At 41.7% G+C, this 72,089-nt stretch overlaps 2 protein-coding genes across 2 annotated transcripts; both read left to right on the top strand.

The window, feature by feature from the left end:
• Positions 1–31,631: 31,631 nt before the first annotated feature.
• On the top strand, positions 31,632–34,180 carry LOC141147750 (gamma-crystallin-3-like). Its single transcript, XM_073634933.1, has 3 exons — positions 31,632–31,760; positions 33,494–33,736; positions 33,841–34,180. The coding sequence occupies exons 1-3, from the start codon at positions 31,752–31,754 to the stop codon at positions 34,114–34,116; spliced, it is 528 nt and encodes a 175-aa protein (XP_073491034.1). The 5' UTR covers positions 31,632–31,751; the 3' UTR covers positions 34,117–34,180.
• Positions 34,181–36,663: 2,483 nt separating this feature from the next.
• Positions 36,664–49,988, top strand: LOC141147749 (gamma-crystallin-1-like). Its single transcript, XM_073634932.1, has 3 exons — positions 36,664–36,690; positions 47,552–47,794; positions 49,675–49,988. Exons 1-3 carry the CDS (start codon positions 36,670–36,672, stop codon positions 49,951–49,953), a joined length of 543 nt encoding a protein of 180 aa, XP_073491033.1. The 5' UTR covers positions 36,664–36,669; the 3' UTR covers positions 49,954–49,988.
• The last annotated feature ends 22,101 nt before the right edge of the window (positions 49,989–72,089 follow it).

Here is a 72,089-nt window from a genome sequence, read left to right as displayed (position 1 = left end):
TATTAAGGAGACATGAAAAGAAACTCTCCATAGTGTAAATCTATTAAAATAATTTATTAAAAAAAAAAGAGAAAATTGTGTACTGTACGTGATACTTTTTTTATTTGCACTAACATACATTTTTCAGGACAAGCTTTGTAATTGCACTTACAGAAAAACAGGAGATCACGTTCCCCATGACTAAGTCAATCATTGACGAAACGTACGTCGGGTGGGAGGCATGCTAACGCCATCGCGGTGTACCGTGTATGGTGGACAGGTGTCTGCGAGCCGGCCGACATCTTTCTTTGAGTGTTTTTATTCCTGTTTTTCTGTAAGTGCAATTACTTCTTTTTTAATAAATTATTTAAATGGATCTACACTATGGAGAGTTTCTTTTCACGTCCCCTTAATACGGATCACTGGTCCATTCTTTGAGCCTCAATCCTCTGGAATGTACCTATTGCCATCAAGTGATCCGCTGCTGGTTCTGGTCTGATGTCAGGATATTGATCCTAGCTTACAGGCTTGCTATCGCTTGCCTTCTGGTAAGGGTGTATTTTTTGCGGTGGAGGTTCACTGTCACTGGTGGATTTTTTTTGCACAAAAGGATCATTATATCAAGACTCACTTCACTGAATGTCTCTCCGTTAAGATGTTTTATGACGGTATCCCCTTTTAAGTGGGGATTTACCATTGCATTTCACGTTCTATGGACTGTCACATTATGCTTATTTAGTTTTAGTTTTTTTTCTTTTTTTTAGCGCAGTCTCCTTCTTTCTTTTAGTACAACAATGCGTGGTCTTATATTTCAAGTCATGGAAAATCCAACATTGAGGATCATTTACAATCAAGTATAACTAGTTATTGAATAAGTCTAGTAATTACAATCGATATAATAAACTCTTAAACAGGGATACCCTTATTATGTCAAGTCTTATCTTAACTGATAGCATTACCACTTGGACCACTATTTACAGGTTTTCTCATGGTAGTGAAAAAACAAGTGGGACATTCAACTTGACTTCTCTTAGTTCAGGGACTGTTTGAGTGTGTATATGATGGGTCGTTTTAGACTGGTCATTTAGCAATATCGTTGTGTGGATTTTTGTATTTTGATTGGTTCAGGGGGTGGGGATCAAAAGAAGTTTTGAGGGGGGGAAGCTGGAGAGGGAATAGAGGGGGTGAGAGTAGGGAGGTTAAGGTGGGGGAAGGAGAGAAAAGGAAAGGCGGGAAGGAAAGAGAGAGATAGGGGGTGTGGGGGCCGCTCTTCAGTTGTGTGTCTCCTTCCCCGTCCTAAATGTGGGGGAAGGGGGGAGAGGTGGGGTAGGGTTTTATAGAAGGTTCTGGATTGTCAAATGTTATACGGGGAAGAAGGATTTATAGCAATCTGATGTTTTGAAGTGAGTCCAACAGGCCCACGTGGTTGTGAATTTTTGTATGCGTTCTTGGGCGGTAAATATCAGTTCCTCCATTTCTTCTATTTTGGATATTCTGTGTATCCATTCTCTAATGGTTGGTATATCTGTTGATCTCCAATGAATTGGAATGCAAAGCCTCGCCGCATTGACCATATGCATGGCCAAGGATTTGTGGTATTCGTGTTTGGATAGTATCGTATGGTGTATAAGGTATTGAGCGGGGCTGTAGTTCAGAGTGTACGTGGTAACTTCTTCTATGATGGAGTGTACCTCCCTCCAAAAAACCTGGATGGAGTCACACTCCCACCAAATGTGTATCATGGATCCTACTGCTTTTTTACATCTTCAACATACGTTAGGTATTGAGGGTGAGAATTTGTGTAATCGTGATAGTGTCCTGTACCATTTGTTTATGATTTTATACCCATTTTCTTGGATCGCTACATTCATTGAACCCTTGTGTGCAAAGTGTAAAAGGTTTCCCAGTCTTCCTCCGTCAATGTCAATTGTAAGTCCTTTTCCCATGAATTACGCAGGATTTCAGTTGATGCTACTATTGTGTTGTCTTGAAGGAGGGAATAGATGTGTGAAATGAGGTGCCTTTGAGGTGTGTTGCTTGACCATAGGGATTCGAATGGAGTTAGTTTTCTAGTCCATGTTGTGGTTGGTGTTGTGGACATTAGAAAGTGTCTTATTTGTCTGTATGACCAGAAAGGAAATGTGTTGGTGTGAGATTCTGATATTAAATCCTGGTACGTTCGGATGGAGCCTCTATGAAAAAATTGGTGAGCCCTTATCTCCTCATGTGGCCATTCCTTTTGTAGGAATGTGGTGGTATTTCCAGGAGGGAAATCTGGGTTTCCGCGTAGGGAAGTCAGTGGTCCTGAGTGTGTAGACAAGTCATGTAGTGATATGGCTTTATTAAAGGCCAGTAGTGTGGGATATATGAGAGGATGTGTCTTGAGGGTCTGGGGCCACAATCGGTTGGTAGCCAGGGGAGAATATGTGTAGAGGTGTGAATAAAACATTTTTCTATTGTAACCCATGCTTTTTCTAGGTGATGTATCTTCCAATCTACAATTCTGGTCAATTGGCAAGCTAGATGATACTTGTGAAGGTCAGGGAGACCGATACCTCCTTTGGTTCTGGGGTGTATTAGTTGGGCGTATTTTATGCGTGGGGGTTTGCTTTTTCACAGGAAGGCTGTGCACATTTTTTTATATGTAGCGAAGAAGGAGGGGGGTAAGTGTATTGGTATTGCCTGTATAAGCTATAAGAGGCGGGGGTGAACAATCATTTTGATTAGGGCTCCACGGCCGAACCAGGATATATTTAAATTGGTCCATTCTTTTATGTTGGTTTGAATTTTTGACAGGGCCTTTAGTTGGTTGTGATTGTAGAGGTCTATTGTTTTCTTGGTGATCCGAATTCCCAAATATGTAATGGCATCCTTCTCCCATTGAAATGGGAATGCTACTTGTGCGTGGGCTACTTCTTGTGGGGTAAGGGATATATTTAGGGCATGGGACTTGGAATAGTTAATTTTGAGGTTTGACAGCTCTTCAAAATGTTTCATATCACTCGGGAGGTTGGGTAGTGAAAGTCAAGGAGATTGAAGGGTGAGTAAAATGTCATCCGCGAAAGCAGCTACTTTAAATTCTTCAGGATTCCTTTGATGTCTATATTGTTGCGTAATCTATTTAGCAGGGGTTCTAGTGTCAGGATGAAGATCAAGGGGGAAAGTGGACATCCCTGATGTGTACCGTTACTTAGAGAAGGTGCTTGACAGGAGGCCATTAGCTTTCACCCTGGTCGAAGGGTTAGTGTACAGTGCGTTAATATGTGTGTACATGCAGGGTAAGAGGCCTATAGCTTTCAGGACCTCCTGCATGTAATCTCAGGCCACCCTGTCAAAGGCCTTCTCAGCATCTAGGGATAGGAGAAAGCATTTATTACGCGATGAGGTCAGCAAGAGATGTATATTTAGGGTGCATATAGTGTTATCCCTGGCCTCTCTACCCGAAATAAATCCGACTTGGTCGGAGGATATGAGGTCAGGGATGAGTGGTAGTAGTCTGTTGGACAATATTTTTGTGTATAATTTGATATCTACATTAAGTAGGGAATTTGGTCTGTAGTTAGAGGCTTGTAGATGGTCTTTGCCTTCCTTCGGGATAAGAATTATGTGGGCTTCTAATAGCCTGCCCACTGAGGTGTCTGGGTTTGAAAGAGAATTGAAGGTTTTTAGCATTTTGGGTATTAGAGTGTCTTGGAAGCTTTTATAATATATTAATGTAAAGCCATCTGGGCCGGGGCTCTTTCCTACTTTCATCTGTTTTATTGCCAGTTGAAGCTCCTCCGTTGAGAGAGGGCTTTCCATAGCATCTGCTTGCTGGGAGGTAATGTGTTTGGGGGAATACTGAGCTATGAAATCCTTTAATTGGGAGGTATGATTATTAACTTTGATTTTGACCTCACTATTTTGCAAAAGGTTGTATAGTTTAGAATAATATTTTCAAAGTATTTGGTGATATCTTCATTTTTTTGAGAGGAGAGTACCGTGTTTGTCTTGGATATGGTGAATCCTAGAGGGTGCTTTGGTTGCTCGGACCATGCGAGCCAGTAGTCTCCCACTCTTATGCCCTGTACACACGGTCGGACATTGTCGGACATTCCGACAACAAAATCCATGGATGTTTTCCGATGGATGTTGGCTCAAACTTGTCTTGCATACACATGGTCACACAAAGTTGTCGGAATTTCTAAACATCAAGAACGCGGTGACGTACACCACGTACGATGAGACTATAAAAGGGCAGTTCAATACCAAGCGCTGCACCCTTTGGGCTCCTTTTGCTAATCTCGTGTTAGTAAAAGTTTGGTGAGAGACAATTCACGCTTTTTCAGACTCGTGATTTTCAGATCATATTTCTACTGTTCAGTTTGTGCTTGTGGGTTTGTATCTGGTCTTTAGTTGGTGCAGCGAGTTCCCATTGATTTGTCATTGTGTTCTTGTCCATTCGTTACTGATTTTCAGGTCGCTCTTGACAGGCCTTGCTGTTCTTCAGTGCGTTCTGTTACTTCGTCTGACCAGCCGACCGTTTTCTAGCCATGTTGCGTGTACGTACTCATCGTAGAGTTCATGCTGTGCGGGGGCTTGGTGTTGGGTCCTTACTTTGACACATGCCCAGTCCATGAACAGGGCGAGACGGAGTTCATGGACCAAGAATTGGTTGCTCCAGCGTGACCAATTCTGTCACATGCCTTTGCTCCGTGAGATCCGTGAGAATAATCCTGCCGATTTCAGGAACTTTCTCCGGATGACAGACCCCGTATTTCACCGTTTGTTGGCTTTACTGACCCCTTATATCAGCAGGCAGGATACCTGCATGAGGCAAGTCATCACTCCGGAGCAGAGGCTAGTCGCAGCGGTACTTGGCGATGGGGAGAAGCCTGCAGGACCTCAAGTTCTCGACAGGCATCTCCCCCCAGGCTCTGGGGATCATTATCCCAGAGACCTGTTCTGCTATCATCCAGGTCCTGCAGAAGGAGCATATTAAGGTAAGATTTTTATCCTTTAACATCACATTTTATTGTATTTAATGTTTGCTAATGTAATGTATTTCTTTCCTTATTCCCTAATTACCATGATTGTAATATGCTGTGAATGTCCCTTCTGTCCTCATGCATGCTGGTTTTATTTGACATTTTTTTGTCCTTCATACATATTTCCCTTTACTTACCTCCCCAACATGCTCTCCTGGGCCTATATCCACCTCGCCTAGTCACTTAACAATGTATTTTGTCAGCTCCATAGTAGTGCTTTACCCTAGGCAGAGAGGGTTCCACCGCTCAGGTAGGCTCAAATCAGTGGGAAAGAAAATTGAGCAACATCCTTCAAAGGGAGAGTCCCAGGTGCTGGCTGATGCAAATTGAGGCAGAGAAGAACGGAGAGATCTGAAAGCCACACACAGGTCTGATGATAAGTGCCTTTATTGATAAAAAAGCTGGATCATGGAGATATACAAAACACTACAGCAGAAGTGTACAGGGATTCTCTGACGCATTTTGCACTCACAATGAGTGCTTACTCATAGCTGATCATCAGACCGGTGTGCGGCTTCCAGATCTCTCCGTTCTTCAGTGCTTTACCTAAACACACCCTAAAATGTGTAAAAATGTTATTTGTGCTTTAAATTCAGGCAGAGTGCCAGAGGCTTTTTTTTGGGATCCCAAAATCATTTGAAACCCTCCCTCCCCCCAACCGCTAAGTCAGCTGATACCAATCCTCTATCCGCTGACTTTGCCAAACCCATACACACTATACCTGCCTCTTTTGTGGTCAGATTTATGGATGAATTCCTCAAAGCATGTAGTGCAAGCGCCTGCCTGAATACTTTCAAATGGGACTGTTTAAAGTTTTTGTATCCTATTATTATCTTAATAGGTAATAGCAGAATGTAAAAATGTGCTAAAATGTGTACAGTGTGTATTTATATTTTTGTATTATGACACTTCTTACCTGTCCAGTGGGCTTTCATTAGTGTAAGTAAGGAGGGCCTGGCTAAAGTAATGCACATTATTTAGGCATTCATCTCTCAATGAAGTGGAGAGGGTTACCTGTCCAAAACATCTCCCCCCCTAAAATTTTTTAAATGGCCCATGAGAGGGGGGGGGGGGGATCTGATAGGTGGACCTAATACCTTTGTCTTTAAATACTCCCTAAAATTAATGTTATACTGATGTTGGCCAAGAATGTTTGTGTCTAATCTGCTTTCAATGTTTATCTGCAAAATGATTCATTTTTGGTTCTTGTTTGATGCCACAGTTTCCTTCCAACCCACAGGAATGGCAGACTGTGGCCTCCCACTTTGCCCAGCGGTGGGACTTTCCTAACTGCATAGGGGCAATTGATGGGAAACACGTCCACATCGTCCCACCCCCCCAACTCGGGGTCATACTATTACAACTACAAGGGGTTCAATAGTATTGTGATGTTGGCGGACTTGGGGCAGAATGGCCGGATCTCCCAAACGGAGTTCTATAGGCGTCTCCAGAATGGCAGCTTGGACTTGCCACCTCCAGAAGACAATGCGGAAGGACTCCCATTCATCTTCATTGCGGATGAAGCATTTGCGCTGGGGACCATCTTATGTGGCCATTCCCTATGAGGACCCTCACCCCAGACCAGAGGGTTTTTAATTACCGGCTGGCCAGAGCCAGAAGAGTGGTGGAGAACACGTTTGGAATAATGGCCAGCCGGTTCCGCCTATTTCTTACACCCATACACATGGCGGAATATAAATTCAATCACATCATCCTGTGCTGCTGTGTTCTCCACAACTTTTTGAGGAGAAATTCTTGGAACTATGCTGCCTCAGTTGGGCCTGAGGCCAGAATTAATATTAATGAACCAAACCTGATGGCGCTTGAAGCTGGCCATCCTGGCTTGCCCCCCCAGAGTGCCCGCGAGGTCCGTATAAGATACATGGAATACTTTGCGGGTAGGGGGGCCATCAATATGCCAGACAATGTCTGAGACATTTTTTAAATAAAAATATATTTTAAACTTAACAAATATTTGCTCTGATTTCCTGCTTGGCTTTCTTTTAGCTGTCTCCTCGGTTATCTTTTATTAATGGTCTAATTTTTTGGCCTTTTTCTTCAACAGTGCAAACGAAATTTTGTTGACACATGAGGTGACAATCTCTTCTTCGGCTAACTATTAATTATTATGTTGTGGGTCTGCTACACACACCTTGTTTTTTTTGTGAATGTATGTAATGCCCTAAATTTTGTTGAGTCCTGAAAATGGCGTGATTGTGTAAAATTAGAAAGCACTGTTGGGTGTTATTTACTAAAGGAAAATACACTTTGCACTATAAGTGCACTTGAGACTGCACTGAAACGGCACTTGTAGTGCAAAGTGGAGTTGCCTTTAGTAAATAACCCCCATTGTCACTGAAAACACCAACTTTACTACAAAAAATGCTTTTGAGCATTGAAAGAAGAAGCCACACATTGTTGATTATCAATCATTTTAATCAAAGCACAATCACATTTGCATTTCTAAAAGGTTTTTTGAACAAACCAACATGTTTGTTGTATAACAATTTTTTGGGTCACATTAAAATATTTAGAAATAGCCTTTTAAGGTAAAGCAGGCATGTTTAAAACCATAAAAAATACACAACTCTGGAATTTACAAAGTTCAACTTTTATAGAAAGTGTAGGCAATATCAGACATGAGTATTTATAAACTGTGTTTGATATTGCGTTCAGCTGATGGGGTGATGTTACCCTTGGAAAAGTCAAATTTTGAAGATGCACACAAATTGCCTAATGTCAACATGTGCTAGCTGCCATCATGGGGGATCAATGGATGTGTTTTGTTGGTGCAACCCCTTCCTCTCAGCTACTTTATTATTGAGGAAGGGGTTGCACCCACAAAACGCATACATTGATCTCCCATGATGGCAGATAGCACATTTTGACACACTGTGTGCATCTTCAAAATTTGGCTTTTCTATAATACAGTATGTCAAAAAATTGTCATAAACATAACAATAATAAAGCTGCAATAAGTTAGAGATTTCTGAGTGTTTTAAATTCTCCCTAAAACATCATTGATGTTCTTAATTTTGTTTTGAACATCATTGATATTTTGCTTGATGTTTTCCAAATCCCCATTATCTCCCCGATGAGGATCTGGGCACTGGTAAAGTGACATTCCTCTTCCACAACATCACGATCACCTAAAATATAAAAAAAAACACACCATGTATTATAAATATGCAGGCATCCATCTCTTACCTGAAGCTGTGGTCGCAGACACTGACCTGTTCTGGTGACAATTTCCACAACGTCTCCCTCCTCCTCCTCTTGTTGGGTATGGGGGATTCCCCCTTCTTCCTGAGGTGGGGGGTCCGTGGTCTCCTCTGATGAGTGGTGTCCTCCAAGTCTTTTCTCCCCTAGGTTAAAAAAAATAGGTATACTTAGCAAACAGATATTTGATGGCAGAAATAGGAATATGAAACATTGCTTGGAAGTGGGGTACAATTGTCTCTTTTGGAAGAGTTGCAAGATGAAGAAATATTTTTGTCCTTTGTCAAGCTTGAATACTTATCTGTTTTGTACAAGCTTCACAGATGGAGTCACCCCTATAGTATACACTGGAGCAGCTAATAAAACACCCCTAATAAAAAGGGTGTTCTTGTGTCCCACACTAGTGCTCCAGCGTCCAGATGTGTAAACAGCTGCTGAGTGTCCTCTCCTTACACAGAATCTAGTTTGAATTTCATTCTAGTTACTAACCCATCTAGACAACAAACTTATTTTAAGAAAAGTAGGCCAGAAAAAATGTATTGAACTGCATCTGGACAAAACATGGCATTTTATTGTGTGAACAAACAATGTTTCCTACGAATGAATAATGTGTCCATGAACATGAAAGTTGCCATTTTAAACTGTACAACAGTAAAGAAAAGCACATGGAGCAGCACGAATGTAAGAAAAATAAAGAATAGGAACACAGGACAACTACTTACTTTTTTGCAGCACTCTCCTGATCCTTCTATACTGATCGTGCTCCCTTAATTTGAGGTCCGACCACCACCTCCTCAGTTGATCCTTGGATCGCCGTACCCCAAAATTCCTGTGCAGACTCTTCACAACTTTCGCCATGATCTTGGCCTTTCTGACATTTGGGTTGGGGTAAGGTCCATGCTTCCCGTCATAGTCGGCCCTCTTCAAGATGACCACCATCTCCACCATCTCAACAAAGGACATATTTGATGCCTTAAATCTCCTCTGGGATCGTGATGTTTCTGGCTCCGGCCTTTCCTCCTCCTCCTTGTTGCTGCTATTAGCACGCACCTGTTGTGTCTCTGCCATATGCTCTTCCCCACTCCGCTGAACGAGAAGGGGCGGGGAATAGACTAGAAAGAACGTCAGGGGCGGGCGGAGTTTCACGCATGCGCAGTGTTTATAAAGCGTAACACGTGTGCGTCATACGTACGATCTGTGAGCAGAGGAAGGAGTATCGGAAGCGCTGATCTTGATAACGCAGGTAACATTTAAACTTGAGCCTATATTGCTTATAGATTGAGGCCTATATTGGGATAAGATTAGGAGACTTTAGCCTGACATTAGGGTTTGTCTTGTGTATTGCAGATAAAATGGATGGCTTCAATGACCACAACTTCCTCCCCCTGTTCATAGATATATACAGGGAGCTGCCCTGTCTGTGGCAGGTCAAACACCCACATTATAATCATAAACAAAAGAGGCAGGCAGCACTGGAGAAACTGCTGGAGTTGGTGAAGCCGGTGGTCCCCACAGCAAGCATCCCCTATTTAAAAGCCAAAATTGGTGGCCTGAGGAGCGCAAGAAGGTTCAGGATTTCCAGAGATCAGGAGCTGCAGCAGATGACAATTGGGACAAGAATGAAAAATGCTGGGCTCAGAATGATAGTCTTTTATATTTGTTAACATTCAAATTGCAACAGTCATGAGCTGAAAATTGTGTGTGATTGATGAAGAAAAAACTAAAACTATGTTCCTTTTTCATACACAGGAAGACCTCAGCCAGGAGGAGGCTGTGGAATGTGGCACACAGGAGGAGGCGGGGGTTATTGGCAGCCAGGAGGTTTCCGAGGTAAGTGGCAGCCAGGAGGAGGCAGGGGTAAGTGTCAGCCAGGAGGTGGCTGGGCCCAGTAGGAGCCTCACAGAATCGCAGGTCCCTCCCCTCCGCCTTCCAAACAAATGACCCAGGAAGGGGAGTAACGTGGAGGAGTCAGTGCTCAAGCTGATTCGGGAGGCTTCTGCGTCCCTCAGAGCCACCCCCACTCGTGAAGAGGCCTTTGCCTGCATGGCTGCCACAAAACTGCAGGACATGCAGGAGGGCCAATGCCTCATGTGTGAGGACATCCTTTATAAAACATTAACTAAGGGGGTGAGGGGCGAAATCACACCCAATACCCACCTGTGTGAGTTGTATCATCCTCCTCCTCCTCCTGCCACACCTCCAACACCACAGACACAGCCTGGAAGGAAGCATGTAAGGAAGCAAAGAAAGTGATGACCTGGGTTCAGTCTGGTCTGACAAAAGATGCAGGCTCTTGTATTACCACAGCCAGGGGACAAGTATGTCATCTGCTACTGTTCATGATCTCTTGGACTTCTGGACCAGATTGTACTCCCTTATATATGGACTCCTCAGGCCACCAATTTTGCAGTAAAATAATTGATGTGTGCCCTGGGGGCCAAAGGCTTTGCCAATTTCTGCTGTTTCTCCAGCATTGCCTCCCTCTTTCTTTGGTTATGACCCCTTAATACATTTTTGGTTTGTTTTATTATACTCGCCTATGTGTTTTCCTTCAAAAAGGACAGTTTGTTTGTGAGGAGGCAGGTACATTTCAAAAATACAATGTGAAATTAACAAGAGACACCAACACCAAACAACCTCCTTGAGATTAAATAATACAAGATAATAATCATGTTGTGGTAACTTGACACACAAAACACACCCAAAACTATTCTGGAGTTAAAAAAAAATATATACAAAAAATAACAGGAAATCAGGATTTCAAAAGATAAAAACAAAAAAAACAAAATCTAAAAACATCCAAAAATGTAATTCTTTTCGGGAGACAAATAAAAATATTATATTCATGAAATCACGATGAATAATAAAGAAAGAAGTTTGTGAGAACTCTGTGTGAATATGAGCAGCAAAACAACTTCATTCTTCTAGCATTATAAAGAAGAAGAGAGTGAGCTGCATTAAACAATTTAAAACATTGCAGCGTGACGAAAGTGCTATATCCATTAGGAACGCTAATTTTACCAGACCGAGCAGTTCCGCCTCGGAATTTATTCTGAGCATGCGTGGCACTTTGTGCGTCGGAATTGTCCACACACGGTCGGAATTGATGCGAACGGATTTTGTTGTTGTAAAATTTTATAGCCTGCTCTCAAACTTTGTGTAGGAAATTCTGATGGAAAAAGACCGGTGGACCCCACAGACGGTCAGAATTTCCGACAACAAGCTCTGAAAAATCCTGAAAATCCGACCGTGTGTACAGGGCATTATTGCCGTGTTCATAGAACACTTTCTGTTGTACATATCACCTTCTTGTGGGCTTACCTAATTCATCTAGTAATGTAGATCGAGTTTGAAGCAGCGTATATAAGTAGCGTATTTTGTGAAGTTTTTGTGTGCAGTCTCTATACGGTCAGAGATCAGAGATTTAATTTGTCCCTGATGTCTTCTTTTGTTGGTTGTTGCTAGTGTAATGAATTCCCCCCTTAATACACATTTATGTGCCTCCCAGATAGTCCCTATTGTGTGTTCTAACTGAAGGGGGGAAGGGAATGTGTAGGGGATTTGACAGATTGCTGTTCATACTCTGTATGAACAGACGATCTGTCTGTTCTCCCCTCAGAGAACAGGGATCTTTGTGTTTACACACACAAATCTCGTTTCTCCATGTACCCCGAGCGATCGCGGGAGCCTGGCGGTGATCGCGACTGCCGGGCACTCGCATCGGCTCCATGGGCAAGCGGGGAGCTAGTGGCCAAAGATAAAAGTGACGTAACATGACGGCGATTCGCGTAGCCGAACCATGTTGCCGCAGTGGTGGCTGGTCGGCAAGCGTTTAATGAGTGCATCAACAAACATTTGCTTCTGAGCAAGCACACTTTTTACACATTTTTTAGAATATTTTACTTTTTTTGCACTAAACATCTACAAAAGTGCAAATGCGATGAAAAAACATCATCTGACTGTAGCAACCTTGTCTTAAACAGGGGCTATCAGTAAATTTAGTTTTGCTGGGTTGTATATAACCTGGCTGATTTATAGTCTTTATGATCGTTTGGGTTTTCTTCTAAGCCTGGTGTAGCTGTGGTTCCTCCCTTTTGTCAATAGGTGCCACTGTTACCTTTGCCATTAATATGATGAGCTACAGTGAAGCTAGGTTATGAATATGCATACTTTTCTCAGCCAATCAGTTTCTTGTGGCCGCTGAGCATGCTAGAAAATGGTATAAATATTTGGGGAGGTCAAATGATCAGGGTCCTCCCACCCAGACCTTAGTCTGGTGTGGATGTGTGAGGAGCAGCTGCTCTGGTAGGCCTGAAGCCTGAAGCCTAGCCATGTGCTCAAGGCTAGAGAGAGAGAGAGCCTGCTCGCTCACTACCTGGAAGCATGAAGGAAAGGATGAAGACCTGAGAAAGCGTCAAGATGGAATCATCCATAGAATTCCTTCACCTTCTTGTGAGTTCTTTTTCAGTTGCTATAGGAGACAGCTGTTGCTACAAAAGTACAGATTGCTGGTTACAGCATAAAGGTTTGTTTTCTGCACTGCTGTCTACCTTTTCTACTTTTTCTCTAAGGAGTCTGTTGGTCTACTAGTCTGCTGTTTTATTTGACTAAGGGTGTCCTGTGCCTCCTAACCCTCTCTCCCATGTTTTTTCCTGTTGTGAGCAATAAACTCCTTTTTGTTCAAGCATAAAAGTGACTGGCACCCATCTTTTCTAAGACAAAATGCAACTTGATGTGCTTCCCAGGCTCTGTTAAAGCAGGATGTATAAATCCTTGAGCATCCGCCATTGGGAGTGCTGGCACGGGATGGAGCTTGTCCTGGCTTCTGCTATGGTTCAGAACAAAAAGGGGGAATCCCTGTAGCCACACGTGCATGTAGTCCCTAGGATCGATGGGAGAGTGGCAACCTCAGCCTGGACTCCAGTCAGGCCACGTCCTCAACGCGTTTCGCTGAGCCCCTCAGCGCTTAGTTATAGGGGCCCATCTTTTCTACCTTGTACACCACCCACCATGACTAGTAACCTGCATCCTGAGGTGAAATGTCAGCCCTTCCAGTCTCTGGGGGTCGCTACCATACATCTTGAGGTCAGAGGGGTGCTACATGACATTCGTATGAACACTCCCAATGGTGAACATTTGAAAAATCCAACCAGGCTAATCAACTTTTTTGGCCGATATGAACTTGCTATTGGCTTTTTTATTTACATTTTATTAAGTTTCACATTATACAAAATATAAATACTTTACTCAAAAATCTCATTCATAACATTTTCCCCATTATCCCCATAGAATATGATCAAAAAGCTAATTTATTTCATTAATTCAATTCAAAAAGAGTGATATTTCAAGCATTTTTTCTCTCTTAATTTTGCTGAATAAGGCTTACAGCTAGTGAAAATCCAAAATTCAGTATCTCAGAAAATTAGAATATTGTGAAAAAGTTCAATATTGTAGACTCATGGTTTCACACTCTAATCAGCTAATTAACTCAAAATGCCTGTAAAGATTTCCTGAGAAATCATGGGGAAGACTACTGATTTGACAGTTGTCCAGAAGACAGTCATTGGCACCCTCCACAAGGAGGGTAAGTCACAAAAGGTTCACAGAGTGCTGTTTCCAAGCATATTAATGGAAAGTTGAGTGGAAGGAAAAATGTGGTAGAAAAAGGTGCAGAAGCAACAGGAATAACCGCAGCCTTGAGAGGATTGTGAAGCAAAGGCCATTCAAGAATTTAGTGGATATTCACAAGGAGTGGACTACAGCTGGTGTCAGTGCTTCAAGAGCCACCACACACAGACATATCCAGGACACAGGCTACAACTGTCATATTCCTTGTGTCAAACCACCCCTGAACCAGAGACAATGTCATAAGTAGTAAATAAGCGATATTGCGCTAAGTGCATATAAATTAAACCAAACTAAACTCACAACAATGTACACTTCATAACAAAAATTAAAATCAAAACATATAGCGCTGTCAGACCATGACCATAATGATTAAAGTGCAAACAAAATCTAATATAATTCAACAAATATGAAAACGTGAAAAAAGGAAAAAGGAAAAATGAAAAATTATTAATAGTCCAAATGTCCCAATTACACATCCATAAAGTGAACACAAAACGTGTGCTGATCCAATGTTCAATTTGTGAAGACACCCGGTGCTCCCCACAGGATAGACAGGGTAATTATATCTGCTTACCAGATTTTAAGACCCTCCAGAGACTGGTGCTGTTGCTCTCCAGGAGGGGAGGGGGGCTGGTGGCGCGCTTTCCTGGACTCGGAGGTAGCAGGCATCGGCCTGATAAGATGTGCTTTGGGCTTCCACCCTCTCTGTTTCTCCCTGTTGGAAATCTCCTGCATACGCATTTCCTTGACTGATGATAACTGTGGGGTATACACCTGTGGAATTCAACTAAGCAGGCTGGGTAGTGGATGCGGTTGAGCCCATAGTGAGGGGTGAAAGCTCACTAATGCGCAGATAGACCCTCGAGGGTCTTAAAATCTGGTAAGCAGATATACTTACCCTGTCTATCCTGTGGGGAGCACCCAGTGTCTTCACAAATTGAACATTGGATCAGCACGCATTTTGAGTTCACTTTATGGATGTGGAATTGGGACATTTGGACTATTAATAATTTTTCATTTTTTCACGTTTTCATCTTGTCAGGGCTGGGCTCAGCCCTTCCTTATCTGAGCTGGCCGCTTAGCTGTCTGCTAATTGCCAGCTCCCATCTCTTTCCACAGTTACCCAGCTGTTGTTGATTCTGCTCGTCAGTCCTGCCTACTTAAAGTCCTCCAGCTCACTTGATCTCTGCCTTCGCCTTTTGTCAACATCACAGAGACTTTCTCCTGCGTTCCTGTTGAAGACTTGCTCGGCTGACGTTCCTTCTGGCTCCTGATCCTGCTTGCTGTACTACTACGTTTATCTCTGGCTCTCTGACATTTGCTTGGCTGACTACCCGATCCGGTTACTGATACATCTTTATTGCATTATATTAGATTTTTTTTGCACTTTAATCATTAATATCATAAGTGTCTTATCTGGGCTAAGAAGAAAAAAGACTGGACTGTTGCTCAATGGTCCAAAGTCCTCTTTTCGGATGAAAGTAAATTTTACATTTCATTTGGAAATCAAGGTCCCCGAGTCTGGAGGAAGAGTGGAGAGCCACAGAATATAAGTTAAATAGAAAAAGGAGCTGCGCTCTCAAATGACGTGTTATTCCAAATATGATAACAAGCAAATATAAATTAACGAGATGCAAAAAAATTAAATGATGATAAGTCCCAAAAACAATAAATCCTGTGACGTATATAAAGTCCTCCATTATCGGACAAATTCTGTGACCAATTGACTCAATGAGTGTTCAAAATATAATGAATAATTAATATATACATATATTGAAAGAATACATATATATATTATGATGAATATGCCAAAAAACTTTAAAAAAATCAGCAAAAATCAAATCCTAGAGTCCTCAATGGAGGAATAAGTGATTGTAGCAACATAATAAAGTTAAGTCGCCCGTGACTTTGAGAGACAACGTGAATCCACCACCACATAGAGTGCCAGCTGCACAAGCTGTTCGAGCTTGTTGCTAATACCCAGCCAGGGCCTTTAATCTTCCCAGCACCTCCAATAGCCGATGAAACAGGCGTTCCTAAATATTGTGGATGTGTTCAGTGATCAGCTGTCAGCCACCAGAATCAACTCGATGCAAGTGTTCATAACAATCTAGAAAGAAAATAGAAAGGAATCGCCATCGGAAAAACTGGGTGGTATTTTATTTGGATAAAGAGTATGCTTACAATCATTGAATGGAAATGTTTAAAAGCAATAAGTGTGCCGGCCGGCAAGCAATGGTACAAAAATTCCTATGCAAATGGGACATGAAAACAGCATGATGACGTCAGCACATCGCTCCACCCGACGCGTTTCATCTCTAATTTGACGTCATTCTGTGGCAAGGCCAGCGTACTGACGCACCGCTTTATATAATGAACACACAACCAAACCTCGGTCTGAATCTCGGGCGGCTGATACTAAAAACGCCATTTTAATTGGGGGAATACCAAACACCATTTTGATTGTGGGGAGATCAAGAACCGTGACTGAAATCCTATAGGTAACAATAAGTGGCAGAGTCAATAGTGAGCGCAACGGCCAGGACATCTACCTAAGGACCAATGCCCCACCCTAGGCAAACCACAAAAAAGAGCCAAAACATTAGCTGGTAGACTCAACGTGCATAAATGGTAGTAATAATAATTTCCAACGGCTAAATTTACATATGCCATTACACCCATGTTAAGGGTATGTCATGGACCACCATCCTCGTTTATGACTATATCGTCACCATAGTGAATATGAAAAATGTCTTCCATGTCCACACCAAAAACCACACATGGGGTAATCGACCGACTACATCAGAATCGGTCAATAATCCCTGCAGTGGATAGTAAAGGAATGTCACTTAACCACTTGCCGATTGCTGCACATACATATACGTTGGCAGAATGCCTCGTACAGGTAAATAGGCATACCTGTACGCCCCTTTAAATTTGCCGCCTTACAGGCATACGGGCCCGCCGAACGCTGCAGGAGCATGTCCCGCAAACTCGATGTTCGCCGTCGCTCCACGATAGTGAGATGGAGAGGCAGAACAGGGACATGCCTATGTAAACAAGGCATTTCCCTGTTCTGCCTAGTGACATGACAGGGACCTACAGCTTCTTGTCATTGAGAGCAGTGATTGCTGTCATGTCAGTGGTAGCCCATCCCCCCACAGTTAGAATCACTCCCTAGGACACACTGAACCCCTTGATCGCCCCCTAGTGTTTAACCCCTTCCCTGCCAGTGTCATTTATACAGTAATCAGTGGCTATTTATAGCACTGATCACTGTATAAATGACAATGGTCCCAAAATAGTGTCAAAAGTCTCCGATCTGTCTGCCATAATGTCGCAGTCCAGATAAAAATCGCAGATCGCCGCCATTACTAGTAAAAAAAATAATAATAAAAATGCCATAAATCTATCATAAATATAAAGATAAATTGTAGCGCTAAAACACACAAGAGTTAATAGTGAATAAAATTCAAAGTGCATATAGACATAATGTCCCAAGTGAAAAAGGGGGAATGTATAGTCCAAATAGGACAACAGTCCGCAGTGAGATTAAATAATCTGTGTATCGATCCTGTCTGTTTCCCAATCTTCAGCTTTTATATCATCAACTTTAGCGAATAGATGGAATACGCTTACCAGAGAGGCCGGATACAACTCATAAATCTATCCCCTATTTTGTAGACGCTATAACTTTTGCACAAACCAATCAATATACACTTATTACGATTTTTTTTACCAAATATATGTAGAAGAATACATATTGACCTAAACTGAGGAAACTTTTTTTTATATATTTTTTGGAGATATTTATTATAGCAAAAAATAAAAAATATTGTTTTTTTTTTCAAAATTGTCGCTCTTTTTTTGTTTATAGCACAAAAAATAAAAACTGCAGATGTGATCAAATACTAACAAAAGAAAGGGCAAAAACAGAAACAAAAATATAAATTGCCACCCAAGACTCAGATCAAGTTTACACTGTGAGCAAAAAAAGGCGATGATCAGTGTAACAACCAAAATCTCAATATCTCTGACCCAGATATTAAATAAAGGGATGTAATATTAGGAGTTATCTATAAAGGCGTTAACATCCACATCTACATTTAAACAGTAGGGGACATAGGTCTTTAATCTATGGACCCAAGACATCTCAAGCTTAAAGATGCTTCTAATTAGGGAACTACCTCTCCAATGAGGACTATATTTATCTATCCCTAAAAATATAGTATTAGAGGGATCTCTATTGTGGGTAGTTAAATAATGTTTAGATACGGAATGCTTGGTGAACCCATTCCTAATATTGTTAATGTGCTCATTTAAGTGAACCTGAAGGGGGCGTTTCATCCTGCCCACATACTGCAGTCCACAAGGGCACTGCAGCAAGTAGACTACCCCCTCAGTAGAACATGTAATAAAAGGCTCTATCTGGTGTTCCTTGGATGTACAACTAGAAACAAAACTATTCGTTCTCCTAGTCCTACATCCGTTAAGAGCATACTTGACATGTTCTACAATTATAGCAGCCCGTAAGTTTGATAAAAAAAAAGTTTTTTTATTGGGGGGGGTCTAAGACATTGGGAACCAATTTATCTCTCAAAGAAGGGATGCCCCTAAAGACTACATGAGGTCTGACTGGCAAAAAGGTGCTCAATATTCTGACATTACCCAGAATGTGCCAACGTTTATTGATAATGTGCTTAATATTTTGATGTTGATTTGAAAAACTAGTAATTAATGGATTTTTAAAAGTATTTTCCCTACCCTGTTTGGAAGGTCTCTCTTTCAATAAATCTCCCCTGTCTAACAGTATGACCTGATTGAGAGTATCAGATAAGGACTACATTGAGTACCCTTTCTCTAGAAATCTCTGTGTAAGGGTCCCAGCTTGCACCAAGAACTCCTCATATTCAGTGCGGTTGCGCTTAAGCCTCATATACTGACTTTTAGGGAACTGACCTGAGCCAAGAGGCATGGTGGCAACTGTCCACCTGAATGTAAGAATTTCTGTCAGTTGATTTAAAAAATGTAGAGGTGATAAATTAATCACTTCTGACAGAAATTTTAAGGTCCAAGAAGTGAACACATATATTTAGACAGGATGGCTTCGCTTCCAACCCATAGGAGGAGGATATTGTCTATGTAGCGGGCCCATAGGACCACTTCTGCTCTCCTCTGAGCATAGACAACATCCTCCCCCCACTGAGCCATAAATAAGTTCGCCAGGCTAGGGGCATATTTAGCCCCCATAGCGACACCCCTATCCTGGCTAAAGTATTGGCCGTCAAACCAGAAAAATTATGGGTAGTGGCAAATTCAAGGAGTTCCATAATGAAGGTGACTTGTTCTCTAGGGAGACTAGAGTCTCAATCCAGATTAACAGCACTCAAACCAAGCTCATGAGGGATAATCGTGTACAGTGAGATGACGTCCACTGTCACCAACCACATCCCTTCAAATGGTTTGAATCCTGACAAAAGATTGATGACATGACGTGTGTCTTTGACATATGAGGGCATGGTACATACCGAAGGTTGTAGAAAGAAGTCAATATACTTGCCCACCCGGGAGGTGACAGAATCAATGCCATTGACTATTGGACGACCCGGGGTGCAAGTAAGACTCTAATGGATCTTTGGCAGATAGTATATAATAGGTATTGTTGGTGCTGACATGGACATTTACTGTATTGTTCATTTAAGCACAGGTGACTCCAAGTTGTTCTCACTGTTGAAATGTGTTCTGTAACCTTCACCTAACACACAGATATATTTTCTACTAGAAGCTCTCTCTCTCTCTCTGTCCCTAATCCCCCTCCCCTCTCAAGGTTTTACTTTTGCAATTGTTATATTCACTAGCTTTTAATAATATATTTCTATTTGTCAGCTTTTAATAACATATTTTCATTTGTTAGGTTTTAATAACATCTCACACCACCCCTTTCTTATCTATGTATAAAATAACATGTGCAGTTTCTTTTCTTTTTGTTGTTTGTGAGAACTGAGACATGGAAAAATAACTCTTTCATCCAAATGTTAAAACTGTATGCAACCCATAGCAACGCTAGAAACTGCTGACAGGAACAATACCCATGATAGCAATGCCTCTCAAATTCACTGATCTAAACAGGACCAGAATAAATGGCTCATACATAGTCTCCACAGCTAATGAGCACAGAACAGTAACTTTGATGGTTTCAAAACAGATAGACACTCCACAGATTTGTTTAAACATTACATGCCCGTTTAACACTAAATGTACACGGTTGGGCAATTCAGATTGCACCAGGGGAAAGATTAAATTTATGGAGGAAACTATGGTCAGTTTTATTATATCCCAGATCCAGAACCAAACAGAACACCATCTATACGTAGAGGGTTATATTATATATTTGTAAATAAAGCTTACGCCTGGCTTCCTACTAATGTTACAGGTACATGTTATATTGGGAAATTAGCACCTGCTTTGGCTGTTCACAAAGATACAGTGCGACCAGATCAAAGTTAAGAATACCCTTTAGTGTTCAAAAGAGAGCTGTTCACTGAAGGTGACATGATGAGATTATTAACCTTACTATCACTGATATAGATTTATTAAGTGAAGCAATGGCTCAGCTTAAAAAAGTAGTATTAGAGCACAGATTAACGCTAAATTATCTCACTGCAGCTCAAGGTGGAATGTGTAAGTTATTTCGCACTGACTGTTGTATATACATTTCTGATAATGAGGACATTATTAAAGGGCATCTTGCTAAGATAAGAGAACTACAGAATAAAGACAGAGATGTTTCCAAATATGGATGGAACCCCTTTAGGGGTTTAGGAGGTTTTGGTGACTTTTTATATGGCATAGCAACATGGTTACAGAAACTAGGCGCTTACATTAATATTAATTAATATGCAGTTTAGTTTTGGGCACCAGTTCTCAAAAAGGATATCAGGGAACTGGAGAAAGTGTAGAGAAGGGCAACCAAACTGATAAGAGGCATGGAGGAGCTCAGCTATAAGGAGAGATTAGAGGAACTAAATTTATTCACTCTTGAGAAGAGGAGAATAAGGGGGGATATGATCAACATGTTCAAATATATAAGGGGTTCATATAGTGAACTTGGTGTTGAGTTATTCTCTTTACGGTCAACCCAGAGGACACAGGGGCACTCTTTACATCTAGAGGAAAAGAGATTTCATCTCCAAATACGCAAAGGTTTCTTTACAGTAAGAGCTGTGAAAATGTGGAATAGACTCCCTCCAGAGGTGGTTCTGGCCAGCTCAGTAGATTGCTTTAAGATAGGCCTGGATACTTTCCTAAATGTACATAATATAACTGGGTACTAACATTTATAGGTAAAGTTGATCCAGGGAAAATCCGATTGCTTCTTGGGGGATCAGGAAGGAATTTTTTCCCCTGCTGTAGCAAATTGGAGCATGCTCTGCTGGGGTTTTTTGCCTACCTCTGGATCAACTGAGGGTATAAAATTGGGTATATTGGATTGTACGATATTTTTAATTTTATTTATTTATTGTTTTTAAGGTTGAACCAGGATTCAAACCACATGAAGGGATGTGGTTGGTGATGGTGAACGTAACCTCACTGTACACGATTATCCCTCACGAACTTGGATTGAGTGCTGTTAAGCAATTTTTGGATCGAGACTCTAGTCTCCCTAGAGAACAGGTCACCTTCATTATGGAACTCCTTGAATTTGCCGCTACCCATCAATTTTTTGGTTTGACGGCCAATACTTTCACCAGGATAGGGGTGTCACTATGGGGGCTAAATATGCCCCTAGCCTGGCGAACTTATTTATGGCTCAGTGGGAGGAGGATGTTGTCTATGCTCAGAGGAGACCGGAAGTGGTCTTATGGGCACGCTATATAGACGATATCCTCCTCCTATGGGGTGGAAGCAAAGCAGGACTGTCTGAATTTATGTATTCACCTAATTTAAACAATAGGGGGATACATCTCTCATATGAGGCAAGCTGAAGGAAGATCAACTTCTTGGACCTTAAAATTTCTTTCAGGAATGATTTATCACCTCTACATTTTTTAAATCAACTGACATAAATTCTTACATTCCGGTGGACAGTTGCCACCATGTCTCTTGGCTCAGGTCAGTACCTAAAAGTCAGTATATGAGGCTTAAGCGCAACTGCACTGAACACGAGGAGTTCTTGGTGCAAGCTGGGACCCTTACACAGAGATTTCTAGAGAAAGGGTACTCAATGGAGTCCTTATCTGATACCCTCAATCAGGTCCTACTGTTAGACAGGGCAGATTTATTGAAAGAGAGACCTTCCGCACAGGGTAGGGACAATATTTTTAAAAATCCATTCATTACTAGTTTTTCAAATCAACATCAAAATATTAAGCACATTATTAATAAACATTGGCACATTCTGGGTAATGACAGAATATTGAGCACCTTTTTGCCAGTCAGACCTCAGGTAGTCTTTAGGGGTGTCCTTTCTTTGAGGGATAAATTGACTCCCAATGGCCTAGACCCCCCAATAAGAAACCTTGTTTTTTTAGTGAACTTACGGGCTACTCTCAATGTAGAAAATGTCAAGTATGCTCTCTTAACGGATGTAGGACTAGGAGAATGAATAGTTTTGTCTCTAGTTGTACATCCAAGGAACACCAGATAGAGCCTTTTATTACATGTTCTACTGAGGGGGTAGTCTACTTGCTGCAGTGCCCTTGTGGACTGCAGTATGTGGGCAGGACAAAAAGACCCCTTCAGGTTCGCTTAAATGAGCACATTAATAATATTAGGAGTGGGTTCACCAAGCATTCCGTATCTAAACATTATTTAACTACCCACAATAGAGATCCCTCTAATACTATATTTTTAGGGACAGATAAATATAGTCCTCATTGGAGGAGTAGTTCCCTAATTAGAAGCATTTCTAAGCTTGAGATGTCTTGGGTCCATAGATTAAAGACCTATGTCCCCTACAGTTTAAATGTAGATGTGAATTGTAAAGCCTTTATAGATAACTCCTAATTTTACATCCCTTCATTTAATATCAGGGTCAGAGATATTGAGATTTTGGTTGTTACCTTGATCATCGCCATTTTTTGCTCACAGTGTAAACTTGATCTGAGTCTTGGGTGGCAATTTATATTTTATATTTTTGTTTCTGTTTTTGCCCTTTCTACATTCTTTGGAATGCCATGATGGATAAGTAATCCTTTAACCTCCCTGGCGGTATGATTATTTTGGATTTTAGGTGCTGAAAGAGGTACAATTATTGTGCATGGAAATTTGGCTTTTTATATTGTAGGCCTGTAATTCTTAACAATAACACACTTAAATCTGTCCAAACAAGATTCTAGTAGATATCCCAGGTATGATGAAGTTTGAAACACAAAAACATAAATTATAATATAATAAATAAATAGAAATAATTAAAAAAAAAAATATATAATTATAATAAAATAAATTTCCCCACGATTCACTATCGCTCAATTCTGCAAATGTTCTAATTTACTATCGCTGTTTTCTAGCTGGTCTAAAGCCACTTTTGATGTAAAGGGACACTTTTTGGTTGCTATGGACAATCTCCTGTTTCCAGGCAGAAAGAACAGTATATATAACATAAAACTGCATGCAGGGCATGGGCCAAAGCACTGGGGACAAAAGGGATGTGAAATAATTTCATACAGTACTGTAATCTGTAAGATTACAGTACTGTATGTGTTATGGTTTGTACATTTTTTTGAATTTGCCACCAGGCTCCGTCCTGTGCGTCGCGACGCTCGCAGGGAACGGAGCCTGGCACAGAGAGGCTTCGGAGGAGAGAGAGCCTGCAGACACAGCGGGGGACATCGCAGGATCCTGGAGACAAGGTAAGTAACTCCGCACCAGGATCCTGCAATGTAATCCTGAGTGCGGCTCGGGGTTACCGCTAATGGGACTGAAATTTAACCCCGAGTCACACTCGGGAATACCGTCAGGGAGGTTAAGTGACATTCACTTTACTATCTACTGTGGGGATTATTGACCGATTCTGATGTAGTTGGTTGATTTCCCCATGTGTGATTTTTAGTGTGGACATGGAAGCCATTTTTCACATTCCCTATGGTGATGATATAGTCATAAACGAGGATGGTGGTCCTTGACATACCCTTAATACGGGTGTAATGGCGTATGTAAATTTAGCCGTTGGAAATTATTATTCGTCTTACTACCATCTATGCACATTGAGTCTACCAGCTAATGTTTTGGCTCTTTTTTGTGATTTGGCTAGGGTGGGTGCATTGGTCCTTAGGTGGACGTCCTGGACGTTGCGCTCACTTTTGGCTCTGCCACTTATGGTGTTGGTGTTTGGTATTCCCATAATCAGAATGGCATTTTTAGTATCAGCCACCCGAGATTCAGATGGAGGCTTGGTTGTGTGTTCATTATATAAAGCGGTGCGTCATTACATCGCCCGTGTCTAGGACGATGTCAGATTAGTGATGAAACGCGTCGGGTGGAGCGACATGCTGACATAACCGCACTGTTTTCACGTCCCATTTACACAGGTGTTTTTGTACCATTGCTTGCCGGCCGGCACTCTTATTGCTTTTAAACATTTCCATTCCATGCTTGTAAGCATACTTTTTATCCAAATAAAATACCACTCAGTTTTACCAATGACGATTCCTTTATATTCTCTTTTTAGATCGTTATGAACACTTGCATTGAGTTGATTCTAGTGGCTAGCTGCTGATCACTGAACACATCCACAGTATCCAGGAACACCTGTTTCATTGGCTATTGGAGGTCATGGGAGGATTAAAGGCCCTGGCTGGGTATTAGCCACAAGCTCGAACAGCTTGTGCAGCTGGTAAGCTTGCACTTTATGTGGTGGTGGATTCATGCTGTCTCTCAAAAGTCATGGAGGACTTAACTTTATTGTGTTGCTACAATCACTTATTCCTTCATTGAGGACTCTAGGATTTGATTTTTGTTTATATATTTTTTATTTTTTTGGCATAATATATATGTATCATTTCAATATATGTATATAATAATTAATTATTTTTTGACCATTCATTGAGTCAATTGGTCACAGAATTTGTCCAATACGGGAGGACTTTATATATGTCACAGGATTTATTCTTTTTGGGACTTTTTTATATTTCATTCATTTATATTTGCTTGTTATCATATTTAGATTAACACGTCATTTGAGAGCGCAGCTCCTTTTTCTATTTATCTTTACTTGTGTATATTTCACTTTGAGTTGCAGCTAGGGCTATTAGTAGGTTTGTACACAGCGCAGTTTTTCTTTTTACAGAATGCAAGTTGCATGAGGTCCATTGTAGAGTTTTTTCACAGTCAGTGATGATTTGGGGACCCATGGTATCTGCTGGTGTTGGTCCACTGTGTTTTATTAAGTCCAAAGTCAGCACAGCCCTCTACCAGAAAATTCTAGAGCACTTTATGCGTCCCTCTGCTGACCAGCTTTATGGAAATGCCGATTTCATTTTCCAGCAGGACTTGGAACCTGCCCACATTGCTAAAGGTACCAATACCTGGGATAATGATCATGGTATCACTGTGCTTGGCCAGCAAACTCGCCTGACCTAAACCCCATAAAGAATCTGTGGAGTATTGTCAAGAGGAAGATGAGAGACACCAGACCCAAGAATGCAGATGAGCTGAAGGCCGCTATTAAAGCAACCTGGGCTTCTATAACACCTCAGCAGTTCCACAGGCTGATCGCCTCCATGCCACACCCCACTGATGCAATAATACATGCAAAAGGAACCCTGACCAGGTATTGAGTGCATACTATACTATACATGGACATACTTTTCAGTAAGCCAACATTTCTGTATTAAAGATCTTTTTTTTTATTGGTCTTATGTAGTATTATAATTTTCTGAGATACTGAGTTTTGCAAGTACACTAGCTGTAAGCCGTAATCATCAAGATTAAAAGAAACAAATTATTGAAATATATCACTCTATAACTGTATAATATATATAATATATCACTCTATAACTGTATAAATACAGCTGTTCATGAAGCCCTCAGAGGTTTGTTAGAGAACTTTAGTGAGCAAACAGCATCATAGTGGCACAGTGGTGTAGTGGATAGCACTTTCACCTAGCAATAAGAAGGGTTGCTGGTTCAAATCCCAACCACGACACTACCTGCCTGGAGCCTGCATGTTCTCCCTGTGCCTGCGTGGGTTTCCTCTGGGTACTCCAGTTTCCTCCCACACTCCATGTGCTGGTAGGTTAATTGGATCCTGTCTAAATTGTCCCTAGTCTGTATGAATGTGAGTTAGGGACCTTAGAGTGTAAGTGTCAGGGGATGTTATACACAACATCCAATGCAGGTGATCAGATCGCTGGGCTGCACCAAGGACAAACGAGTAAATAAAAAAGTATGTTTATTATTAATGATAAAGATACACATGAAATCAAGACAGCAAACCAAAAACAAGTAAATGGTGAAAACACAGCAAACCCCCAAACCCACCTAACTATCTATCTAACTAATATAATACACGAGCAAGGAAATAAACATGAAATAAAAATAAGGCATGGGCAAAAGCGACAAAGAGACAGAAACCAGGAATAATGAAGCAGACCAAGGAGCAGGGAACAGGAAACAGGCCTCAAGGACAGGATACACAAACGGGGTCCAGGAACAAACAGGAACAGGCTGGAACAAGAGCAGGGACAAGGGCTTAGCAGAGGAATTCTGAAGCACTGAGGCTTAGTTCAGGGTGGGTCTATATAGTCCAGCAGATCAATGACAGGCGTGCTGATGGCAAGTATGAAGTCCAGGCAGGGAGACATCCGCTGGTGGCCACTGGAATTACACCCTTTTGGTGCTGAATGTAATAGTGCCACCAGCAGGTGAAACCGGAGATGACACCGTTCCTGACAGTTCCCCCTCCTAAAGGAGTGGCCTCCGCACACTCCATTCAGCTCTGGGTACGACAGTCTGAGTGGGTGCGGAAACACCCTAAAATGTTTCCCTACTGAGTCTGCGGACTTCTTCGCACTTCCAAGGCCAGAGTCTTTTAGTTCACTGGGGGACGTGCCATCAGAGTCTAAAAATAGGACACGAACCCCACCACCCGGGTCAGGAAGTTTGGATCCGGAGATGAAAATTAGCAGGGTAACGGGCAAGAAACCATCGGAGGCAGACCACACAGGAGCATTACATTCAGGCCGGGCGACAGACAGGATTGACACAGCGGCAAGATGGCCATCAGTCAGGAACAGTTTTAGCAGGCACCATGTCATCAGGCTGAGCAGAAAGCAGAGGTACATCACGCTGGGCAGTGGCACATCTGCATCGAGCTGGGCAACAGGCAAAGGCACATCGAGCTGGGCAGCAGGTAAAGGCACATTGAGCTGGGAAGCGGACCGGAACGCATCAGGCTGGGCAGCGGACCGGAACACATCGGGCTGGGCAGCGGACAGGAACACATCGAGCTGGGCAGCGGACAGGAACACATCGGGCTGGGCAGCGGACAGGAACACATCGGGCTGGGCAGCGGACAGGAACACATCGGGCTGGGCAGCGGACATGAACACATCAGGCTGGGCAGCGGACAGGAACACATCAGGCTGGGCAACGGACAGGAACACATCAGGCTGGGCAGCGGACAGGAACACATCAGGCTGGGCAGCGGACAGGAACACATCAGGCTGGGCAGCGGACAGGAACACATCAGGCTGGGCAGCGGACAGGAACACATCAGGCTGGGCAACGGACAGGAACACATCAGGCTGGGCAGCGGACAGGAACACATCAGGCTGGGCAGCGGACAGGAACACATCAGGCTGGGCAGCGGGCACATCAGACTGGAGAGTAGGCACCGGGACATCAGATCAGGCAGCAGGTACTGGAACTTCAGACTGGGAAGTAGGCACAGGCATTGGCACATCAGGTAGAACAGCAGGTACTGGCACAACAGGCTTAACAGCAGGTACATCAGACTGGATAGCAGGTACTGGAACTTCAAACTGGGCAGCTGGTACTGGAACTTCAGACTGGGCAGCAGGCACAGGCGCTGGCACATCAGGCAGAACAGCAGGTGCTGGCACAACAAGCTGAACAGCAGGTTCAATCGGACTGGATAGCAGGTACTGGAACTTCAAATCGGGCAGCTGGTACTGGAACTTAAGACTGGGCAGTGGGCACAGGTGCTGGCACATCAGGCAGAACAGCAGGTACTGGCACAACAGGTACATCGGACTGGATAGTAGGTACTGGAACTTCAAACTGGGCAGCCGGTACTGGAACTTCAGACTGGGCAGTGGGCACAGGTGCTGGCACATCAGGCAGAACAGCAGGTACTGGCACAACAGCAGGCATCGGAATATCAGGCAGGGCGGCATACAGGAACACATCAGGCTGGAACAGATCAGCTGGTGGGGAGGCAGGATTGGATGCTGGCATGATGGTATGGGTGGGAAAAAACTTCCGCTTCTTGGAACCTACAGGGCTGTAGGTAGTGAATGCAGCTGGTAGAAGCGAAGAGTGAAAAAATGGCAAAACAGAGGGAGTAGGTTTTGAAGGGAGATTTAGTGGAGCTGATGGAGGCAGCTGAGAAGCAGCAGGAGGGTTAAAGGCAGGGTAGGTGCAACAGGAGGAAACAGGGTACTGGTATTTCATTGGTAGAAAGGTATATTGGGAGCTAACAGAGGCTGAGTGCAACAGACTTGATCAGGCCTGTATTAATGATTGCACTGAATCAGGTTTGCACTCAGCTTGTCTGACCAATTTTGCAAGCACCTGCTGAGGACAAGCTGAATATTGTTCAAAAAAACAATACTGAGTCATCCTCCAACAGCCAAACTAAACATTCTACCTGAGCTGCACTAAAAGGGGGTGTATAGTCATCACCTCCCCCAGCGACATCAGACAGGGCCAACTCAGTACAGATCTTAATTAATGGTTGCACATCTTCAAACAAAAAACTGCCTTGAGCAATAAAAACATGAGCTAGGCGGATGCATTCTAACAATTGTTCCCTAGTGTATTCAGCCAATGTCTGATAACAAAAGTCTCTGTCATCAGTTGCCAGGAGTGATAAATACAAAATACTTTCAAAATCCATCTTTTAACAATAGCTGGGTCTCAGGCCCCAATTCCCAGGTGCAACCGATCTCATTGTATGGCTTCAGAATTCTGTCAGGGGATGTTATACACAACATCCAATGCAGGTGATCAGATCGCTGGGCTGCACCAAGGAATCAGGGACAAACGAGTAAATAAAAAAGTATGTTTATTATTAATAAGGATACACATGAAATCAAGACAGCAAACCAAAAACAAGTAAATGGTGAAAACACAGCAAACCCCCAAACCCACCTAACTATCTATCTAACTAATATAATACACAAGCAAGGAAATAAACATGAAATAAAAATAAGGCATGGGCAAAAGCGACAAAGGGACAGAAACCAGGAATAATGAAGCAGACCAAAGAGCAGGGAACAGGAAACAGGACTCAAGGACAGGATACACAAACGGGGTCCAGGAACAAACAGGAACAGGCTGGAACAAGAGCACGGACAAGGGCTTACCAGAGGAATTCTGAAGCACTGAGGCTTAGTTCAGGGCGGGTCTATATAGTCCAGCAGACCAATGACAGGTGTGCTGATGGCAAGTATGAAGTCCAGGCAGGGAGACATCCGATGGTGGCCACTGGAATTACACCCTTTTGGTGCTGAATGTAATAGTGCCACCAGCAGGTGAAACCGGAGATGACACCATTCCTGACAGTAAGCTCCTTGAGGGTAGGGACTGATGTGAATGTACAATGTATATGTAAAGCGCTGCGTAAATTGATGGCGCTATAAGTACCATAAATAAATCATAAAGGCAAGGAACACACCAAACAGGTCAGGGATAAAGTTGTGGAGCAGTTTAAAGCAGTGTTAGCTTATACAAAAACATCCCAAGCTTTGAACATCCCACAGGGCACTGTTCAATCCATTATCTGCAAATGGAAAGTGTATCGCACAACTGCAAACCTACCAAAACATGACTGTCCACCTAAATTGACAGGCCGGGCAAGGAGAGCATTAATCAGAGAAGCAGCCAAGAGGCCCATAATAACTCTTGAGGTGGGAGAATCTGTTTAGTAGTGCACTCTACAAATCTGATCTTTATGGAAGAGTGGCAAAAAGAAGCTTTTGGCCTAAAAGCAAAATACTATGTGTGGTGTAAAAATAATATTGCACATCACCCTGAACACAGCATAATGTTGTGGGGATGCTTTTCTTCAGCAGGGACAGGGAAGCTGGTCAGAGTTGATGGGAAGGATGGATGGAGCCAAATACAGGCAATCTTAAAAGAAAAAGTGTTAGAGTCTGCAAAAAGACTTGAGACTGGGGCAGAGGTTCACCTTCCAACAGAAAAATGACCCTAAGCATACAGCCAGCTCTACTATGGAATGGTTTAGATCAAAGCAAATTAATGTGTTAGAATGGCCCAGTCAAAGTCAAGACCTAAATCCATTTGAGAATCTGTGGCAAGACTTGAAAATTGCTGCTCACAGATGCTCTCCATCCAATCTGACAGAGCTAGAGCTATTTTGCAAAGAAGAATGGGCAAAAAGTTCACTCTCTAGATGTGCAAAGCTGGTAGAGACATACCCAAAAATACTTACAGCTGTAATTGCAGCGAAAGGTGGTTCTACAAATTATTGACTCAGGGGGACTGAATACAATTGCACGTCACACTTTTCACATATTTATTTGTAAAATATGTGGAAAACCATTTATCACTTTCCTTCCACTTCACAATTATGTGCCACTTTGTGTTGGTCGATCACATAAAATCCCAATAGAGTACATTTACGTTTTTGGTTTGTAACATGACAAAATTTTTCAAGGCACTGTATATAAGTAATCTCACAGACGTTCTCAGATTCATCAACAGGCTGCAGAGGAGATCATTTTTTTCTCTGAGAACTGCTGAGAACTGAACTTAGAGAAAACGTCTCAGTTTAATAAACATACACCTTTGTTCATACTTTATCACCTGGGGGTGGAAGGTGGTTGGAATGAAAGAGGTGGAGTGCTACTTGAGTGATTGTATTATGTTTTAGCTATACTCATTGTGATTGTTTTTTGTATACAGTAGTGGCTGCCCACCAAGGGTAAAAATCAGTTCAACACATTCCCCCCTGAGCAATGATGGCGAACCTTGGCACTCCAGATGTTTTGGAACTATATTTCCCATGATGCTCATGCGCACTGCAGTGTAATTGAGCATCATGGGAAATGTAGTTCCAAAACAGCTGGGGTGCCAAGGTTCGCCATCACTGCCCTAGAGTATTGATGTGTCATTATTCATGTTATATGTGGACAATGGTTCCAATTTCAGAGTTATACAATCTATAAGTTAGATTGTCACACTGCAATTCATAAAAAGAATTATGACAAATATGACAAAATACACTGCAACATTGTATACATACTTGGGTTATTCTGGCAGTTTAATACAGCCTGTCCTGATATGACCTGCAGGCTCTTGTATTTTCTGTGCATGCATTTTCTGCTTAGAGCAACAGAAAAGCACAAGAGAAGCATTGGAATTAATGCTTTTTTTTGTAATGGGATAAAAGACTACAATCTAGTTTACAGTGAATGTGCTTGCATTTATTTTAGAGATTTCTATACAAGGGTTCAAAAGAGGATTTCAGTGACCAATCAAACAATTGCGAACCAGAGAAGCTGTCATAAGCAGAATCAACAATAAATGCCTAGAGAGCAACACAACAATTTGATACGATGTAGATAATGTATATGTTAATCCACACTGTAATCTATTCATACATGCAAATCTTAGCATTGTAGTGATACATTTAAATAGAAGCAGAAAAAATGTCTGTGATGTACTGTGGTTAGTCTGTGAAGTCCATCCAAAATGGGGAAGGTAAGCAAAAAATATTAATTATAACAATCATGTATCACATAAGAAAATCTGCACTTACAATGCAGCAGAGTATTTTTTATTGTTTTTAATAAATGAATTCCCAGAGTATTATTTTTTTTACCCGTACAATACAGGATGTCAATATTTTTATTTTTCTTAACAATATGCAGCACTGAAAATGTCATTAGAAATCCCCTTTCTAATTAATTATATTACAACAGTATATATTAAAACTTGTAATTTGTAGATTTCACCAGAGGTAATCTATAAATGTTATTATGTTCTAGTTAGTTATATAAAAAAGTGATCTGTGAAAACATAACTATTGTAATTTTTATGACTATATTTTTGCTAAATGAAAATGTAATCTACTATAAAAAAGAAATCCTTGGTAAAATATTGTTATTTTAATCAAAGGAATGCTTTAGATTACACCATTTACCACACTGTATCTACAACTAATCTTGTATTTATGAGCATTTTTTTAAAGAGACATCTGTATTGCATTCCAATCAATTTCCAACCTTTTTCTAGAAAAATTTCAGCTGGAAGACAATTGGTTTCTACAGATGACATTAACAGTTAAAATATGATCCCAGTGTTGTAAAGATTTATGCTATTTTAAAAGCATTCAATTCATTTACAAATCTTTTCAATAAAGAAAGTGAAATGTATCATATATTGTGCTATATTTAATTTGTCTATATGTTTACATTTAAATTATTGCATGGACACCAGCTAAAATTTCAGGTTAGTCTAACAAATTATTAATGCTGGATTCTAAAAAATAGGGGACATAGAAGTCAATGGGGTAAATTGCAAAACAAATCTGCACAGTCTCTTCTATCAGCAGCATTTTTATATTTCATATATATGAAGGTCATTTTCCTAAGAGTAATGGGGTTTTAATTTGTAAAGTCAATGCTCACTTAGCATAGTGAATATATGGAAATGGTGTATAATTTGAATACTCAATTAAGCACAAACAAAATTTAAACAAAAATTGGATTGTGTTTGCATATAATCGAATAATTGGATGATTAAACAGATGCTGTACTGCACTGGTGACAGAATGTAAAAATAAAAGTGAAAATAAAAAAAAAAATTATTTGATGTCTAAATTTTCAAAAAAACTTACCATGCCCCTTACTAAATGCCTCAGACTGTCTACTTTCCAAAAATTGGTATTTGGTGGGAATTCATTCTGTCCTGGCATTTTAGGGCCTCAAGACATGAGATAGGCTGTCATGATCAATTTTCAAATATATATATATATATATATATATATATATATATACCATAGTTTGTAGACGCTATAACTTTCACACAAACCAATTATTATACACTTATTGGGATTTCTTTTTTTTTTTACCAAAGATATGTAGAAGAACACATTTTGGACTAAACTGATAAAGAAATTTGATTTTATGGGATATGTTTTTTGACATAAACTAAAAAATATATATATTTTTTTCAAAATATTCGGTCAGTGATGATCAAATACCACCAAAAAAAGGCTCAATTTGTGTGAAGAAATGATACAAATTTAATTTGTGTACAGTATTGCATGACCGCGCAATTGTCGGTTAAAGTAGTGCAGTGCTGAATAGCAAAAAACAGCCTGGTCATGAAAGGGAGAAAACCTTCCAGAGCTCAAGTGGTTAACACAGTATGCAATATTATATTATTCTTATGGTTTAAGTGTCCATAAATTTCATATCTTCTAATTGCAGATCGTCTTTTATGAAGATAAAAACTTCAAGGGTCGCTCATATGAGTGCAACTGTGACTCTGCTGATTTGCACTCCTTCTTCAGCAGATGCAATTCCATCCGTGTGGAGAATGGAAACTGGATGATCTATGAACATCCCAACTACAAGGGACACCAATACTACCTGAAGAAAGGGGAATACCCTGACTATCAACAGTGGTTGGGTTTCAATGACTCTATCAGGTCCTGCCGCTTGACCCCACAAGTAGGAGCCCTTTCTGCTATAGCAGATTAAAGCAATACATCTTGCTAGTATATTGTATTGTATTTACAAACAATAAATAAAAAAAAAAATATTCTGTCTTCCAGCATCGAGGTACATTCAGAATCAAAGTTTACGAGAAGGAAGATTTTGGAGGCCATATGATGGAATTCACAGAAGACTGCCCACATGTCCATGAGCAATTCCATTTCAATGAAATTCAATCCTGCAGCATTCCTGAAGGTCAATGGATTTTCTATGAAGAGCCCAACTATAGAGGGCGCCAATATTATCTGAGACCTGGAGAGTACAGGAGATATTCTGATTGGGGTGCAAGCAATTCTCGAGTTGGCTCCTTCAGGAGAGTTCTGGATTTGTATTAATGCCTGTACTCTAAAGAAATCACTATGTGGTAGCAGCAATAAATACAATTGCAAATATCATCAACACACTTTGTTCTTATTTCCAAATATATGTTTTAGATCTGTTGCCGCATACTCTAATAAATGAACACTATAGTTTTCTATGGACATATGGTAATTACAATTTCTGGTCAAAGTTCAATATTAATAATCATATTCCTTCACCAAGAAAACCACATGTACAAATCATTAGGAAAAGTATCATTCATATTTGTTGATTATATGGAAAATGGTGAAGCGCTTGAAAAAAGTCCAACATGAACCCAAAATATATTGCTGGCACAGACTCAACTGGCAAAACATATAAATGTAATCCACTTTTTAAAAAGTCCAAAGTAAGCTACAGGGATGCATCTTGAGATATCAAATAAGTGAAGAGACCACCACCGTCACCCAAACACACTGCCTCTTACCCATAGGTAGATGTTAACAAGCATGGATATAAATCCCTGACAGCTCCTCAGCAGCATGGGGATGACTCGGTATCCCCTTCACAGTCACAATACCCAGTTAAGAGAGAAAAAGAGACTCATAGTGCAGACATCCAAATGATAGTTTATTGATAAAAAGCTAAACAGTTTTGCAATCACATTTTAGCAGGTTAATATAAGCAATGTAGGAAACTTCTAATCAATCTCTCACAATAAATTATATTTTAATTCATGGAATCTGAGAGACTGTCAGGTTTTTTCCCATATTCATAAACTTGAGATATACACCAGGATCCAAGCGCTTTATGGAATTTGCTGTGGCTCCACAGCCTGATCACACTATCCCCACCTCAGTCTTTTTCTAAGAATCCTGGCTGCCTGACTGTTGCTTACTTCAAAAGTTTGAGTAACTGACTTACTAACTGACTTTATTAACTGAATTTAAAGTGGATTTAGAACTCCCTGCATACATGTCCTAGGTCAGTTACTCAAAAAGTATTGAAGACATTAGATTAACATAATAGTCAGGTAGCTAAAACGAGATATCAGAAATGGGAAAACACCACTCTATGCTCTGAGTATAGGAGTGATTTAAAGTAAACCTATTAGTAGCTTGGCCAATTCAAGCAGGGCACACAATTATAAAAGTGCTCTAACATAGTATTTCTCTGACTATGCAACAAAATAATGTACAAAAATAAATATGTATCCTCCTACTCTACAAAACAGAATGTCATATTAAAGCGGAGTTCCAGTCTGGGTGACAAAAAATTAAGTCACCAGCTTCAAATACTGTAGCTGCTGGCTTTTAATATAAAGACACTTACCTGTCCAGGGAGACCGCAATGTCGGCATCCGAAGCCGACCCGTCCGTTGGCTCTCAATGTAGATGCCAGTATCCTTACTAAGAAAAAGAGGAAGTGAAGCCTTGCGGTTTCACAGCCTGTTTCCTACTGTGCATGCCTTCTGGAACACACACAGACCCCAGAAGGCAATGGGGGGAAATAGGAAGTGACATACCTCGCTGCGATGCTGTGGGATGGAATTCCCCAATAAAATTTACAAAAAAGGTATGAAAGCAAAATAAAAAAATATCCATAAATGAGGGGGGGGGGGGGAATTGGGATTGTGCCTATGTTTACAAAGGAGTTCAATGTGTGCCTGGAACTCCGCTTTAAAGACTAACTTTATTCCTTTTAAAGACTAACTTTATTCCTTTTATCTATTGTTGGGCATTAAATAGTTCCATTCCTCCCATAAATTTTATTATTTTTTCTTCTTTTTGCTGTCTCACTTCTGGGAAAATGAAAACAGAGACTGGTGGGGAATCTCTTCAATGGGAAAGCAGACTAAAGGGTTTATTTTTTATAGCTTTCCATGCCTTCCCGTTCCATGTACAATCACACACCCTATTCATGTTACAGACATCCCAGATTAAAAAAGAGTCTTCCCTAAAGATCCATAGACTGAAAGGAAAACCTGTCAGAAATCTACCTCTCCCGTAGTGTATCAAAAAGCCAGCTATTCTCCTGATCTTTGCCCAGTCATAAATAATATAACTGGCACAGAATAAGGGTTCCAAATAATTTGAATTCTAATGTAACAACAGAAAAAGATAGATAGATAGATAGATAGATAGATAGATAGATAGATAGATAGATAGATAGATAGATAGATAGATAGATAGATAGATAGATAGATAGATAGATAGATAGATAGATAGATAGATAGATAGATAGATAGATAGATAGATAGATAGATAGATAGATAGATAGATAGATAGATAGATTGATAGATAGTTTCTCTTTTTAAAGTCAAACCATGTGAATAAGTAACACGTGCCTTTTAAACTTTGCTTCCTGCTCTATTCTTTCAGAGTGCATTACAAAGTTAGCAGTAGCTATTCATACAGCCATATATGAAAACAATAGTTTTACTTGGTTTTGTATGTAACAGCTCTTCACACACATGGCTAAACACAAATAAGTTGACATCATCCATCTTAAATGCAGACATCAGCACTAGAAAATGTATTTAAAGGCTTTAGAATTGTCTAGTTATATTACTGGAGATTGCGGTTAAAATGTTTCCTACAATGGGCAAGGTAAGAGCATCTTTCTTTGTAATATGAAATAATGAAAAAACAATTATTCACGTCTGTTAGCCTGATTGCAGTACAAAATGCTTTAACAAATATGGTAGCTAACAGCCTAACAATACCGAATCAACATACGTGATGTTCAACAAAAACACATAATTTACTACAAGGACAGTGAATGTTATTCATACATCTGGTGTGATACATCTGGATCGTGCAAGTGTAGGAGATACAAAGGGGTTAATTTAATAAAAGTAAAAAGACTTTGCACTTTGCAATTGCAGTTGCATTCATTTTCCCCAGAGTTTAGTAAATGTGGTGAAACTTCACTTTGTAAAAAATACCTAAAAAGGTGCTAGGAAAATAGAAAAAGCATAATTTCTGTTTGTCCATGATTGGATGATGGAAATCAACACAACTTCCTCTAATTCCTTGAGCTCTGGGGAAAATGAGTGCAATTGCACTTGCAATTTGCACAGTCTATTTCTCTTTAGTAAATCAACCCCAGTTAGTCACAACAGCCTGGTACAAAACTTGGGGTGCTAGGACTAAGGAAAAATGTATACCTCACAAATAGCCTAGATTAGAAGTTTTTGATTTTTCCTTATGAAAGTTATGAATATTTTAGGAACACTAAGGCTACTGAAGTAACGTAGACTAGACAACATGTCCACTTTGGTTGTGAAAATACCGTTTTCATCCATATTTTAAATTAAATTCTGCTTTGGGAAATAGGAATGTTCCTAAACAAATTGCATAACAGAAAGTTAATAGGACTGGGTGACACCAGATTGTGTCAATATGGCTTTAAATTCTTGAGGCTTTGTGTCTAATGCACTAAAAATTTGAGAATCTACAAAGTACATTGAAAAACTTGTGAATGTTCACTTAAATTATTCAATTATGTGAAAGGTTAAATTCCTGTTTACTTTGAATGTCATGTGCAGATGCTTTTTACATGGCTTTATAATTGGAATAAATTATCTTTTTAATGCTAATTAGCTTTTTAATGTGAGAAAAAATGAAATAAAGAAATGGAATATGAAATACAGTATGACCCCCATTAAAGACATTAGCAGGATCACAACTACAACTCGAGGTAGATATCAATATCTTAATTTAAAAGCAGATTTTTAGGAAGAGGTCTACATTTTCTTTTTTCATCTGCTTGCCGCACGGCCACAGTACATTTACTGCAGCAGGGTGGCACTGGCAGGCAGGATTACATACATGATCACATACATGATCACATACATGTATATCATCCTGCCTTCCTGGTCAGAGGTGCCCTGCCTGCTCCCTGGGGCGTGGCTCCACGTCCCTGACTGATTTGAGTAGTGGGGGATCATGTGATCGCTATGCGATTGTAAGGAATTTATTTAATTCATAACAGCTGTGTATTTTATAGTGATGCTGTGATTGGCCCACAGCTATCACATGATACCTGGGCCAATCACAGCACCCTGCACCATGCGATAGCTGTGAGCCAATCACAGCACACAATAGTAAATCACAGCTGTTATAAATGTAACCTGCTCTTGACAGTTCAAAATAGTCATGTTACAGTGATCATCAGTAACAGTAATCAAATGCATAAAAGCAAAAAAAATCCCTGATCACACCCCTCCCCCTTAGAGTATTACAGTGTCACTATGGTGACACTGAGCTACTCTGATGAATGTATGTATTAAAATGGTAAATAAAAAACAAGAATTTGTAAAAAAAAAAAGTGGAAAAAATGTTCAACTAGTTCAAAACTGGGCACTATCACCCCCTTTCTTCCCAGACAAATTTTCAGCTTTCAGTGCTCTCGCATTTTGAATGACAATTACTCAATCATGCTACACTGTAGGCAAATTAAATTTTTATCATTTTGTTCACACAAATAGAGCTTTCTTTTGGTGGTATTTATTCACCACTGAGTTTTTTTATTTTTTTTGCGATATAAGTGAAGAAAGAGCAAAAAATTAAAAAAAATATATATTTTTTACTTCTGTTTTAAAAAAAATCCCCCTCCCCCCAAAAAATGTTGTCATAAATTTAGGCAAAATGTATTCCGCTGCAGGTAAAAAATTCCTGATAAGTGTATGATAATTGGTTTGTGTGAAAGCTATAGCGTCTACAAGTTATGCTAGGTATTATTGAAAATTGATCGATCCTGATGGCCTATCTCAATTCTTGAGGCCCTAAAATGTCAGGACAATACAAATTCCACCCCATATTACCCCTTTTTGGAAAGAAGACAGTCAAAAGTATTTTAGTAAGAGGCATAGTGAGTTTTTTGAAGTTGCAATTTTTTTCCCACAATCCTTTGAAAAATAAAGAAATATTTTTTTCTTCACGTAATTACAAGTTATTTCTCATACACGGTATAGGCATACTTGCAATTACACTCCAAAATACTATATTGTGCTCCTCCTCCTGAGTTTGGTGATACCACATGTGTGAGACTTTTCCACAGCCTGGTCACATACAGAGGCCCAACATCCAAGTAGCACCTTCAGGTGTTCAATTAGCATAAATTACCCATCTAATGTCATGACTAGGGATGGACGCATGGCCGAACAGCCAAACAAACGGGTCGTTCGATTGTTTGTTCGCCCCCCCGAACTGACCACAATGCATTGTGGTGCTGAACAGTGCATTGCAAGCCCTGGTTGGCTGAAGCAGTGAAAGCTTCAGCCAATCAGGGCACAGAGCTCTGTCAGAGTCATGATTGGACAGTCATCATGACTTTATTCAATCATGGCTCATTCCCACCCCACAGTATAAAAGTATTCTTTCAATGGCAGCCATTTTCAGTGTGATTTTGGCGTGGAGAGAGATAGAACAGGGCTCTGTTCAGTGCTTTTAGTTAGTTAGTGTGCTATACTGTGCTATTTTGCTTCAATTATCAGTGTAGAATATTAGTTAGTGTCAGTCTAGGGATAGTGTGAGTGTAGTGAGAAGGACCATCATTCAGCTTTGCATAGTGTGCAGCTAGAGTAGGGACAGCTCAGATAGTTTCACTGTAGTGTAGTGAGACCGTGTCATTCATACATACATTAGTGTAGAGTAGGGAGAGCTCAGATAGTTTCAGTGTAGTGTAGTGAGACCGTGTCAGTATTCTTTACATTAGTGTATAGCTAGAGTAGGGACAGTTCAGTGTCAGTGTAGTGACGGTTGAACACCATCAATTGTGCGTTACTGCCAGTTTAACGCCATTTACTTCTGAGTGCGTTACTGCCAGTTTAACGCCATATAGCTCTGTGTGCATTACTGCCAATTTAACGCTATATAGTTCTGTGTGCATTACTGCCAGTTTAACTCCATATAGTTCTGTGTGCATTACTGCCAGTTTAACACATATAGTTTTGTGAGTTACTACCAGTTTAATGACATTTACTTTTGTGTATATTACTGCCAGTTTAACACCATATAGTTCTGTGTGTCACTGTATGTTAGGTGCATTATATTGCAGCATATTACAGTGTATCCGGGGAGTGTGTATGTGTAGTGTGATTACTCAAATTAAAGTGCACCAAACACCTCTTTCCATTGATTAAAGTGCATCTATGTACAGATTTCAACTTCTTCTTTACATTTGCTTATAAGCACCACCCCCTCCCTCCCAATAATATCTGGGAGGACAACAAGGAGAGGCAGACGTTCCCTTGGCACTGTAAGGGGGCCAGCAACAAATATGTCCACAGGCAAAGGTGGACGTGGTGGTCAGTCCTCAGGCAGGGCATCATTTCCTCTGTTTAGTGAGTTTGCCCATGATATCCAGACACAGCATGCAGAGGAGGTGGTGGACTGGCTTACTAAACCTTCCTCATCCTCCTCATCCTCTGTCACTTAAGCAGAGGCAAGTATGCAGTCCCCTGCAGTTGCCAGAGTGGATAAACCTGCCTCCTTGTCCACACCTATTCCTGCCATAGCCCCAACATCATCCATTGAGGAGTCAGCTGAGTACTTTGACCACACTGTCAGCCACTTGCTCCTAGATGATGCCCAGCCATTACTGGATTCAGATGTTGGTTCTGAGGTTGAGGATGACAGGAATATGAGCCTAGAGAGAGGAGGAACACTGGTAGACAAATTGGCATTTATGTTCCCCAAGTCACAGCGTATTGCCAAGTTGTCTCCAGTGGTAATGATGAAGATGGAGGATATGGAGATGATGATGATGATGAGGTCACTGATGTGACTTGGGTGCCAGATAGAGCAAAGGAGGAAACTGAGGTTGAAGCGGCACAACCCCAAGGAGGCCGACATCAAGAAAGAGTAGAGAGCAGCCACCCTATTCCATCATATTCTGCAGCTGTTATCTCCTGGCCCACTCCCCAAAGCTCAGCTGTCTGGGCCTTTTTAAGCACATCTGCAGCTGATTGCACTGTTGCTATCTGCAAACTGTGTCTCAGGCACATCAAACGTGGCAAAAACACCAACCATATCCATATCATTGCAATTTTTTTTGCCTTTATCAAGAGCACCTCTATAGGGTTATGGTGGGAAGGCACCCCCGACACCCAAAGAGTAGTTTTTCTGCACCTGTTGGACAGATGCATATTATTGCAATTTGTTTACAGCAAGACTAATTCTTGCTTACATCAAGATTACCTCTATAGGGTTATGGTGGGAAGGTGCCACCGACACCCAAAGACCAATTTTTACACACCCATTACTTCTATACAAAGTCAAAGTGACACCAGAATGTATCGAAAAAATTGCTAATCTTGTTCCCAGTGCACTACATTGTGGCCTCATCATACACACTGGCTCCCCAGCTGTTCCTGAGCAAAATAAAGGCAGCTTGCAGGGAAAATGTCATTTTTTGGCTTCATAAATGCAATTATTGCTGCAGCAGATTCTACAAATGGTACAGATCTGCCACTTTACAGGTAGACTAAGGGGACTCCCCAGGCACTATATTGGAAGGAATTTTTCATTTTTAGGCTTTCACTTTAAAAATCAAAAAAATCACTGCTCATTTAAATATGACGTTTTCCACAAATTTTTTTTTAATGATACAGGGCCCCCAGGGCAGGACCCGGACCCCTATAACCATTGTATGCTCAATTACTTGCATATAAGCCTTCAATTAAGCCTTTTGATTTTTGAAGTTCGGGTCCCATTGACTTTAATGGGGTTTGTTATTCGGGTCCGGACTTTCACAGTGTTCCAAAAAGTTCTGGTGCGAACCGAACAGGGGTCCGTTCCGCCCATCCCTAGTCATGACTACCTATCACACTTTTGAAGGCCCTGGAGCACCAGGACAGTGGAATTACCCATAAAATGACCCAATTTAAGAAAGCAAACAAAGTATATTCTATGAGGCATAATGAGTCTTTCAAAGATGTAATTTTTTTTATTTTTTAACCCCTTCCCGCCGACCGTACGCAGATATGCGTACTCGGCTTTCCGGGGTTATACCGGGATGATGCCTGCAGCTGCCGGTACCGTTGTTTCGAGCGGACGATCGGCTATCCAGATATAACAACCGATGCGGCTAAAAGCCGCTCGGCTGTTATACCAGAGGAGCGGGAGGGGACATCCCCCCCTCCCGCCGCCTCCCGCCGCTCTTACCGGGCCTCCCGTGCGATCCGGAGGCCCGTATCCAATCGGGTGCCTCCGGCGGCTGTGGGTGGGCTGGAACGAAGCTGTGGGCGGCTTAGTTCCAGCCTTCTCAATGTAAACGCGGAAGCGACGTCATGACGTCACTTCCCGTTTACTCGGCTGCCAATGGCGCCGAATTTTAAAAAATACACAGCATTCAGAATCACCGTTTTCGGCGATCTGAATACTTTGAAGTGTAAAGGAGGGATGGGGGGTCTTTTAGACCCCCCATCCCTCCATAAAGAGTACCTGTCACCACCTATTACTGTCACAAGGGATGTTTACATTCCTTGTGACAGCAATAAAAGTTAAAAAAATAACATTTTTTTTAAACACAATTTAAAAGGATAAAAATAAATAAAATAAATAAAAAAAATAAAAACTTTTTTTAAAGCGCCCCCGTCCCCGCGAGCTCGCGCAGCGAAGAAAACGCATACGGAAGTCACGCACGCATATGTAAACAGTGTTCAAATCACACATGTGAGGTATCACCGCGATCGTCAGAGCAAGAGCAATAATTCTAGCCCTAGACCTCCTCTGTAACTCTAACCTGGTAACTGTAAAAAAAATTTAAAGCGTCGCCTATGGAAATTCATAGCTACCATAGTTTGTCGCCATTCCACGAGTGCGTGCAATTATAAAGTGTGACATGTTTGGTATCTATTTACTCGGCGTAACATCATCTTTCACATTATACAAAAAAATTGGGGTAACTTTACTGTTTGGATTTTTTAAAATTCATGGAAGTATCCCTTTTCCAAAAATTTGCGTTTAAAACACCGCTGCACAAATACCGTGTGATATAAAATATTGCAACAATCTCCATTTTATTCTCTAGATTCTCTGCTAAAAAATATATATAATATTTGGGGGTTCTAAGTAAATTTCTTGCAAAAAATATGAATTTTAACTTGTAAACACCAAATTTCAAAAATAGGCTTAGTCATGAAAGGGATAATAAAGGATTTGTCAAAAACTTGTCTCCTGTTTTTATTTTTTATTTGTACACTTTTTTGGTGAATGGATAGGGGTACTCATTCACATGGGGGGGCGGGAACTGGGAGCCTCCTTGTTTAAGTGGGGGGGCGGGAACTGGGAGCCCCCCACCCGCAGACCTCCACAACTGCCGAGAAGCAGCAGCACAATGAGCTTGCCAGTGAATGGCTATGCAGGGGGGGCATGTCAGAACAAGTCTGATCATTGGAGGAGAGTACACAGAGTTCCCAGCACAAGTAGAGAACTGACCACAGTGTGCTCACCTGCTTAGTGTGATCAGTTATTAAAGGAAAGCAAGGGGACTAGCAGGAACACCAGGGATCTCACATAAAGGAAGCAATACAAAGAGAACAGAATACACTCTCATACAAGTACATCATACAACAGGGACATATTAGGAATATGAAGTGTTGGGGTAACAAATGCTTTAAGATCCCTTTCACACTGCGAGCGTTGGCCATTTGCGCTAAAGTCATGCTTTAGCGCTGTTTAGGCACCACTTTTTGGCCGCTATCGGGGCTCTTTTAACCCCAAAGAAGGGGTTAAAAATGCCCATGTTGCGGCGCTTATGAAGCGCTTTTCAACGGGCAGGGCATTTTGGGAGCACTGTACACATTGCTCCAAAACCACCCCAAAGATGCTGCTTGCAGGACTTTTCCTAACGTCCTGTAAGCGCACCGCCCCAAGTGTGAAAAGTCACACTGAAAGTAACGGGAAGCAGTTTTCAGGCCCTGCCTCAATGTGAAAGGGGTCTAAATCTGTGAAATTAAAACAGCATCAATAATGGATTTGAAAACTGGCAAGCTAACTTTGTGTAATGACAAAATTATACTCCAATATAGCTATGTGTATTTAAGTACCATTAATATTATATGCATGATCGAAACTGTGGTATTACCTACCCTGTTCTAAATCTGTCATTTAAAATGTAAGATACATCATTCAGTGTATTAAATGTTATACTTAATATTATGTTGCAGACATAAGCAGTTTACCACCCCAGGGTATCCTGTGTCCTTAGGTCTGTTACTGGTCAGGCCCCCCTTCTAATTTATGCAGTTAAGTCTAAAATTAGCAATTCTGTTGTACTCTAAAGTATAAGATCTTGCTGGGGATATGAAACAAGGCAGAATTTAGTTAGGCAATTTGTTAGACAAAATATTTTAATATAGTTCTTTATAACCAGATGTGGATACTTGGCATGCTAAACACACCCAAAAAAAGTAATCAGACACAGAGTGTCAACTTGCTGTCAATTCCTGACATTAAAATGACAGCAGTTTAAATATGAAAATGCAGCAGCTGTAATAGCTGCATCTGTCAAAACTTTTTGACCAGTGGAGTTAATTTACTGGTATTCCTAGTTAACCCATTTTTAACCCTTAGTTAACCATAATCTGCCCTAAATAACTCATTCTCCCCTTTCTCTCCTTAATTAATATTTTCCTGCTGATCTTTTTATTTCTATTTTTTGAATCATTAATATTATAACTTTTGGGGTTTTTATCAATTGTTTGTTATTTTTTCATTTGTTTTCATAAAATATTAAAATTATAATAAAATATTCTGTGTACTTTTTAACTATAATTACACTATTTTTTAAACTAACACTGAACAAATTGAGTTTTTAATTTTTACATTTTTGGTCTATTTTTTTGCAGGACAATATCTAGTAAAGAGAGTTATGTTTTAAAATAACAATATATGTGCTACTTTGTTATCTTGAGTAACGGCAAAGTAATTTTCAAATGAACGGATACATAACAGAAAATAAAAAATTGCTCTAGTCCATAGGGGGTGTAAAGGTGTGAGAGCTAAGGTAGTGAGTATCAACATAAATTATTTTAAAATGATCCTTGCTGATTTATTACTGTTAGGCTAGAAAAAGATTACAACTTCTTTAACCACCACCCTATCGTCATACAGTGGATTTGTGAAGTGTAAGGGAAACATGTTTTTTTTTTTCTTTAATATATAAAGTAAAACAAAAAAAATGGTTCTTAAATACTTCCAAAAGTAAACACTATAGGGTTGATTTACTAAAACTTGAGAGTGCAAAATCTGGCGCAGATCTGCATAGAAACTAAGCAGTTTCCAGTTTTTTTGTCAAAGCTTAATTGAACAAGCTGCAGTTATAAACTGACTGGCTACCATGCAGAGCTGCACCAGATTTTGCACTCTCCAGTTTTAGTAAATCAACCCCTATCTGTCCAAAATATATTTGGGTGCAGTGTTGCATGACCTAGTAATTATCAGTGAAACTATCACAGCACTGCAAACTGAAAATTATAATGAAGGTGTATTACAGGTTGGTAATCAGGTGGTTGATAATATGTTAAAATCTGTCTATAGTGGTGAAGCTACAGATATGTCATATTACTGTGCATCTTGAAGGAAACCTATTATAAGAAACATGAAAGGTACCCATGGTTGACAATGTAGGTTGGTTTTAGAAATGACCCTTCAGTGCTATGGGTGACCTAAAATAAGTATGCACATAACATTTGACTTTCAAAGACTCACTTGTTCTGGGTCATTAACCACTTCAGCCCCAGAAGGTTTTACCCCCTTACTGACCAGTGCACTTTTTACAATTTGGCACTGCATTGCTTTAAGTGGTAATTGCACAGTCATGCAATGCTGTACCCAAATGAAATTTGCGTCCTTTTTTCCCACAAATAGAGCTTTCTTTTGGTGCAACTTGATCACATTTGCGTTTTTTATTTTTTGCGCTATACACAAAAAAAGAGTGACAATTTTGAAAAAAAAAACAATATTTTTTATCTTTTGCTATAATAAATATCCCCAAAAATGTTTTTAAAAATCACATTTCTTCATCAGTTTAGGCCAATATATATAATCTTCTACATATTTTTGGTAAAAAAATCGCAATAAGCGTACATTGATTGGTTTGTGCAATAGTTATAGCGTCTACAAACTATGGGAAAGATTTATGGTATTTTATGGCATTTTTATTATAATTTTTTTACTAGTAATGGCAGTGATCAGCGATTTTTAGCAGTATTGCGACATTGCGACGAACAGATCGGACACTTTTGACACATTTTTGGAACCATTGACATTTATACAGCGATCAGTGCTATAAAAATGCGTAAATGACACTGGTAGGGAAGAGGTTAACACTAGGAGGCGATCAAGGGGTTAAATGTGTGTTCCCTGTTCTAACTGTATGGGGATTGGAGTGAGTAGGAGAGGAGACATATCACTGTTCCTACTTACTAGTAACAAATGACATGTCTCCTCTCCTCTGACAGTACAGGGATTTTTGTGTTTACACACACAAATCCCCATGCTTGTGCTCGTGATCGTGATCGCCGGCCACGCGCATCGCGTCTCCAGCCGTACAGTGCGCACACGCCCTCTGGCGGCTCTTGAAGGAATGCCGTACTCATCCAGGGTTTCGTGCAGGGGAGCCATTCTGCCGGTCGGGAACCGGTTAAAGACAGTGAATTCGAAAAAAAAGACGCCAAGCAATTAGCATTTTCAGAATGAAATGAGCATGAGGTAGTCTCTGTAAGTTTCTTAAGAACTTACTGTAGGATCATAAGAAAGATAATCTATCACTTATCTATTATAACTGCTAATGGATTTCTTATGATCCTAAGCTTTGTAGAGTTCATATACCCCTTACGTTTAAGAAACATATGCGGATCAACACATTTTTTTGGGTTCTCCTCAATTATTAAATGATGTGTTAGGCCCTTATGCCCCGTACACACGGTCGGACATTGATCGGACATTCCGACAACAAAATCCTAGGATTTTTTCCAACGGATGTTGGCTCAAACTTGTCTTGCATACACACGGTCACACAAAGTTGTCGGAAAATCCGATCATTCTGAATGCGGTGACGTAAAACACGTACGTTGGGACTATAAACGGGGCAGTAGCCAATAGCTTTCATCTCTTTATTTATTCTGAGCATGCGTGGCACTTTGTGCGTCAGATTTGTGTACACACGATCGGAAATTTCGACAATGGATTTTGTTGTCGGAAAATTTTATAGCAAGCTCTCAAACTTTGTGTGTCGGAAAATCTGATGGAAAACGTGTGATGGAGCCTACACACGGTCGGAATTTTCGACAACAAGGTCCTATCACACATTTTCCGTCGGAAAATCCAACCATGTGTACGGGGCATTAGACTTTTAAAAGAACATAACAAGTATGTGTACTCGGTTACTTTTACTCAGTTTTCAGTTAATTATAAACGAATGTTGACTACATTAAGACTTTATATTTTTGCCACACAGATCACATTCTATGAGGACCGAGACTTTCAGGGCAACTCTTATGAAGTTTACTCAGACTCTCGTGACCTTTCCTATTACTTCAACCGTTGCAACTCAATAAGGATTTCTACAGGAAACTGGATGTTATACGAATTTCCTAACTTCCAGGGAAAACAGTATTACCTTCGTAATGGAGAATATCCTGATTTTCAACACTGGATGGGATTTAATGACTCTATTAGATCTTGTCAACTAATTCCTCAGGTATGCTATATACAAAGTAATTACCTAGGCATTTCATCAAATTTTGATGAAAATATTGTGAAATTCAAGTTTTGGGTGGGAATTGGTATATTAGCAACCTACCAAGGCCTTTATCTTTCCTGAGGAGTAGACACATTACAAAAATTATTGTTGGCTCATTCATCCATGCATGTTAATGTACGTTTGAATGTGCGGGCACAACCATGCTAAACTGACAATTTCTGCAATGTAATTGACAATGGATGATGAGTAATGCAAACCATGCATTAAATAGCAAGGTCTGACTATTTTGGACTCAGTCCCTCTCCCCCCATGTAAAATTGCTAGATAAAAACTTAAAATACATTACCAGTCAAGAAGAAAGATTTGTAATACTACACATGGGTTTCTGGATGCTTCCAAGAAATGGTTGTAATGTTACTGGGCCTTCTTGTGTGATCCTGGAATGCAGATCGCATTCTTATGCCGCTTACACACGATTGGAATTTCGGCCCGCAAAAGACCGATGAGAGTTTTTCATCGGAAAATGCGACCGTGTGTATGCTCCATCGGACTTTTACTGGCCGAATTCCAGCCAGCAAAAGACTGAGAGCATGTTCTCAATTTTTCGGTCGGGAAAAGTTTCCATCCGAAAATGCGATCATCTGTGTCAATTCCGACGCGCAAAATTCCTACGCATGCTCAGAAACAATGAACTTCATTTTCTCGGCTCGTCATAGTGTTGTACGTCACTGCGTTCTTGACGGTCGTAATTTCAGCGAACTTTTGCGTGACCGTGTGTATACAAGGTAAACTTGAGTGGAATCTCGTCGGAAAAGCCGTCATATCTTTTTCCAACGAGAAGTCCGATCGTGTGTACACGGCATTACAGGATATGGATCCTCAGCTCTCCCAGGATCTCATTAGAAGACCCAGTGACATCTCCCTTGACTAAGCAAAGAAAGAGTAGCCATATTCCTAGATAACATTTTCTTTTTTACTGGTAAAATGTTTTTGGTTTTCTATTTTTATCTAGCGATTGTACAAGTGAAAGGGTCAGTAAAACAGATGAACCTTGCATTTCACAAATTCATCTATAATGAATACATAAGGAATAGTTAAATCTGAAAAATTTTATGAAAAAGAATAGCTTTCAAGTGGAAGAGAAAAAAATAAGTGGTATGTCATTTACAGGACCACATATTAGAAACTAGATTCTAGTTAACTACCTATTAAACTGATCCTTTGACTTCAGTAGTTTGAGTCATAGCCATGGAACATGTATGTAGATCAGGAAATTCAGAATAAAGTCAAAAGTCTTCTGCACATTTGTACTGGATTCCCACCTCTCCTCAAATACATATTTGACACTTCATGTTAGTTCTCTAACAAATTCCCAATGGACCACTACAAGGAAGTGATATGTGTTACAGGGCTCTGGGTTCAAGGCACCAAGAACAATGGAGATGGCATCTGTAGAGATGTGTTTAGACTAATAGGTTCCTGTATTGTAGTATTGTAGCATGTTTGGCACAGTTAGGGTACTAGCAGGTTTGTATTTAAAACACCTGTCATGAAAGAACATGGAGGCTGTTATTCCTGATCTCCTTCTGAAATGGGGCTTGGCATTAATACTTTGGCCCAGAACAAATAAGGACATAACAAGTTCTGACTTTTGTGCCTTTTATATTGCTGCATATTTGCTCCACATTAATAACTCAAAAATACACAAGCCAGATTTAGCCAAGTAACTATCATTTCTCTCATTGTAGCTGAACGTTGAACCTGTTTTAGTGCACATTTTGCAACAACTAATTTATAACTAGTAGATAAATACTGTACAAATTACATCATTTCTTAGCTGTATGCTAATGACATTTTTTGTTTGTTTTTTCTATTAGCATCAGGGATCATTTAGGATCAGCATTTACGAGAAAGAAGATTTCAAGGGTCATATGAGGGAGTTCACTGAAGACTGTCCTTATGTATTTAGTGACTTCAACTATAATGACATATACTCTTGCAACGTGTTTGAGGGTTACTGGATTTTTTATGAAGAGCCAAACTACAGAGGACGTCAGTATTATCTGAGACCAGGAGAGTACAAGAAGTACACTGATTGGGGAGCTGAAAACCCTAAAATCGGTTCCTTCATATGTGTTAAACCTTATTACCATTAAAAAGTCCATACCTGTATATGAATAACACACTCAATAAAGATGTTCATTAAAGCTGAACTTCAGCTTTCCCCTTTTTCCCCAAATTGGTAGCAAGTGCTTTTATGTGTTGAAACTGATTACTCTCAATCCTCTGGAAACTTGCAGTTCCCCAATATAACCCTTTGAAGCGGCAACATTTTGAGCCCACCTTCATTTCCTGCCTAAACAACTTTCATTAATTAATTCATTAATCACTTATCCCCTAACTCTTATGCCGCGTACACACAATTGGACATTCCGACAACAAAATCCTGGATTTATTTCCGACAGGTGTTGGCTCAAACGTGACTTGCATACACACGGTCACACAAATATTGTCGGAAATTCCGAACGTCAAGAACGTGGTGAAAAAAAAAAAGAAAAAAGAAAAATGAAGTTCAATAGCCAGTGCGGTTCTTCTGCTTGATTCCGAGCATGCGTGGAATTTTGTGCGTCGGAATTGTGTACACATGATTGGAATTTCCGACAACAAGCTCCCATCGAACATTTGTTTTGGAAATTCCGATCGTGTGTACGCGGCATTACTGTTGTTGGCCCACCTCTCACAGCTATTAACTTTCGTTGCCAGTATTAATTTTTTTTTATAGTTTTATCTAAAAGAACATTTTCCAACCTGCCCCTACCCATACACTGACAGACCTCCCTTCCCATCTGCCCTAAACCCCCACTGTTATCATGCTATAGTCCACCTGTCATCCTTCTACAGTGTCCGCTGTCACTGATTCATAGTCCCTACTTGTCCCCCAGTCACCTCTTCTCAGTTCCTGTTTTCCTTGGTTTGCCGTTTCCCCTGCCACTATTCCACTGCTCCTGCAGTCACTGGTTCACAGTTCTCTAAAAACCCACAACACCCCCTTGACCACCTTATTAGCAGTGTAACCTATGCTGGTCAAAAACTAAAGACTGATTTTGCATACCCCCTGCATTCCTTCCATGCAGTTACTGCCTTCTTTCATACCCTCCACTTGCAATTCTTGCATTTACTGCCCCCCTCAAACTGTATGCACTCCACTTGTGCACATACTGTCTTGCAATATATTCTATGCTCTCCTCTTCTTCATGTACTGCCCTCTTTAATAGCTCCCACAACTAATTTGTTTACATGATGAAGGATAAAAACATGTGGGACTTTATATGAGGGTTAGAGTTCATAGCCTCTATCCCTAAACTGCAAGACTAACTAGGGGGGAGAACAGTGGAACTTTATATGAAGCATACAAGGTAAATGGCTACAAATATGTCTGGCTAATAACTGGTAATATGCAAACTGCTATATAATAGTAAATTGTAAACAAGGAATAATTTTATATAAAGATTAAATATTTATTCCATACAGTAACACATACAAGTATAATAGCATAATAAAATAGTAGCGCATAGTATTGCCAGACTCTTTTGTTCCATATGAATAACAAGAATGTATGACATATACATAACGTCAGCATAGTACAGTAATGGCGCATACACACGATCGGAATTTCGGCCCGCAAAAGACCGATGAGAGTCTTTCCTCGGAAAATGTGGCTGTGTGTATGCTCCATCAAAAGATTGAGAGAATGCTCAATCAGGTAATTACAGATCCGGGAGGACGATATGTGGCTATTGTCTTGGAGGTCTTTAGTCAGACAATTTTGTTGATAAGCATATATTTATCCCCTCCTTTTCAGGTACAATTACTATATGACCTATTGGTGACACTGGCACCTTACCTGCATCTTCCTGTGCTTTTTATGGGGGATTATAATGCCATATTAGAACCTGGGTTGGATTCCACCAATATTTCTAGGCCTGCCTCAGTTGAACTATCCACTTGGGTTAATGTGACGGGTTTGACTAAGTTGTGGAGGTGGGGGCACCCGGACGCCACTTCATACTCCCATCTTTCTTTAACTCATAAATCCCTGGCCAGAATTGACTTGGCATTTGGGAATGCCTCCATGTTAAAGTACCTCCATGGTTCAGACTATCTGGCTGGGGGCCTTTCCGACCATAACCCACTCTTGGTTACCCTGGTCTTCCCCTACGGGGGGGAGGAAGGGGGGATGGAGACTGGCACCAGGTTGGTTGCAGGAAGAACAGGTGACAACCCAAATTCAAATGGTAATGGACACCTTTTGGGTTACCAATGTGGACTCGGCTGATCCATCCTTGGTGTGGGACACCTTTAGGCGGTGGCAAGGGGTGAGTGCATATCCGCCATAAAGGCAGCTAGGAGAAATCATAATGAAGAGGTTGAGCTTCTTCTGGCCAAAGCACATGCAGACTCTCCCTTGGAGGCCACTTATGTGTCCCTACTGGAACACAGGCGACTGGTGGCACTACACTTCTCGGATCTGGCACATACAGAGGCAAATAATAGGTCGGCAAACATTTTCACCGAAGGGGACAAAAACGGTAAACTTTTGGCCAATTCAGCAGCAGATCAATGGGTCCCAGTTAGTATTCCGGTGATAAAAACAGGGGATGGACGGTTGGTGTCTGATCCTGTACTGATAATGGAGGAATTTGTAAATTTCTATAAATCCCTATATTCCCCTATCCCCGAATATGATACTGCAGAATTGAATGATTTACTATGAAGTGTCTCCTTGCCTAGATTGTCAGAAACTGATGCTGCCGCCCTATAAATTGAAACAGCCATACTTGCTTTCCCTCCTCACAAAACTCCGAGTCCTGACGGATTCCCTGCTGATTTTTATAAGCTATACATGTCACAAATAGCCCCCAGGTTGAATTTGCTGTTTAAACATTGTATGGAGGGGGGCCTTGCCGGCCCCATGATGGAGGCTTATATGGTCCTCCTCCTGAAGCCTGGCAAGGATCCATTAGAGTGCTCCTCATATCGCCCTATAGCGTTACTTAATATGGATTTGAAGATTCTTGCTAAGGTGCTAGCATAGAAGTTAGCCAGGGTTATTGATACCCTGGTAGACATCGATCAGACAAGTTTCATTCCGGGCAAATCAACGGACACGAATTTACGGAGATTGTTCACACACATACAGTTAGATACTGCAGAGTCCCCGGCCAAGTTCGTAGTCTCTATAGACATTGAGAAGGCCTTCGACTCTGTGGATTGGCAGTATATGCACAGAGTGCTGGAGGCCATGGGGATAGGTCCAGGATTCTGTCGATGGGTAAAATTACTATATAGCACTCCCAAAACGGCAATTCGGTTAGGAATGAATATTTCTGAGTACTTTTCAATAGGAAGGGGTACTAGGCAAGGGTATCCACTCTCTCCCTTCCTGTTTGCCCTGATGATGGAACCCATGGCAAGGGCACTTAGAAGATCTGAGCTGGTGGCTGCGATTCGGGTGGGTACCATCCCTGAATGTGTAGCATTGTACACAGATGATTTTCTCCTGTTCCTCCAGGATCCAGGCCCTTCCTTAAAAGCAGCCCTGTCTATTTTGGACAGGTTTGCCACTTTTTCAGGCCTACGAGTAAACTGGAGCAAATCCTCAATTCTGCCGTTAGATCCAGAGGCTCGAACGTTCCAAGATGACAAACTGCCGTTGCAGTGGGTCTCCTCTATTACTTACCTAGGAGTTAAAATTAAAGCCTGTATTCAAGACTATATGTCTTTGAATCTCCTGCCCCTAGTTACTAGACTCAAACTAAAAACCCAAGCTTGGCTGAAACTACCTCTCTCCTTGATAGGGAGGGTTAGCCTTATAAAAATTAAGTTTCTCTCTGTTATACTATATTTTATACTTCACTCTCCCATCTGGATTCCAAAGTCCTTTTTCAGAACATAAGACAGTATAATAAGTTTGTTTATATGGTCACCACAAGTACCTCATATCAGCATCAAAATACTTGAACCGTGGGGTCAGGGGGGATTAGCTCTACCTGACTGGCATAAATATTATGTGGCTGGCCAGATGGTGGTTGCTAGGAGATGGCTGATGGCGGATGACGGGGACTCCGCCACGGTCCTGGAAGCCGCGCACTTGGGGTCTTTTGAGAGTTTGCCCTTTACAGAGGCCTGAAATCTTGCTTGCCGTTGACTACCTCGATGAAAGCGACTATTAGGGCATGGGAAATTATCACCATTTTGATGTCCCCTAGCTATTTGGGAGTTACGCCATCATCCCCACTGTGGATGAACCCAACCCTTTCTCATTTCTATTCCCTTCCAGATCCTATGGTGTGGGTGTGGGGGGTATTAAGGTGTTGGGAGATGTCACCAGAGAGGGGGAGCTGTGTACCTTTGATCAACTAAAAGCCAGACATAATTTATCAAATTCCTTCTTTTTCTGCTATTTACAGCTGCTTCATGCGTTTCAGGCGTAGTTCAATTGAAAAAAAATAGAATTACTGCCATCAACACTAGAGACACTTCTGACTGAGGAGGAGTTGGTTAAACCGTTATCAAGAGTGTACAAGTCTCTCTTTAAAAAGACGTCACCAGGGATATCCAGATGCAGGGAACAGTGGCAGAAAGAAATTTCCAGTATACAGGGGGAGGATTGGGACGATATGTGGGATCATCATTTTCAATACTTAGTTTCTGCAAGAGACCGCCTGATTCATTTCAAGTTCCTTCACCGTATTTATTTTTCCCCTGCTAGATTATCTCGCATATATCCTTCAGTCCCTGGTCAGTGCTGGAGATGTTCCCACTCTCCAGCTGACTCAGAACATATATTTTGGAGTTGCACGCATATTCAAAATTTCTGGTCTGGGATTACAGAATGCCTCTCGGAGTTTCTTAATATCCTAGTTCCTATGACCCCAAGAGTCTGTCTCATAGGGTTGGTGGAAGACGTGGTTCCTTCTAGAGCATACCGCACTCTGTTAAATATTGCGTTGTTCTATGGTAGGAAGGCTATCCTTTTAAAATGGAAAAAACAGCTGCACCTTCTCTATTGTTCTGGAAGGGTCTGATCAGCTCTGTAATTCCTCTATACAAAGCAACATACAGGTCCAGAGGTTGTGAAAAGAAATTTAAAAAAGTGTGGCAAGCCTGGCTTGATTCTTCAGATACAGTGGGCTAAGTATTAAATACTAAATATTAATGTGAAATCTTGTCTGCATTGGAAACCTAGGATACTTTGATCGGTTAAACAAATCCTAATGGTTGGGATTCCCCTCATGAGCTTTAGACAAAATATCCACTCACCAGATTGAATTATTACTTATTCAAAGAAAGGCATAGCGAATTTATGTAACAGTATTAAGGTGCACAATCCTATATATATAAATATATTACCTATGGTCATTGGTCGGTTGGGAAGGGGGGTGGGGGGAATGGGAAGGAGTTAGTTTGAACTATGTTAGTTCTTGTTGATGGCCCTGTGTGGCCAACCCAGGAGGCATGTTGCCTATTGGGTCAGTGTTGTATTTTATGTTTTGTATTTTGTGCAAAAACGCAATAAAAAAAGAATTAAAAAAAAAAGGGATCAAGTAGGGGTCTAGGTGTGAAGCGGTGAGGACTGGAGGCCAGCCGGAGTAATCATCAGTCAAGGGAGCTGAGGCGGTAAACCCAAAGCACAAGGATGACAACCCATACAGGGCACGGATATTCTGAGGAGTGTGATATCCCATGAATGAGGGTGATATAAATTACATCACCACAACCTATGTAGAGTAAATGAATATTATAGTGATTGAACGAATCACAATGTAATATGCTTAATAGATATGTGGGGTAAATCATAGATGTTACCAGACAGCGATAAGAGGTGAAATCAACAAGGTAAGATGAAGTAAGGAAGTGTCAGGACTATTGGGGTTAAAAGAATATAGAAGGCCTGTATATTATATATTTTTCATATATATGCTAGGAACAAACCAGAAGCCACCTTGTTTAAAAAAGAAAAAAAAAGAGGTTAGCTTAATTTCATGGTCATTGAAACCAAAAAACCCTCACCAGAAGGTTTTAAGTGTATTATGTTAAGTTCTCTTAAGATCATAAATTTTTATTTCTGTCAGCCTGAAAAGATAAGAAGAGGGTCCATGGCTAGTGTTTAGACTAAAGACCCCCTAGGCGGCCACGACAATCGAATTTGATTCAGAACCAATCAATCCCCAGGCCCAGGCCAATGGACCTGGTGATTGGTCCTGGCGAATGAAATCCTTCCCCTGCATGTGTAAGTGTAAACACAGCAGGGGTAGTGATGTCATCTCCCCTCGTGGAACTATTTTCTGTTCCAGAGAGAGGAGAGGAGACATCTCACAGTAAGTGCACCAACACTACACTGACATCAGTTCAAGTAGGTACACTTGTCACCCCCCGATCACCCCCCCAGTTAACCCCTTCACCCTCTGTCACTGTGTCACCCAGTGCAGTGTTCATATTTTTTTCTTTATCACTCTACTGTTGTCATTAGTGACAAAAATCAGTGTTAGGGTCCTTAGTGTAGGCCCAGATAGGTCTAGGGACCCCCCCTAGCCCCCCCAATAAACGTTTAACCCCTTGATAATCCCCTGTCACCAGTGATCACTGTATTAATGACACAGATGATGCTGTTTAGCTATTTTTTTTTATAGCGTCAGGACACCCGCCATATATTACCTAAATAAAGATTTAACCCCCTGATCACTCAGTGGGTGATATTAGTTAGGTATTAGTGTCAGATAGGGTCTGCGTCACCCCAGTCAGCGTCAGATTAGTGCCAGTAGCGCTAACACCCACGCACACACCATACACCTTCCTTAGTAGTATAGTGTCTGGACGGATCGATACCTGATCTGATCAGATCTATACTAGCATCCTCAGCAGTTTAGGGTTCTCAAAAACACAGGGTTAGTGGGATCAGCCCAGATATTCGCTAGCACCTGCGTTTAGCCCCTCCGCCCAGCCCAGCCCAGCCCACCCAAGTGCAGTATCAATCGATCACTGTTACTTACAAAAACACTAAACACATAACTGCAGCATTCACAGAGTCAGGCCTGATCCCTGCGAACGCTAACAGTTTTTTTTTAGCAATTGAAGCAGTCGCTGACTGTCAGGAGCTCTTTTTCCTGTGAGTCTCACTACTGTATCAGTAAATTTAGAGACCAAAATATCAAATCGAAGGTACAGTAGTGAAGAGGCCTACACGTTTATGAGCATAACAGATAGTGAAGAGGAAGGCACTCATCTGTCAGATTCAGGCTCAAAATATGAACCGGTAGACAGCAGCGGCACCCTGACAGATAGCTCTGACAATGGGGTAGTGGTCCCTGCCAAGGTCAGGCGTACCCGATCCCATTCTTCTGCTGTCATTGAGGTGCAAGAACCGTAGGGCTCTCGTATGGAGCAGAGAGCCAGTACTAGTGCTGCTCATCCTTCTGCTGAACTGGCAAGCACCAGAGGCCTAGTACACCCTGGTCATACATCCAGCACTGCAGTAACACTTGGTGACGTGGCAAGTCCGATAAGTGCAGTTCAAGCTGGTGAGGTGGCTAGCATGAGTAGTGTCCCACTGCCATCAAGAAGAAGAAGAATTATATAGCACAAACCCCCTCACAACACGGGCAGCCTCTGAGGCTATCACAACAACTAGCAACACTAGTATCACTATCAAGTTTACAACACTAACACAATAGCAGCAGATTATTATGAAAAAGTTAAGTTGAACTGTAGCTTGCTTCACTATTGTTCTGCTGCTGTGCTTATGCTCAATTGATAAATAATTCAGGTTCTCTGACAAACGGACCAGCTAAGATTGACTGTCTTCTGAAATGATTCATTGTGTGTGTCTCTCTCTACTAGCAGATCGTAAGTGAAAGTAAGTTGGCTGTACTTGTGTACTTAGTTCTAGCTATTTTACTGCTCCTCCTCTTTGGTTACAATCAGCCAATAACATTCATCATTATCATTATTTTTATTTTACTTCCCCCACCCAATTCCAGCAGCGATCTTTTCTCTCTATGTCGAATCTTTTCTCTCTATGTCGAATCTTTTCTCTCTATGTAGAATAAGGTTAGGCACATTCAACCACAGGTTTGATGGACACAGATTGTTATTGTCAGCATCATGTCGAATCTCCTATCTATATCGAACTGTTGTCACAACAAAAATTAAAATAAAGCTTTTGGTTATGTCGGATCTTTAATTTTTCGGATTCTGCACTTTTGTTATCGTTTGTTGAAACAATAACGAAAATACATAAAATTCGAACGAAAATGCATTCGGACGAAAACAAATGCACATGTCTAATAAATATACGTTTATTGACATTTTTTTTACCAAAGACATGTGGCTGAATACATTTTGGCCTAAATGTATGACTAAATTTAAGTTTATTGGATTTTTCTTATAAAATAAGAACAAAATAAAAATGAGAAAATATCATTTTTTTTCAAAATTTTAGGTCTTTTTCCGTTTATATCACAAAAAATTTAAATTGCAGAGGCAATCAAATACCATCAAAAGAAATCTCTATTTGTGGGAAAAAAAGGACGCAAATTTTGTTTGGGTACAACTTTGCATGACCGTGCAATTACCAGTTAAAACAGTGCAGTGCCAAATTGTAAAAAGTGCTCTGGTCATTGAGCAGCCTAATCTTCTGGGGTTGAAGTGGTTAATAATAATTTTTCTTTCATAATATTTTCATAATGTATTCTGTGGATAGTCATAAAACCCAATAATGCATATATATTATTATAATAAGAGTTACAACATGGAATCCTATGAAAAGTTTGAAAGTATATAAGCTGTATTTGTGAAATAATACACAGGGTTAAATTCCAATGATCTGAGTCTGTAGAACACCAGTTAATTGTGTGGGTTAGATTCATTTAGAAGAATCGGAATCTCAGGATTCGCCACTATGTCTGATGAGAATGGCAGAATTTAGACAGTTTTTGATAGTTGATGGCTTTCTGCTAAGCCAAAGTCATTGAATTATTAAATAAAATCAATTCTAATACAACACTGCCCCCTGGGAGTGAAAATATTAAGAGTCCAAAATGGCCTACCAGATGAGGTTGTCATAGTTACATAGAAACAACCCATCGTTTTACATCACCATAGTAGTGATACACACCCACTTTTTGGGTGGGATAAAAGAGTATACACATATATCTGATATTATTTTACACTGAAATTTTAGTTAATAAATATATATTTTTGGTACATCATTGTTATCTCTTGTCTTCAAAATAGCACGGATAAATGAACTTGAATTAATTAATGTATTGTGGAATAATGTGAAAATCTCCTAAATCACAGATTTTGCATAATTCCATAAATAATAATATTAATAATAATGTTTTAATATTTCAGTATAAACATTCTGACATATTATAGGACCTAAGGTATGAATAAAAAATATTGACAAATAGTGAGGGAGTCACAATAGTAGCCCAGAAAAGAACAACCACAATAGAAGTCCAAAGTATGCAAAGCTGAGAAGAAAAAGAACATACTATTAGCTTAATCACTTCCGGACCAACTCACGCCGATATAAGTCAGCACTTTGAAGAGGGATATCGTTGTTATGGCAGCAGCTAGCTACCATAACCCTGGTATCATCTTCTTCAGTGAGCGGTCTGGATTCAGATAAAAGTGGTCTCTGTGGCAGATTCGCCGCAAGATCACTTTTATCAGTGACGGGAGAAGCCCCCCTCCCCCGCTCTCTCCAGTGCTCTCCGCCGCTTACCGGAGCGGTCGGTAGCGGCGGAGGCGATTGGGTCCTCTCCCCGGCTTGGTATGGAGACGAGTGAGGGGAAGGTGGCCCCCACCTGTCTCTATACCATTGCAAGACGGAAGCGTCGTCAAAACGTCACTTCCACCCATAGCTCTTAAAGCAACTTTTTTTTAACCACTTCCCGCCCGGCCCATAGCAGATGACGGCCGGGCGGTGGTTGTGTTATCCTGACTGGACGTCATATGACATCCAGTAGGATAACCCCCTAGCGCATGCCCGCGGGGGCGCGCAGCGTGGCGATCGGAGACGGCATGTGTCCCTCAGGCACAGCGCTTCCCCGATCACGGTAAACAGCCAGTGAATTTGGCCGTTTACCACGTGATCGGCTGTGTCAACGTCACAGCCAATCACATGTCATAACAAACTCGGCGGCGCGCACCGTGCGCAAAGTGCAGGGAAGGGATCGAGGAAAAGGTGGGTGTCCCTTGGACACAGCACTTCCCCGATCAAGGTAAACAGCCAATGAAATTGGCTGTTTACCACGTGACCGGCTGTGTCCAATCACAGCTGGTCACAAATGAAAACACAGAGGAGCAGTTACCATATGATCTCTGCTCTCTCCTCACACACCGATCGTGTGAGGAGAGAGCAGGGGTCAGTAAGTGAGATATCAGTGTTCTGTCTGTATACTGTGCACAACACGACCCCCCCAATAAAGAGGACCTGTCACACAGCCCAACCCATCTGTCAATCAGCCCATCTGTCAATCAGCCCATCTGTCAATCAGACCATCTGTCAGTCAGCCCATCTGTCAGTCAGCCCATCTGTGTCAGCCCATCTGTCAATCAGCCCATCTGATCAATCAGCCCATCTGATCAATCAGCCCAGCCAATCAGCCCATCTGTCAATCACCCAATCAATCAGCCCATCTGTCAATCAATCAGCCCATCTGTCAATCATCTGTCACAGGCCACACAGGCTACCAGTACTGCCATCGGTACCACTGCCAGGCCTGCCATCAGGCCCACTATCGGTACCGCCATCAGGCCCACCGCCATCAGTACCGCCATGGGTACCGCCACACAGGCTACCAATACCGCCATCGGTACCACCGCCAGTTCCGCCATCAGGCCCGCCATCGGTACCGCCATCAGGCCCACCATCTATACCACCACACAGGCCCGCCACACAGGCCCACCACACAGACCTGCTACCAGTACCTAAAATTGGTAAAATAATTTCGCGCAAATATTAGTAAATTATTCAAAATATAAATATCAAGTGAGGATAAATAAAATAAATAATAGCTGGGATAAAAAACACAACTGTGAACAGTGAAATTATATTAGATGATGCGTTAATTCATAATAGTGTCTTAGTGTATAAATTATTGATGACCTGATGAAAGCACAATATGGTGAGATTATACTATATAAGTGCAATTCAAGTAGTGTATATAAAAATAGGCAAAAATGGATTAATAATATTATAAGAAGTCCAGAGTTCTTGTAATGGGTGAAAAATGTGGGATTCAATGATGTCAATAATTAATTATTTTGCCCTCGTGGTCTTAGTGCAGCTTCTTTAGTAGTCTGGTCTCCCAGAACTCTTACCTCAGTGCTAGTTATAGCATGCAGTCACCACTAGAGGGATCTCCAGTCCTTCCTGGATAAAATATGTGATTTCTCTGGTTGGTTAAATATATCCGTCTTTTTTTCTCTTAGGCTGCAGCAGTTCACTCAGTGCTGGTTATAGCATATAGTCACCACTAGAGGGATCTCTCGGCTTTCCTAGATAGGGGATATGATTCCTCTGGCTGGTGTATTACATCCATCTTTCTTCCTAAACTGCAGCGCTTCACTATCCAGTCACCTAGTGGAGGCGGTGCCTCAATATAGGGGGAACAGGGGGGAGGAAAGAGGAATCTCCAATAGTGTAATATGTCAGATAAAAGGGTATGTTTATTAAACAAAGGCATAGACTCTTACACAAAACAGGTAAAAATGGTACAGGGAACAAATTAGGCGTTGTTCCTCGCCTTCTCACATCACTTCCGGTCACGGCTCTATCCGGCCAATCCCTACGCGTTATGTTGCTTCTCACAACTTCAACTGGGGAACTGGATTGTTTATTGGATCAGGCCTTTATTACTGAATTCCGGAAGTAGTTAGGTGGCCATTTTCTAGAAGCCCACAGTATATGGACATCTCGGCCATTTACCATAGGGATAAATAGTGGTTGCTATTTTTCTTAATAAGAAGTTAAGTATCGGCCATTTTTTCTTGGATTGGTGTCTGCAATGTATGTATGAGACCGACAACGTTGTACAGATCGCACTATTTCATTATTAAAATTGTCCCCAATGGTTAGGGGATTATTTATAATAAAGAATGTTCATGTGTAACATCCTAAATATTAATGTTTATCTAGCTCTTGGGGTTGGTGTTTGATATAATCGCCCACGTCTGTTCAGTGAGAAAAGTTCATAATAGTACATGTATATTAAAATAATAATTAACATTATTGATAATAAAATCATTAGATCAATTCAGTTGTTAATCAGAGTATGTGATCTAGTTAATATTATACATTCTGGTGGACCATAAAATAATTAAATATTTTATATATATTAAAGGACCATAATATATTATATAAAAAACAAATAAAAATATATATTTAAAAAAAAATATATATATATATATATATATGGGCGGCACAGTGGTGCAGTGGGTAGAACTCTCACCTTGCAGTAAGAAGGGTTGCTGGTTCGAATCCCGACCACGACACTACCTGCCTGGAGTTTGCATGTTCTCCCTGTGTCTGCGTGGGTTTCGTCCAGGTACTCCGGTTTCCTCCCACACTCCAAAGACATGCTGGTAGGTTAATTGGATCCAGTCTAAATTGGCCCTAGTATAGGTATGAATGTGAGTTAGGGACCTTAGATTGTAAGCTCCTTGAGGGTATAGGGACTGATGTGAATGTATAATATATATATATATATATGTAAAGCGCTGCGTAAATTGACGGCGCTATATAAGTACCTGAAATAAATAAAATAAAAAAAAAAAAAAATATATATATATATATATATATTCCCTTTTATATTCATGTGTCTTACATGATGACAATTTGTGATAAAAAATTAAGATTAAAAAAGTATCATATAATAAAATATTATATATTTACAGTAGGAATAAAAAACAAATTTGAGTACCCTATATATCAAGCTAGAATTATATCAGTATATTCATTTTATTCTGAAAATCTCTATGTGAATGATTAATAAATCTTCATGTGAATGATCAGTAGACACACAAGTAAAATAAAAATGAATTATATTGTAGAGGATTATGTAAAATATTTTAAAATCAATTTTATATCTCTACATTTTTAATAAAGATTGGATCTAGGTGTTAAAAGTTACTTAAAAAGCAATTCAAGTCAAACTCGACATTCATTCCCCCAGGTGTTAGTGTACGCATAATGTATATCCATTTAGATTCCTTCTGGCTGATTGTTCTAATTTTGTGGCTTCCTCTCCATGCTTTATGATATTTATCAATGCCCCACAATTGTAGTTGTGAAGGATCTTTATTGTGTTTTAATGCAAAGTGTTTCGATACATTGTGTTTTGGTAAGCCATTTTGTATATTTTGTATATGTTCTTGTATTCTTACTTTTAGTGCTCTCTTGGTTCTACCAACGTACTGTAGATTACAGCTACATTGAAGCACATACTGTATACCACTCCTTCTGTGTGGCAGTTGATAAAGTCATGGATAGTGTGTACTTGGCCCGTATTTGTGGCTACAAACTCGGTTCTTTTACCCTGGAACTTTTTTGCATGACGACAGGCGTATCAATTTTTTCATGGATAGAATCTTTTGCCATTAAAGAAAGTGAATGTTGGTTTTCTTGGTGGTTCCACTACTGATTTGACAATCAGGTCCTTGATGGTGGCGGCTCTTTTATAGATAATGTTAGGGCGTTCCGGTAGAATCTTCTCCAGATCTTTATCATTTCTATGGATGTGCCAATGACGATGGATAATTTTGGCTATATCCTTATATTGTATTGGTATTGTAGTCCAATATTGAACCTGGTTCCACTTTGTCTTGGCAGCATAGGCCAAGGCCGTGGTACTGGGGAGACGGATAGCGGAGTATAGAGTGGAGATTAATTTGGCAGACTCAGTACCAGTGACTGTGTCTACTATAGAGGGAACTGCCAGGGAAGGGTTAAGACTGGTAAACTGGGATTGTTTAGCGTGACGAAGTTATAAATATCTAAAGAGAAGACAGTTAGGGAGGGAATATTCGTCCTTTAGCGTTTGGAATGTTTTAAGTCCCGTAGTGGTCATGACCTGATGTAAGTACAAAATCCCATGGCGTATCCACACCGCAGGGTCTGGGATGGACAACAGTTCAGGTATATGCGTGTTAAACCAGAGAGGTGTATGAGAATGGATCCGCGGGGTTCCGAGTTTTTGTAGTACCACCTGCCATACCCTCCGGTGGTGTGTCAGCATGTCTGTGTTGTGGTGGGGGGAACGTCTTGTCAAGGGAGCTCTAAGGACTGATTGAAGTGGGGTGTGGGCTAGGTCATCAGGGTGCTCACATAGTAGTGACTGGTATCGAGGTCGCTCACTTTTATCAAAATGAAAGAAATGGGACAGTTGGGAAGCAAGATAATACTCCTGAAAGTCTGGAAGGGCAGCTCCTCCCAGTGTCACCGGATTTTTTAAAGTTTTCCAAGATAATTTGTGTCTACTTGCCCCCATATAAATGAGTTTAGAATAGATTTGATTGCCTTGAAGAATTTTTGTGGTATGTATAGGGGGGCATGCCACACCAGATAGAGTATCTTTGGGAGGAGTATCATCTTGACTAAACTGATGCGTCCCATAACACCTAGGGGAAGTCTGGCACAAATCTGAGTTTTGGTCTTGATCAGGGCATACAAAGGTTCAATGTTTAAGAGTGTATAGTCTGCGAGTGATCTAGTGACCTGCACACCAAGGTACTTGATAACGGAGACCCTTGGGAGGGTCAGAGGAGGGGATGTGAACGGGGAGGGGAAATGGTCAATCGGAAGGATCTGGGACTTAGACCAGTTATTGCTCAGGCCCGAGTGGGTACCAATACATTCTATAGAATGGAGGGCTGCAATCAGAGAGTGACCAGAGTCCGCCAGATACAAAAGCGTATCATCGGCGTATATGCCAATCTTTTCTTCCCCTATCTTGAGACCATGGATGCTAGTATCTACACGAATCATAATGGCCAATGGCTCTACAGCAAGTGCGTATAGCATAGGGGAAAGAGGACAGCCTTTTCGGGTCCCCCTTTCTAGCGGGAATTGGTCAGAGAGCCAGCCGTTCACGAACACTCTGGCCCTTGGAGATTGATAGAGGAGCTGAACCCAATGGATAAAGTTGGGGCCAAATCCGAATCCCGAAAGGCACTCCCATAGGCAGTTCCACTCCACAGAATCGAAGGCCTTGGCGACATCCAGAGCCACCACGACCCTCGAACCGATTTCATCGTGGGATCCCTGAATGTTCATGAATAGGCGGCAAATATTCATTGCGGTATTTTTCCCTGGCATGAAGCCAGTCTGATCAGGGTGGATCAGTGACAGAATGACCTGGTTAAGGCGGGAGGCTAAAATCTTGGCCAGTATCTTTATGTTGACCTGTAGCAGGGAAATAGGTCTATACGATTCTGGGTATTTAGGGTCCTTACCAGGCTTAGGGATTACCACAATTTGGGCCTCTCTCATGGAGGGGGGTAAAATGCCCGCATCAAATATGGATTTGTACAGGTCATAAAGTTTAGGGATTAGAATTTCAGAGTAGGTGGCATAGAATTTGAGTGGTAAGCCATCTGATCCTGGGGCCTTAGATGCGGCCAAGCAGGAGATAGCCTCAGAACTATCCTCCTTAGTGATAGGGGCTTCCAAAATGTCAACTGATCTTTGGTCAGTTTAGGGAATTTAACTCCCGCTAGGTAGTCCCTGGTCTCTTGGGGAGTGTGAGTGACATGGGAAGTGTAGAGTGTACGGTAGAATTTTCCAAATTCCTCCGCCACTTGTTGCAGATCAGTGATGTTGTTCTCCTGCGGATCCATCAATGAGACCACCACAGGGGGACGCGCATCTAAATGAGCAAGATATGCAAGCAGTTTGCCCGATCTTTCTCCATATTCAAACACCCTTTGTTTACAGAAAAAAATGTGTTTTTTAGCTTTTTCAATGTGTAGTTGGGAAACTTGTCACGCCTGAATTTTAAGATTATTAGCAGTGCTTGGTGAGGGGTCCCGATGGAATGCCTCCTCCAACACCTGCAGATGCTCTGTAGCCTGTTGGACAATAATTTTCAATGACCTTTTAACTCTGTTAATACGCATTGAAAGGAGGGAGCGGGCATGGATTTTAAACATCTCCCATACCAAGTCATAAGTGGCTGAGTCCCTGTTGGCCATGAAATAATATTGTAGCTCTGCAGGGATATCATCCTGGTCCGTCAGAGCCATCAGCCAAAATGGGTTCAACCGCCAAGATGGAGCAGGGGAGGCTTTCAGGAGCTGGAGCGTGATCCAGTAGAGGGTGTGATTCGAAAGTATTCTCAGAGCAAATCCCACATCTCCCAGTTTAGGTGCCAGGGACTTGGAAAGTAAAATGAAATCGATACATGACATTGTGTTGTGACTGGCTGAAAAGCAGGAGAAAGCTTTAGTGTGCGGATGCTTGTGACACCAGGTGTCAACAATAGCGAAATCAGTCAGTATGCTGTATAGTCTGGTATGTGTCGGTGGGTCAAGGGGAGGGTCTGGTGTGCCCATTCGGTCTAGAGCGGGGGTGAGGGTCATATTAAAATCCCCCATTCATACTGCCGGTATAGAGGGTTATTGCGTCATAAAAGCAAGACCCTCCTTAATTACAAGCGAGTTGTATGGGGGAGGGACATAGCAAGCTAGTATCAGAATAGGGGATCCATTAGTGGTAGCATGTATAAACACATATCTGCCCTGCTGGTCCGTTTGTAGCAACACTAGGTCAAAGGGAACCCTTTTTGCAACCAGGATCGACACCCCTCTGGAATATGAGGAGTGGGTAGCATGATAGGCCCAACCTAACCAAGACTTTTTAAGAGAGGATTGTAGGTGGCCCGTAACATGAGTTTCAACTAGCGTGATAATGTCAGCACGCTGAGATTTGAGGAATGTCAGGACGGCTGTATGTTTGAACTTATTGCGCAAGCCTCTGACATTCCACGTAAGAAATTTCAGGGAACTCATGGCGGATATAAGGCATGTATAACAGACCGCAGTTGTACCAGGACCAGCAGAGCAGAGATAAACACATCAGATAACATAAAACACAGTGACATCCAACATCGATAATGTATGTATGGCAATAGCATAGTACCTAAAGCATAAACAGGCATTTGGAAAAATACGTTGGTGTAAAGGAACAAATACCCATAACAGTTTTCCCCCCACCCAGTCCACTGCCACCCCAACTCGGCATGGACATAGTACCCCATAACCAGGTATCAACTGGCCTACTGTGAGGACCAGGGTAGTACATGGAAGGATTTCCAGTCTCGTCCCCACGCTCCACCAGGGATTATACGCAAACAATACACCCACTGAGGGGCGAAACATTAGGATGAAAATGTACAGCATTGTGGGTATAAGGGGGGAGCAGATGGGGGGAGAGAAAAGTACTCACACCTTATGGACAGCATGGCATAGTCAGGCTGAATGGTCCCTCTGATCAATCCAAGTGGATGCCAGTTCGGGGTCTTCAAAGAAATGGCTCCAGCCATCACACTCCACGCAAAGCTTTGCAGGGTACAGCATAGCGTATTTGAGGTGTAGAACGCAGAGGCGTCGCTTGACATCTTGGAACCTGGATCGTTGTCGCTGTACCTCATTGGAAAAGTCCGGGAAGACGGCCACATGCGTGTTGGTATGTGGGATATTTCCCCTTTCTCTAGTTAGATGGAGGATCTTGTCTTGGTCTCTGAAATTTAGGGATTTCGCTATAAGGGTACGCGGTGGGGCACCTTAGGGAGGAGGACGGGCAGGGTTTCGATGGGCTCTCTCCACCGCGAACATCACTGAGAATGCATCTCTGCCGAAGTTGGATATCAGCAGTCTCGGGAAGGCCAATAAAGCGGAGATTACATCTCCGGAGGCGATTTTCCATATCGTCCTGCTTCACACTAAGCTGTTGTAGCTGACGGCGTACCTCGTCAGTAGTGTGTTGTAAGGGGTGCAGGATATCCTCCGCTCTACCAATATGGTTCTCCGTCTCTGCAACGCGGTCTCTCAGAGTAGAGAGATCCTGCCGGATAAGGGATACATCAATTTTGACCTCCTCAATTTTGGTGGTGAGCGTGCTCTGGCACAGGGCAATGGCATCAAGCACCTTGTTAGTGGCCGCCTTGGAATGTTCCATGTCCGGGGAGGTGCCAGCACCATCTTTGGCCTGTTGGTCTTCTCCAAGCCTGTGGTATTTAGCAAGCTTATCAGCCGCCTCGGCGTTTTTTTTTGGCGGAGACATATTGCAAAGGTGTACAGGAGAGTCCCCAGGTACCAAGATGGCTGCTGTCTACCAGGCCGGATCCTCAGTGTCTTCCTCCCACCGTGCTTTAGGAGCAACACAATATGTTCTGCAGGCAGTGGTCAGCCAGCTACAAGGTCCAGCAGCTGCAGATGGAGAAAACTGGACTCAGAATAGTCAGGAATACCTGTGAATACTTGCAAGGGCTGTTGCAGGGTGTACCAAGATGGCTGCTGGTCCGGGAGCTAAGCCAAATCCACAGACTGTCCCTCAAGCATCCACAGGGGAAAGAGGCACTGCTATAGGGGCTCCAGGCTGTCCGGTGGCCGTGTGAAGCAGAGGCCAGGCTCTGAGCATCCAGGGAGGGCAGGCAGACCTGTGAGAGCTGCCGCTGGGTGGAGCAAGATGGCCGCCGCTCCGGGAGGTAGGCCGAATCCCCAGTCTTTCCTGGCAGCTGATGCAGGATGGTGAAGAGAGCCTGCGATGGCGGCCCAGAGCGGTGCTCTGACAAGCTGGTAGGCTCTATGGATGGCGCTGAACAGAGGGGGGGTCCGCAGGTGTGCAGATGCTTAAAGGTAAGCAGCATTGATGCAAGATGGTAAGTACAGCAGTGTGGGCAAGTGGAGCTCTCACTACCAAATTTATTAGAAGTTCCAGCTCTTTCTTGTATTTAGACGTAGGATTACCTACTAATTTAATGTAGGTTTTTTCAACAGACAGTTTCACTGTTCACAGTTGTGTTTTTTATCCCAGCTATTATTTATTTTATTTATCCTCACTTGATATTTGAATTGAATTGAATTGAATTTTAATTACTAAGTGTTTTGTGTTACACTATAAATTTTGCTGCACATATTATTAACACACTCATTTTTGTTAGACATTTTATACACTGACCCAAAGTAGCGCGAGAGCACTATTAACAATACTGCTACCAGTACCGCCATCGGTACTGCCACAACCACACGTACCACTATCTGTACCACCATCGGTACCACCACCTGTACCACCATCGGTACCACCACACAGGCCCGCCACTAATACCACATCGGTACCACCACTACTACCAGCAGTACCATTACATAGGCCCGCCAAAAAGCACTACCATAATGTCGCTAAGGGTTTATACACCTGAGGAGGCATATGCCCTTGTTACCATGTCGGATGATGAGAGCAGCAGGGAGCTCCTATCATCCGATTCTTGTTTGGAATACGAGCCAGTGGAGGATAGTGGATCAGAGTCCGAGTCCTCAGAGGAAACCGTCCCTCCCAAAAGAATGAGATCAGGACCGAGATCAGGACCAAGATCAGGACCAAGATCAGGAGATCTGCCCACCACCAGCAGCGCCAGACCCCAGGAAGAGGAGCCCAGTACAAGTACTGGAATCACACGCCCAACCTGAAGAACCCAGCCCCAGTCCTACCTTCCCGATGCCCTGGCAAATCCCTTATTGTTGCCTGCCAACTCAGGATCCGCTATCATCCCCCCTTTCACTGCACAGCCAGGTGTGCAGCCCGACACTACAAATTTTTCTCAATTTGATTATTTTTGTTTATTTTTTCCACAAGAGTTGCTGCAGAATATGGTGGATCAAACTAACCTGTATGTATCCCAATTTATTGCTGCCAACCCCAATTCTTCCTATGCCCACATGTTCCAGTGGTGTCAGAGAAGGGTCCTCTCCAGTCACATTCATCCTGTCCCTGGGCGCGTGCGCGCTGGATTGGGGCTTCGGCGCATGCATCAGCGCGGCCCAATGGAGCGGCGTGCGCGTGTGCGCGATAGCACACAGGTGCGCGCGGTCATGCACGCCCACCGTGACACTCTGGCGGGGCTATTTAAATCAGCTCCAGCACCCAGACTGGTTGCTGGTTTGTCTTCAGCTCCTGTTGCTTCCTGTTTCCTGTTTCCTGTTTATGCTCATCTGATCTCCTGTTGTGACCCGGACTGCTCTCACCACACTGGCTCTCTCCTGGATTGACTCCCGGCCTCATTTACGGACTTCCTCTGCTTGATACCAGTGTTTGACCCTCGGACTGACTTCCAGACTTCCTCTGCTTGATACCAGTGTTTGATCGCCGGCCTGATTAACGGACTTCCTCTGCTTGATACCAGTGTTTGACCCCCAGCCTGATTAACAGACTTCCTCTGCTTGATACCAGTGTTTGACCCCCGGCCTGATTAACGGACTTCCTCTGCTTGATACCAGTGTTTGACCCCCGGCCTGATTAACGGACTTCCTCTGCTTTATACTAGTGTTTGACCCCCGGCCTGTTCTACGGACTTGTCTTGCTTATTGCCTGAGTTTGACCCTCTGCTTGCTTACAGTTTGTCTGCTCCACCCAGCAACGGGACTTCCACAGGTTCCTGGACTCCTGCATCCCCAGACCTGACTCTGCAGTTTCCCACAAGGGACCCATACCTGCTGGTGGCCCGTGCTCCTTAGTGCCACTCATTCCCTGTTTCATCTCCAGGGGACGGGGTGCGCGTAGTGGCAAGGGCGAACCGCTCTCGGTCTTGGTAAGTACTCACCTGACAGTACAAACCAGTCAGATGTCTGAGGCCGAAACAGAGCATGTTCCCCTTTAGAGATCCTGTACCAGCAGGTCTCAGCCCTCACTGATGCAGTCCAGAAACTACAAGAGGGCTATACCCAAATTGACAGCCGCCTTCAGCAACTATCCAGTCCGCCTCTACCTGCAGCCGCAGCTCCCGCAACTACTAGTGGGGCCTCCGCCCCTCAGCCCACTGCAAGCTCAATGGTAGTTATGGCGCTCCCTGAGCCCAGGGTCCCTACACCTGAGTGCTTCTCAGGGGAGAATACATTCTTCACCCTGTAGCTTTCGCATCCCGGAAACTGAGTCCACCAGAACTCAATTACGATGTAGGTGACAGGGTGCTGCTGGCCATCAAGTTCGCCTTAGAAGAGTGGAGGTATCTGTTCGAAGGGGCGTCTCATCCTGTTATGATCTTCACCGATCATAAGAATCTAGAGTATCTCAGGACAGCAAACCGGCTGAGGCCCAGACAAGCCCGCTGGGCCTTCTTCTTCTCTAGATTTAACTTCCATATATCCTACAGACCGGGCTCTAAGAACGGAAAAGCAGATGCGCTCTCTCAGATGTTCTCTGAGACTCCTCAGATCAATGTGCCTAGTACCATCCTCTCTCCGCAAAACTTCCTTGGAGTCACCCAATCTGATCTAACGACTTCCATCAAACCCTCGTCTAGCCGCCTTTCCGCTCCTGAAACACATGCTTTTAAAAAACATGATGAGCTGCTCTGGGCCAAAGAGAACATTTTTGTTCCACAGGATGTAAGGCCTCTAGCCCTCAAAACCTTCCATGATCACAGATTCACAGGCCACTTTGGAACAAGGAAGACTATTGAACTGATCTCCCATTCTTTTTGGTGGCCGGGGTGGAGACAGAATTGTAAAGACTATGTCTCTTCTTGTTTACCTTGCCAACGCAATAAGGGTCTAAACACCAAATCTTGGGGTCTACTCAAACCGTTGCTCATCCCGGAACGACCATGGACGGAAGTGTCAATGGACTTTATTGTGGACTTACCTGCTTTGGCGGGGTTTACCACCATCTTGTTCGTAGTTAATCGCCTCTCCAAGATGGCACATTTCCTACACATGGTGGGCACCCCCTCTGCTTCTGATATGGCTAATATCTTCCTCAAGGAAATAATCAGACTCCATGGTGTGCCCAAGAGCATCATCTCTGACAGGGGTGTTCATTTTACCTCCAAGTTTTGGAAGGAGCTCTGCAAGACCCTGGAAATTAAACTGTGCCTCTCCTCTGTGTACCATCCTCAGAGCAATGGCCAGACGGAGAGGACAAATCAAACCTTGGAGCAGTACCTCCGATGTTTTTGTTCTGGTTCACAGGATGATTGGGCGACTCTCCTACCATATGCTGAGTTCACCTATA

The sequence above is a fragment of the Aquarana catesbeiana genome, linkage group LG06 (assembly GCF_042186555.1).
Source record: "Aquarana catesbeiana isolate 2022-GZ linkage group LG06, ASM4218655v1, whole genome shotgun sequence".
NCBI classification, from domain to species: domain Eukaryota; kingdom Metazoa; phylum Chordata; class Amphibia; order Anura; family Ranidae; genus Aquarana; species Aquarana catesbeiana.
Note: the sequence above shows the minus strand (reverse complement) of the source record. Positions and strands in the feature narration are given on the sequence as shown.

What these genes read in the sequence shown, in the direction of transcription:
- LOC141147749 (XM_073634932.1), top strand. Translation starts at nt 36,670, where the DNA reads ATGTTTCCTACAATGGGCAAG. An exon ending in TGTTTCCTACAATGGGCAAG is followed by an intron (nt 36,691 to 47,551) that starts GTAAGAGCATCT and finishes TTTGCCACACAG; the next exon opens with ATCACATTCTATGAGGACCG. An exon ending in CTTGTCAACTAATTCCTCAG is followed by an intron (nt 47,795 to 49,674) that starts GTATGCTATATA and finishes TTTTTCTATTAG; the next exon opens with CATCAGGGATCATTTAGGAT.
- LOC141147750 (XM_073634933.1), top strand. An exon ending in CCTGCCGCTTGACCCCACAA is followed by an intron (nt 33,737 to 33,840) that starts GTAGGAGCCCTT and finishes TCTGTCTTCCAG; the next exon opens with CATCGAGGTACATTCAGAAT.